Genomic DNA, 72,089 nt, shown 5'->3' on the forward strand with positions numbered 1-72,089 from the left:
AAGTCATGTATTTGCTTTGATTTATGGGCTCATCTAATATTGATATAAAATGTTTTAAATCTATTTTCTCTTATTTGATTCCTCTTCTCTCTGTTATATATGATATCTTTTATACAGTTTAAATAGGCTACATTATATAAGATCAAACCAAATTATGCACATAAGTGATAAGACTGTGTAACCCCTATGTAACTTAAATAAACCCCACAAGTAGCCTTTACTTCTATTTCCTTTCTTTTGTTATCAATTATTTTCATCAAATATCTTAGTGGACATCTTTCTCTAACCAGTAACTGACATCAGTGAAAATAATTAGAACTGCTTATCTCTAAAAAGCTTTAAGCTCTTGTTCTAGAAACAATAACATCATGAAAACATCTATGTTTTAGATTCAAATAGGAAAACTGCCTTCCATTCTTCTGACTGAATTGACTTCCACCCATTAGGACAGCAAAGAATTTGTGCGTAAAATAACATTAAAATAATAAAAACAGCAATAAATTTCTTTGAGATAGTTTTTTATTTTAAATAATGTTTTCAATTACCAAAAAGAAAAACCCTATACATGGGTGAAGATTGTTCAGCGGCTTACATCAAATCATAAATGAGCTAAATGGAAAAGAAAATTAACTTTGTACTGACATAAGACTACAGGGAAAGAAATTCAGTGTTTGTGAAATGCCTGTCATTTTTGGACCCTTCTATAACTTACATTTCACTTGTACTCAAGACATGTGAACACTGATCCAGCTTTGTGGCTTCCCAGTGATCTTGCCTCAGTGAGTGCAGCTATGTCATCAGCCTATACAGCTTGGGGAAAAGGCAGGGCAAAATAAGGCTTAGAAAGTAGCATCTTTGTAAAATATCAAGGAAAATCACTCACAATTGATACAATTGAGAACTGCAAAGTTTCAGTAATATAATGGAAACCCAAATCATACTTTAAAATTATTTGCAGACATCTAAATTAAATTGATGACCTTTCTATCTGGATTCTTTTTAATTTACTGGAAATTAATTTTATGGAAAGTGTAGAAAAGAATCTGTCTTCATTTTTGACATCTGACTGGTAACAGATTTTAAGGCTTACCGCTCTCTCTTCCCCTTCTGTCCCATATGTGGACCAGCTAACCTCTTCTTGTGTCAGTGGGCAATTCAAGCCACCTAAGCCCCTGCCTGCACATTGGAAACCTCCCCTCAGCTCCACAAACTAAGCACCATAAAACTACACACCAGTCTTCTTTCCTTGCTTTCTCAAGCCATGTTTGCACCTGCTTGGGAGGCCCACCATGATTCCTCCAGAAATACTCATTATGTGAGCAACAAACATCTTCATAACCTCTTGCTATATGTGATGTCATTCGTCTCAGTATCTGAACCAACTTTTAGGTGGAGGTACATTCTGTCTGTGATGGCCATAGAATTTGGGCTGTAATAAAAGAAAACCATTGTACACTACCCAATGAAATTGCTTAATGGAAACCATAACACATATTGGGAATCTGCACTGAGAGACATTCTGTTATTACTATCCTTTTTATTAAGAATAGATTAATAAGATCACATAAGAAATCAGAAATCCGAAACCTGGAAGAGAGGCCTCACCAGAACTTGACCATGATGGCACACTGATTTCAGACTTCCAGCCTAGAGAAATATTGGTTCAAGCTGATGGAGTAGAAGGACGTGCTCTCGCTCCCTCTTGCGAGAACACCAGAATCACAACTAACTGCTGAATAATTGCTGACAGGAAGACGCTGGAACTCACCAAAAAAGATACCCCACATCCAAAGACAAAGAAGAATGAGATGGTAGGAGGGGTGCAATCACAATAAAATCAAATCCCATAACTGCTGGGTGGTTGACTCACAAACTGGAGAACACTTATACCACAGAAGTCCACACACTGGAGTGAACTCTGAGCCCCACATCAGGCTCCCCAACCTGAGGGTCTGCCAACGGGAGGAGGAATTCCTAAAGAATCAGATGTTGAAGGCTAGCGAGATTTGATTGCAGGACATCAACAGGACTGGGGGAAACAGAGACTCCACTCTTGGAGGGCACACACAAAGTAGTGTGTGCATCAGGACCCAGGGGAAGGAGCAATGACCCCATAGGAGACAGAACCAGACCTACCTGCTAGTGTTGGAAGGTCTCCTGCAAATGTGGGGTGTGGCTGTGTCTCACCGTGAGGACAAGGACACTGGCAGCAGAAGTTCTGGGAAGTACTCTTTGATGTGAGCCATCCCAGAGTCCACTATTAGCCCCACCAAAGAGCCTGGATAGACTCCAGTGTTGGGTTGCCTCAGGCCAAACAACCAACAGGGAGGTAACCCAGCCCCACCCATCAGCAGACAAGTGGATTTAAGTTTTACTGTGCTCTGCTCACCAAAGCAACAGCCAGCTCTACCCACCACCAGTCCCTCCAATCAGGAAACTTGCACAAGCCTCTTAGATAGCCTCATCCACCAGAGTGCAGACAGCAGAAGCAAGAAGGACTACAATCTTGCAGCCGGTGGAAAAAAAAAAACAAACACATTCACAGAAAGACAGATGAGATGAAAAGGCAGAAGGCTATGTACCAGATGAAGGAACAAGATAAAACCCCAGAAAAAACAACTAAATGAAGTGGAGCTAGACAACCTTCCAGAAAAAAGAATTCAGAATAATGATAAAGAAGATGATACAGGACCTCAGAAAAAGAATGGAGGCAAAGATTGAGAAGATGCAAGAAATGTTTAACAAAGATCTAGAAGAATTAAAGAACAAACAAACAGAGATGAACAATACAATAACTGAAATGAAAAATACACTAGAAGGAATCAATAGCAGAATAACTGAGGCAGAAGAACGGATAAGTGACCTGGAAGACAGAATGGTGGAATTCACCGCTGTGGAACAGAATAAAGAGAAAAGAATGAAAAGAAATGAAGGCAGCCTAAGAGACCTCTGGGACAACATTAAATGCAACAACATCTGCATTATAGTGGTCCCAGATGAGAAGAGAGAGTGAAAGGACCTGAGAAAATATTTGAAGAGATTAGAGCCGAAAACTTCCCTAACATGGGAAAGGAAATAGCCACCTAAGTCCAGGAAGCACAGAGAGTCCCAGGCAGGATAAATCCAAGGAGAAACATGCGGAGACACATAGCAATCAAATAGGCAAAAATTAAAGACAAAGAAAAATTATTGAAAGCAGCAAGGGAAAAATGACAAATAACATACAAGTGAATTCCCATAAGGTTAACAGCTGATTTCTCAGCAGAAACTCTACAAGCCAGAAAGGAGTGACATGATATACTTAAAGTGATGAAAGGGAAAAACCTACAACCAAGATTACTCTACACAGCAAGGATCTCATTCAGATCCAATGGAGAAATCAAAAGCTTTACAGACAAGCAAAAGCCAAGAGAATTCAGCACCACCAAACCAGCTCTACAACAAATGCTAAAGGAACTTCTCTAAGTGGGAAACACAAGAGAAGGAAAGAACCTACAAAAACAAACCTTCATGGAGGATGAAATGATAGTGGTCACAGGGGAGGAGGACCAGGAGTGGTGGATCGGGCACATCGAAGGGCAGCCCGAGAGGAAGGGTGTCTTTCCAGTGTCCTTTGTCCACATCCTGCCTGACTAGCAAAAAGCAGAACCTTCAGACTGTCTGCACCTGTCATGCAAGACTACTGCGTCCACATGACCCTGTGCTCTCCATGTATATAGCTGCTGTCACTGAGCAGGAGGCTCCCGGATAGGCCACCGCAGGAGAGGAACATAGCATGTGTTTTAAATACCCTGTGGTCTCTGCCTTTGACCGTATTAGGGTAGCCTTGGGACCCAGTGTGCCTTACTGGTTTGCCAAAGCTGTGCTTGACACCTAATACTTACATCTCTCTCTATGTTGTTTTCCAAGCCAACAAACAAAAACAGGAATACAGGAACTACTGGTTTTCCAAATAGAAGTGATCGCCAGCAACCATTGAAGGGCATACAGTTGCCTCTCTGTTCCTAACAATACAGTATTCTCCATTTTGTTACTGAAAATGCACCATTAACAAAGAGGTGGTTTCTGTTTTCCAGGTGAAACTTTTGGCTCCATGACAGACCAGCCTGTAGTTATCTGTGTATACAGTTTACAGCTACAAAAACCGACCTTGTTTTCTTTTTGTTTTTTTTACTGTACACGGGCCTTTTACTGTTGTGGCCTCTCCCGTTGTGGAGCACAGGCTCCGGATACACAGGTTCAGTGGCCATGGCTCACGGGCACAGCCGCTACACGGCATGTGGGATCTTCCCAGCCCATGGCACGAACCTGTGTCCCCTGCGTTGGCAGGCGGACTCTCAACTACTGTGCCACCAGGGAAGACCCAACCTTGGTATTTATTACAGGAAAGTGCTCAGTTAAATGTGTTATTCCTTCAGCAAAATATTCACTGACCCAAAACCTTCAGTGGCATTTTGCAGTGCCCACAGCCTCATGCAAGTTTAGACAAATGGTTTTATACTGTCTTAAGAGGATGACTACCCACCCCTGAGATATTACCTCATTATGTGAAAATAACATATCCTTCATGATTATTTTCACAGAAGTTTAAGACATCTAATGAAGTTCAACCTTCAGGAACCAAGGACCGCCAGAAAATATTAGTCTCTACATTATACATGCATTTAGAAGCTTACCTGAAATCTGCCTTTTATAAAGGAATAGTATGGATAAGTTGAAATGTACATTTTTAAACTTGATTACCATTAAATGAGAAATTATAATGTTGCAACAAAAAACAAAACAAAACAAGCCCAAAACAATTAAGAAAATGGTAATAGGGACACACATATCGATAATTACCTTAAACATGAATGGATTAAATGTGCCAACCAAAGACACAGACTTGTTGAATAGATACAAAAACAAAACACATATATATGCTGTCTACAAGAGACTGCTTCAGACCTAGGGACACATAAAGACTGAACGTGAGGGGATGGAAAAAGATATGCCATGCAAATGGAAATCAAAAGAAAGCTGGGGTAGCAATATTCATATCAGATAAAAGAAACTTTAAAATAAAGAATGCTACAAGAGACAAAGAAGAACACTACATAATGATCAAGGGATCAATCCAAGAGGAAGATATAACAATTATAAATATATATGCACCCAACATAGGAGCACTGCAATAGTAAGGCAACTGCTAACAGCTATAAATGAGGAAATCAACAGTAACACAATAATAGTGGGGGACTTTAACACCTCACTTAAAAAAATGGACAAATCATCCCAAAAGAAAATTAATAAGGAAACACAAGCTTTAAATGACACAATAGACCAGATAGATTTAATTGATATTTATAGGACATTCCATCCAAAAAGAGCAGATTACACTTTCTTCTCAAGTGTGCATGGAACATTCTCCAGGATAGATCACATCTTGGGTCACGAATAAAGCCTCAGTAAATTTAAGAAAATTAAAATCATATCAAGCATCTTTTCTGACCACAATGCTATGAGATTAGAAATCAATTACAGGGGAAAAAATGTAAAAAACAGAAACACATGGAGGCTAAATAATACGTTACTAAATAACCAAGAGATCATTGAAGACATCAAAGAGGAAATCAAATAATACCTAGAGACAAATGACAATGAAAACACGACAATCCAAAACCTTTGGGATGCAGCAAAAGCAGTTCTAAGAGGGAAGTTTTTTAGCTATACAAGCCTATCTCAAGAAACAAGAAAAATCTCAAATAAACAATCTAACATTACACCTAAAGGAACTAGAGAAAGAAGAACAAACAAAACCCAAAGTTAGCAGAAGGAAAGAAATCATAAAGATCAGAGCAGAAATAAATGAAATAGAAACAAAGAAAACAATAGCAAAGATCAATAAAACTAAAAGCTGGTTCTTTGAGAAGATAAACAAAATTGCTAAACCATTCGCCAGACTCATCAAGAAAAAGAGGGAGATGACTCAAATCAATAAAATTAGAAATGAAAAAGGAGAAATTACAACAGACACTGCAGAAACACAAAGAATACAAAGCATCCTAAGAGACTACCACAAGCAACTCTATGCCAATAACTTGGACAACCTGGAAGAAATGGGCAAATCTTAGAAAGGTGTAACCTTCCAAGACTGAACCAGGAAGAAATAGAAAACATGAACAGACCAATCACAAGTAATGAAATTGAAACTGTAATTAAAACTCTTCCAACAAACAAAAGTCCAGGACCAGATGGCTTCATATGTGAATTCTATCAAACATTTAGAGAAGAGCTAACACCTAACCTTCTCAAACTCTTCCAAAAAATTGCAGAAGAAGGAACACTCCCAAACTCATTCTATGAGCCCACCATCACCCTGATACCAAAACCAGAAAAAGATACTACAAAAAAAGAAAATTACAGACCAATGTCACTGATGACTATAGATGCAAAACTCCTCAACAAAATACTAGCAAATAGAATCCAACAACATATTAAAAGGATCATGCACCATGATCAAGTGGGATTTATCCCAGGGATGCAAGGATACTTTAATATACGCAAATCAATCAATGTGATACACCATATTAAAAAATTGAAGAAGAAAAACCATATGATCATCTCAATAGATGCAGAAAAACTTTTGACAAAATTCAACACCAATTTATGGTAAAAACTCTCCAGAAAGTGGGCATAGAGGGAACCTACTTAAACATGATAAAGGCCATATATGAAAAACCCACAGCAAGCATCATTCTCAATGGTGAAAAACTGAAAGCATTTCCTCTAAGGTCAGGAACAAGACAAGGATGTCCACTCCCACCACTTTAATTCAACATAGTTTTGGAAGTTCTAGACATGGCAATCAGAGAAGAAAAAGAAATAAAATGTATGCAAATTTGAAAAGAAGAAGTAAAACTGTTTGCAGATGACATGATACTATACATAGAGAATCCTAAAGATGGCACCCAAAAACTACTAGAGCTACTCAATGAATTTGGTAAAGTTGCAGGATAAAAAATTAATGCACAGAAATCTCTTGCATTCCTATACACTAATGATGAAAAATGTGAAAGAGAAATTAAGGAAACACTCCCATTTACCATTGCAACAAAAGACCTGTATGCAGAAAACTATAAGACACTTTGAAAGAAATTAAAGATGATACCAACAGCTGGAGAGATATACCATGTTCTTGGATTGGAAGAATCAATACTGTGAAAATGACTATACTACCCAAAGCAATCTACAGTTTCAGTGCAATCCCTATCAAACTACCAATGGCATTTTTTACAGAACTAGAACAAAAAATCTTAAAATTTGTATGGAGACACAAAAGACCCCGAGTAGCCAAAGAAGTCTTGAGGGGAAAAAATGGATCTGGAGGAATCAGACTCCCTGACTTCAGGCTATAATACAAAGCTACAGTAATCAAGACAATATGGTACTGGCACAAAAACAGAAATATAGATCAACTGAACAGGATGGAAAGCCCAGAGATAAACCTACATGCCTGCGGTCAACTAATCTATGACAAAGGAGGCAAGGATATATAATGGAGAAAAGACAGTCTCTTCAATAAATGGTGCTGTGAAAACTGGATAGCTACATGTAAAAGAATGAACTTAGAGCACTCCCTAAAACCATACACAAAAATAAACTCAAAATGGATCAGAGACCTAAATGTAAGACTGGACACTATAAAACTCTTAGAGGAAAACATAGGAAGAACACTCTGACATAAATCACAGCAAGATCCTTTTTGATCCACCTCCTAGAGTATGGAAATAAAAATAAACAAATGGGACCTAATGAAACTTAAAATCTTTTGCAAAGCAAAGGAAACTACAAACAAGACAAAAAGACAACCCTCTGAATGGGAGAAAATATTTGCAAATGAATCAATGGACAAAGGATTAATCTCTAAAATATATAAACAGCTCATGCAGCTCAATATTAAAAGAACAAACAACCCAATCCAAAAATGGGCAGAAGACCTAAATAGACTTTTCTCCAAAGAAGACATACAGATGGCCAAGAAGCACATGAAAAGCTGCTCAACATCACTAATTATTAGAGATATGCAAATCAAAACTACAATGAGGTATCACCTCACACCAGTTAGAATGACCATCATCAGAAAATCTACAAACAACAAATATTGGAGAGGGTGTGGAGAAAAGGGAATGTTCTTGCACCATTGGTGGGAATGTAAATTGATACAGCCACTATGGAGAACAGTATGGAGGTTCCTTAACAAGCTAAAAATAGATTACCATATGACCCAGCAATCCCACTACTGGGCACATACCCAGAGAAAACCATAATTCAAAAAGACACATGCACCCCAGTGTTCATTGCAGCGCTATTTACAGTAGCCAGGTCATAGAAGCAATGTAAATGCCCATTGACAGACGAATGGATAAAGAAGAAGTGGTACATATATACAATGGAATATTACTCAGCCAGAAAAAGGTATGAAATTGGGTCATTTGGAGAGACGTGGATGAATCTAGAGACTGTCATACAGAGTTAAGTAAGTCAGAAAGAGAAAAACAAATATCGTATACTAACGCATATATGTGGAACCTAGAAAAATGGTACAGATGAGCTGGTTTGCAGGGCAGAAATTGAGACACAGATGTAGAGAACAAATGTATGGACACCAAGAGGGGAAAGCGGCGGCAGGTGTGGGTGGTGGTGTGATGAATTGGGAGATTGGGATTGACATGTATACACTGATGTGTATAAAATGGATGAGTAATAAGGACCTGTTGTATAAAAAAATAAATAAAATAAAATTCAAACAATAAAAATAAAAGAAGTTTAAAAATAAAATAAGCTACAAAGATATACAACACAAGGAATAGAGCCAACATTTTATAATAACTATAAATGGAGTTTAATCAAAAAATTGTGAATTACTATATTGTATACCTGTAACTTACATCATATTGTATATCAAGTATACATCAATAAAAATAAATAAAAATTAAAAAGAATAAAATAAAATGCAAGAATAGATTAATAATCATGCAGAGATAACAAGGATCTTTGGCCAACTTAAAGCTAATCATCTATTTCAAAACTTCTTATAAATAATGAACATTTTATATTTGCTTACAGCTCTAATTGTTCTGTTGGTATGACAAAATGTATCACAGTATATATTTTATGTTTATGAAATCCTTGCTCCTGTCTTGGTCTTTCCTAAAACACCCCTTACTGAGAAATATTGTTTGACGATGCTTGGAAGACTTGCATCTCCTGCAATATACTAACACATTAATCCTGTTTAGGTCTTGTTTTCATATATGGAATACAATTCTCTCCTTAGTTAAACTACTATCTAGTGTTCCACAAATTATATTCAAATTCCAAATCTAAATGAAACACAAACTATGAGTATGGAAATACAATCTTTTCTTTTGATAGATGAAGAGAGTGAAGCCAAATACACTAAGTTACCTGGCTGTCGCACACAGCAATTAGCGGCAGAGCTCAGGTTGGCATCCAGGGTTCTCCAGGGCTATTTGTCTTCTGACTCACCCTTCCTCTGCTTCATCCCCCAGTATGTCCCACCCTCAGCCTCCATGCCACTCAGGGAAGAGAAGACAGCAGGTAAACTATCTCATGCTGTTCTTACACATCTCAATATGGACACAGACACTGAAATCCCACGCAGTACATCTTTGAGGACAGATTGCATCTACTTTCTTTGACTGAAAATGTTAAGTAGTTGGGTATCACTGCCTCATGCATCACTGGGTTTGTGAAAGCTGATTATGACCATAAAATAGAAAAAAGGCTACAAAAGTACTACCCCTTCTAGAAGTAAGCCAAGTCCACTTCAACCTTAAGTTTGAGCTATAACTTAATCTGAGTCATTTAACAAATGGCCACTTGTGTGTAATACCAAATACAAAAATCTCCAAGTCTTTTAAGTACTAATTTTTAATATGCCATGTTCATTTTGATGGAACAGGGTGCACTATAAGAAGCCTCTTTTTTCCTTAAAAAAAAACCACAGCTTCAATGAAAAATCAAAAGAGCTTTGACTAACTACCAACAACATTAATATTTGTTAACAGCTAATCTTATTTATTTAGGCCATAATAAAAAGAGACAATAGAAACAATAATAGAAAAGATAACATAATGTACCAAGTGTGGTGCTAAACATTTCAAATCTATAATTCCATTTATTCTCCCTAATAAATGTACTCTCTATATGAAGAAACCATTATTCTCCCAATTTTATAATGCAATAACTGAGTCCCAGAAAAATTACACACAGTTTGTGGTAGAACCTGGCTGTGGCATTAGGGATGCTGGCTTTCAATCCCAGGCTCTACTATCCATGGATTCTCTCTCCCTTACATTAATATACTGGCAGTCGTGTTTACCATTTTTACTCCAGGATCTTGCGTTGTACTCAGCATGTAATAGAGGTTCAGTGAATATTTGTTACAGGAAAGGATGAATGGACAGCCATGGTTGGTTTTCCACCTGAACTAAACAAACATTAACAAAAGAAACCTCACTTTACAGACAGATATAACTCAGAGGAATGCACAACTCTGGTGATAATTGTGTCCCTGAGAAAGACAATACAAGTATCTTGGATGCTGGAGTTCTTTGCAGCTCTGTAATATAATGTAATTCACCCTGAAACCAGTGGGAACTGAGCAACAAACCAGCACAGCTTGGCTGTAGAGGAGTTCATGTAGTTCCAAGACACTGCATTAAAAACACCTTCCATTTGATTGTTTTAGTAATAATTCTATCAGTTTAACCACCTCCTGCCGCATCCACACCAGAGGATATTAAAAAGGCATTCTCCTTGGTCGTGCCCCACTATTGAAGCTGTTTTAACATGAGAATGCAATTAACTTATTCTGCTCCTGTGAAGAGATCAGACTCCTGGGAGTTTAAACAAATTAATATATTTGTTAATTAGGAAAGAGAATTCACCAGCTTCCTTTGTATATTTTTATTCAACACAACACACGCCTAGAACTGTCTTGTTATTTTTGTCAACTGGCTGATGGGAAAGGGAAGGATGGTCACCAGCTGTTATCCATTGCCAGTGGGGATGAGAGGCAACAGTCTTTAGCATGAGATTTTTAGGTTCCTCACAGGGAAACTTAGCTTTTCCATGGGGCATTTTTGGAAGCTCTGGCTAGGGAGGGAAAATGCCTTTTTTTTCCCAGAGGTATCACATGAGAAGTATTTCATTACAACAAGTATCTGTTTTTTTCATCCTCTTTACACATCAGTCATTTTCAAGTGATGCACAGAGATGAAATGGAATCCTGCAGGGAGATTTAAAAAATCCCAAGGTCTAGTCCATACCCCAGACCAATTAAATCAGAAGCTCTAGGAGTGGAACCCAGTCATCAGTATTTTTTAAATATCCCCTGGTGATTCAAAACTAAACTGTAAACTAAGGGAAGCTGCTTAAGGGGAAGTTGCCCCAAACCAACTTTGGTGACTGAAGATTGTGATAAAGAAAATTTCCAGAGTCTTGTGCTGGAGTGAAGGGACTTGCGCACAGCCTGACACTAAGCCTTGGGGCCGTGAGAGCTTGCCAGTTTGCAGAAGAAATAACAAGAGCAATCATGTCTTTAAAAAGAACTGGTCAAAAAATCTAAAAAAAAGAGAGTGGATATATGTGTACTTATAACTGATTCACTTTGCTGTACACCTGAAACTAACACAACATTGTTAACCAACTATACTCCAATAAAAATTAAAATAAAATAAAATAAAATAAAATAAAAAGAGCTGATCATGATTAGCACAAAAGCATACTGGGGGCAAACAGTTTGAGGTCCCTATTAACAATTTGGACTTATACTGATGGATTTGTTGAGTCAACGCTGCTTTTAAAACACAATGGAGGGACTTTCCTGGCCGTCCAGTGGTTAAGACCGCATACTCCCAATGCAGGGGGCATGGGTTTGATGCTTCATCGGGGAATTAAGATCCTGCATGCCACATGACACAGTCAAACACACACACACACACACACACACACACACACACACACACACACAATGGATATATATACATTCTTTTCAATATTCTTTTACATTATGGTTATCATAGGATATTTAATATAGTTCCCTGTACTATACAGTAGGACCTTGCTGTTTATCCATTCTATATACAAGAGTTTGCATCTGCTAAGCCCAAACTCCCACTCCTAACCATAAAGGAAAAGAATATGAAAAAGAATGTATATATATGTATAACTGGGTCACTTTGCTGTGCAGCAGTGGTTACACAACATTGTAATTTAACTATACTTCAATAAATTTTTTTAAAACGCACAATAGATAATCTCTAGGTCCATCCACATTGCTGCAAATGGCATTATTTCATTCTTTTTATGGCTGAGTAGTATTCCATTGTATATGTGTACCATATCTTTATTTATTGTTCTGTTGATGGATTAGGTTGTTTCTGTGTCCTGGCTATTGTAAATAGTGCTGCTGTGAACATTGGGGTGCATGTATCTTTTCAAATTAGAGCTTCCTCTGGATATATGCCCAGGAGTGGGATTGCTGAATCATATAGTAATTCTTTTCTTAGTTTTATCAGGAAACTCCATACTGTTTTCCATAGTGGATACACCAATTTACATCCTCAACAACATTTTAGGAGGGTTTGCTTTTCTCCACACCCCCTCTACCATTTGTTATTTGTAGACTTTTTAATGATGGCCATTCTGACTGGTGTGAGGTGGTATCTTATTGTAGATTTGATTTGCATTTCTCTAATAATTAGTGATGTTGAGCATCTTTTCATGTGCCTGTTGGCCATCTGTATGTCTTCTGTGGAGAAATGTCTATTTTGGACCTGGAGATTACCTTATCTTACTTTCTGAAGTAAGTCAGAAAGAGAAAGACATATACCATATGATATCACTTATATGCAGATCTAAAATGTTATACAAATGAAATTATGTACAGAAACAGACACACGGATATAGAGAACAGACTTGTGGTTAACAAGGGGGAGGGGAATGATGGATTGGGAGTTTGGGACTAGCGGATGCAAACAATCATACATAGAATGGGTAAACTACAAGGTCCTACTGTACAGCACAGGGAACTACATTCAATATCCTGTGATAAACCATAATGGAAAAGAAAAAAATATATATATATATATATATTCAGTTATATATATAACTGAATCACTTTGCTGAACAGCAGAAATTAATACAACATTGTAAATCAACTATACTTCAATAAAATAAATTTTAAAAAATCACACTGGACTTGGGTTTTAGCAATCATCTAGTACCAAGCTCCACTGCAACCAACCAACTTGACCTCACAGAGTAATTACAAACTAATTACCCATCTTTTCCTGTGAAATTCTGTGGCTTTTTGCCTTTGTCAGCCCCAAACTTGAAGGTTGTGAAGGGTCTAGGAAACAGCCTTCACAGATGCAATTCTTCTTCTTATAAAACTATTTATGAGTAAAATTTCAATGTTTTAATCGTCTCTGTTTCTTTTTAAGGCCCTCCCCTCATCCCACCTTTTTACAATTTTTATTTTGAGATTTTAGTTTTTTATTGTGACAGAATATACAAAACAGAAATATTGCCATTTTAACCATTTTTTAAGTTAACAATTTAGCGGTATTAAGTACAGTCACATAGTTGTACAACCATCACTGTGCTCCATCTCCAGAACTTTTCACCATCCCAAACTAAAACTATTCTTGTTAAATAATAACTCCTCATTACCTCCTCTTCCCAGCCCCTGTTTCTATTTTCTATTTCTATTAATTTCACTATTCTAGGTACCTCATATAAGTGGAACCATATAATATCTGTACTACAGGGATCCTGTAAACCTTCACTCAATTTCCACCAAAGGTAACATTTTTCATTATTTTAGTATAATATCACAACCAGGAAATTAATATTAATACAAACCATTGACTTTATTCCTATTTTACCATCTTACTTGCACCATTCTGTGTGTGTGTGTGTGTGAGCATATGTATATTTAGTTCCATGACAATTTTATCACATGTGTAGACTGGTGTTACAATCACCAGAGTTACAACATAAGGATCCCTCATACTACACTTTCATAGCCATGGCCACCTCCTGACCTCTCCTTCTCACTAACCTCTGAAATCCATTACTGTATGTTCCCATCTCTATAATTTTGTTATTTCAAGAATGTTTTGTGAAAGGAATCACAGAATGTGTAACAGTTTGGGACTGACATTTTTCAATCAGCATAATTCCATGGTGACCCATCCAAGTTATTGTGTGGATTAGGAGTTTAATCATTTTTATTCTTGAGTAGTATTCCATGGTATGAATATCCCACAATTTGTTTAACCATTCACATGTTGAAGATCATTTGAGTTGTTTCAGTTTTCAGCTATTAAAAATAAAACTGCTGTGAACATTTAGGTACAGGTATTTGTAAGAATATAAGTTTTCATTTCCTGGAATAAAAGTCCAAGAGTGAAATTGCTGTGTTTTATAGTAAATGCATATTTGGATTTTTTAGAAAATGACATACATTTTCAAGCATAGCTTTATCATTTTGCATACTCACCAGCAATCTGTGTGTGATCCAGTTTCTCTTCATCCTTGCCAGCATTTGGTTTTATACTATTTTCAAAATTTTATCTGGATAATGATGTTCAACATCTTCTTTTGTGCTTATGTTCCATCTGTGTATTCTTTTGGTGAAATGTCTGTTTGTCCTGTCTTTTGACAATTTTCTTATTGTATTGTTTGCTTTTGTTTTTACTTTTGAGAGTTCTTTTTATATTCTAGATGCAAGACTTTTGCCAGATATATGATTTGCAAACATTTTCTCCAAGTCTGTTATTTGTCTTTTTATTGTCTTAACATGAAAGTTTTAAATTTAATGAAGGCCAGTTTATCTTTTTTTCCTTTTATTGATGGTAATTTTGGTGTTCAGTCTTAGAATTGTTTGCCTAGCATTAGGTCCTAAAGACATTTTTCTAAAAGTTTCATAATTTTACAAGTTAAAATTAAGTCTATGGTCCATTTTTAGTTAATATTTATAGAATTTAATAGATTTAACTTGAGGTCCACTTTGTTTACCTGTGGATATCCAACTCCTCCAGACCACTTGTTGAAAAGGTATCCTTGGGATGTTTGGTTTCCATACTAACATTTAAAAGACTTGGAAGTTGTCCCTCCCATGCTTACAACAAGAAAAAACCTGAATAAACTGAAAAACAAAAACTTTTAACATTCTTCAGAGAATTGAGATCATAGGTCAATCAGCTACTGCAAAAATTGGACAGGGAGACAGCTACAGAGAACCACAATTTACCAGGACCAGAAGCCCAGGAGCAGAAACTCACTGCTGGAGCCAGTATCCATAGAAACAATTAAACTGCAATTGATGGATCTCTAGAGGTTTAGTGTGGACTAGGTTCAGAGATAAAAACTCCCTGTGGGGGCTCAATCTTAGGAAAGCTCTCCACACTTTCATGAGTTTTACCTTCAGGAACCCCAGCAAGTTCTCACTGTAAAGATATGAAAAAAATCTCCTACTTCCAACAGGGGAAGGGAACAAAAAACAAAAAGCTAAGAAACTCTGCTGAAAGTCACAGTTCAGGGACTCTGGCCCAGTTAAAAAAAAAAAAAAAAAAGGAGAGCTAATAATAAAATTATAGAATGCTTCCCCTCTCAACATCTTACTAGAATATCCACAGGGCTCCAGAATATGTGACACAAACATTGATAGAATTGCAAGGAGAAATAGGCAAATCCACTGTGACAGCTAGAGACTTCAGCACATCTGTATCTGTATTTGGCTGATCATACAGGCACAGTTTCAGTAAGGATATAGTTGAAATTAAGAGCAACATCAATCAACTCAATCTAATTGGCATCTATAGAATACTTTATCCAACAAAGGCAGAATACATATTCTTCTTAAGCTCACATCGAACCAAGCTAGAGCACATTCTGGATCATAAAACACATTTTAACAAATTTAAAATAATGAAAATCAAAAGCTCTCAGCCTACATTGAAATTAAACTAGAAATTAATAATAGAAAGAGAGCCAAAAAATCATAAAGCATTGGGAGACTAAACACACTTCTAAATAGGTCTAAGAAGAAATATCAAGAGAAATATTTTAATAGTTTTAAGTAATTTAAAATAAAAATACAACATGGGCCAGAAAGTTATCATGCAACCTGAACTGCCCATCATGGACTTGGCATTATCTGACAACAGAGCCATAAGTTGTGTATTCACAGCAGCACTCCATCATCAAATGGAAGTGGTGTATAAAAGATCAGCTCCAGCACACCCTGAAGACACAAACAAGATACATAAAGAAATGCCTAATTGCCCATGGTTTCCCACTTTTTTACACTACCTTCTCTCTCCCAGTTTGCACCTATGACCAGCTGACAGAAGAAAATAAAATTCTGGGCTGGTTTAAAGGTGATTCTGCATAATATGCAAGTACCACCGGAAAGTGGACAGCTGCAGCACTACAGCCCCTTTTTGAGACATCCCTGAAGGACAATTGTAAAGGGAAATCCTGCAAGTAGGCAGAACTTCAAGCACTGCACATACCTTTTTATTTTGCTTGGGCATAGAAATGGAGCTGTGCAGTTATCTATTGATTTATGGACTGTGAACAATGGTTTGGTTGGATGGTTAAGGACCTGTAATAAAAATGATTAGAAATTGATGACAAGAGAGTCTGAGGAACAGGCACATAGATAGAACTCTCTAATTGAGCAAAACATGTGAAGATCTTTGTGTCCCATGTCAATGTCTACTAAAAGGAGATCTCAACAGAGGAGTATTTTAATAATCAAGTGGATAGAATGACCCATTCTGTGGATATCAGTCAACCTCTTTCCTCAGCCATTCTTGCCATTACTCATGAGAAATGTATCCACAGTGACAGGGATGGAGGTTGTACATGGTCTCAGGAACATGGATTTCCACTCATCAAGGCCTTGGCTATAGCCTCTGCTGAGTGTCCAATCTGCCAATAGCAAAAAACAATACTGAGTCCCTGATATACCACCATCATCTTTGGTTGATCAACCAGCTACCTGGGTAGCATGGAAGGGGAAGTGTTTTGTTCTTAGTGGAATAGACACTTATTCTGGATATAGAATAACCTTCCCTGCATACAGTGCTTCTGCCAAACCTACCATCTGTGGACTTACAGAATGCTTTATCCACCATCATGGTATTACATACAACATTGTTTCTGATAAAGGAACTCACTTCACTGAAAAAGAAGCATGACAATGGATTCATGCAGATGGAATTCACTGGTCTTACCATGTTCTCCATCATCATGAAGCAGCTGGCTTGATAGAATGCTGAAATGACCTTTTGAAAACTGTTACAGCACCAGCTATGTGGCAATAGTTTGCATGGATGTGGCAAGTTTCTCTAGGAGGCTGTGTATGCTCTGAATTAGCATCCAATATATGGTGCTCTTTCTCTAATAGCAAGAATTTATGGGTCCAGGAATAAAGAGGTAGAAATGGGACTGGCACCACTCACTATTATACCTAGTGACCCACTACCAAAATTTTGCTTCCTGTTTCTTCACCCCTGTGTTCTAGTGGCCTAGAGATCATAGTTCCAAGAGGTATAATGCTTCTACCAAGAAATGCAATAATGATCCCTATGAACTTAAGACTGCTGTTCATCCACTTTGGGCTCCACTTGCCTTTGAATCAATAGGGAAAGAAGGGAATTCTCTGTTGACTGGGGTGATTAATCTTGAGTAACAAGTGGACATTGGACTAATGCTCCACGATGGAGGTAAGGAAGAGTATGTCTGGAATATAGGACTTTAAGGTGCCTCTTATATTACCATGCCCTCTGATTAAGGCTAACCCTATTCCTAATCAACAACACCTTAATCCAGGCAGAACTACTAATGGCTCAGACCCTTCAGGAATGAAGGTTTTGATCCCCCACCAGCTAAAGAACCAGGGGCAGCTGAAGTGCCTCCTGAGGGCAAAGAGAATATAAAAAGAGTAGTAGAATGTAGTTATAAATATAGCTACAACCACATGACCAGCTACAGAAATGTGAATTGTCATGGATTTTCATTTTCATGACTCTTTCCTCTTATTTCTTATGAATGTGTGTGTGTAAATATATATATATGGATAAATTTCACATTTATTCTCTAAGCTTGTGGAAAAGAAACCCTCATTGTACTCTACATCCATAGAATAAAATAGGCACTCATCTACCAAATAGTTGTTGAATAAATGAGTATATTTCTGTATGTATAAAAGACTGCACTAAATAATATCTTCCAAGACCATTAACTTTATGGTTCTTATTTGAAGAATTAAGTAGATCATACTTGATAGTCTCTTTTTTAATAAGAATAACCCAGAGTTATTCTTCTGAAAGTTTATATTTGACATCCGAAGTAGACAACTTCTGCCCAAGTAAATCTCTGGCCTTTCCTCCCCTTTTCAAACGAGTATATCATTTTTTCCCATTCATCATGGAAAAATAATTTATTTAGTTAAATAAGCTCTGGGTAAACTATTCCACAATTCAGACTACTTAGGAATTTAAATCTTTTCTTTTTATATGTCCTAGAATTGAGATTTGCTTTATCTACCAGCAACTTATATGTAATGATGATAATTTTGCTTCTAAGTCCAGATTAAGTGTTCTCCTAGGAGACAAAAGCTTGCTTCTTAGCCTCAGATAATCCTCAGCACACACTAAAGAGTACAGGAGTAAAGAGGATGACATCTAAGAAAAATAAGAAACTGGCCCCCTCTGTGGAATCAAATTTGAATCTGGAACATCTTCAATCCTGTTCTCACAGTGAGCCACATATACATATATGAAAACCAAATTGTTATACTCACACTAATTACACTCTTCTCAAGAATCCAAACTGTGTTTATTTAGTATACCCTTTAGAAATTTCTAATAATATGCCAATCATTTTGCCTCTTATCTTCACCTTTGAGACATTTTAAAGGAGTTTATCTCTTGTGAAACATGCTGGTGTTCATGCATGAAAATATTTTGTATAAATACATGGCTAGAGTTCATTCAAATGAGAGATGAAAAAATCCATTTGCATGCAATTCTGAACACTGGGAACAAAATGTCCCTTGGTGTTCAAGACCCAAAGGGATAATTCTCTTCCTTGTTCTTCACCTTTTGGATATGGAACCCATGAAAGAACATGACGTGTCTTCATTTTCAAATGAGCATATCACCATATTTTTGTCAATATTTTTTAGCAGGCATTATGAGAACAGTCAAAATTAACCCAGCTGCAGGTATGCATAGATATCCTTTCTCAACTTTCTTTCAAGATGAAGGAAAATGTGGTCCTTTTCACTCAGTTAATGACCAAGCACTGCTTTATCTCTCCTTGAAGAATTTTGGAAGAGAGTGGCTTCCATGGAGGAAATGTGGTTTTGTTGGTTTTGTGGCTGGGCAGCTTATATGATGGCTGATTGGAAAATCTGTTCTTTCTTTTTCCTTGCATGTATTTCTGCATCAAGAGCAATATGCAACTAATAAAGTAAATAGAACAGGGTGGAATGAAGATTAGGACAAGCCCCAAACCAGCTCTACAAATAATTCATCCTAATTAAAGTTTGGTCTCATTTCTACCACATGTGAAAATGTTGACAACAAAAACAAATACATATGCTATTTAGATACTGAGTTATTGTTTTACTTTAGTTTTCTTTGACCTATGAATCCATAGTTTTTTGGGGTTTTCATTTTTAATTTAATTTTGCTTATTATTTTTCTTTTGGGTTATCTATAGCATAAATTTGATTTGTCAACCTACAATTGTGTGAGAGCTGAAGCTCTCAACATGTTTTAAACTTTTTTCTCTTCTGTAGTTTCTTAGTTGTTGTCAACCCCTTTGTAGAAAACAAAAAACAGAGGGTCTCAAATGAGTCCCTGGGATGGTCTGCCAAGTGAGGGACCTTGGCTTCATGCAGGAATTAATTCAAGAATGAGCCATAGTAAAGTGAAAGCAGGTTTATTTAGAGAGATACACACTCCATAGCCAGAGCGTGAACTGTCTCAGAAGGCGAGAGCAGCAGCCCCAGGGCATGGGGTCCAGTCTCAGATGGTGAGAGCAGTGCTGGGAGAAACACATTCCATAGACAGAATGTGGACTGTCTCAAAAGGTAAAAGAGGCCCTGAGGTGTGGGATGATTAGTTTTTATGGGCTGGGTAATTTCATAGGACAACGAGTGGAAGAAATATTCTATCTTGCAGAAGGGGTGGGAAGTTCCATGAATTGGGGAACCATCCAATTTTTCGCCTTTTATAGCCGGCCTTGGAACTGTCATGGCACCTGTTGGTGTGTCATTTAGAAGCTAATGCATTACAATGAGTGTATAATGAGATGAAGGTCTACTGGAAGTCAAATCTTTGTCTATCTTGGGCCTGGTAGGTTCTGTTTTTTGTGGTATCCTGTTCTTAATGGCTGTGTCTTTCTTTTAATGGTTATGCCCTCCTTGCTGTCTCAAAATTAGTAGTAAATAAGAAAGGAAAGAAAAAATAAGAATAGTGAATTGAACTAGGATGTGGAAATGAAGCATAAATTTTAAAGTGGTACTAATACAGCCTTTATAATTAATAAGAAGAGACCACAAGTTTATATTTAAGGCCTTTTTAGCACCCAGTTGAAACAGACAAACCTTAACCAGTTATACAATTCACCTCAACCATAGCTTAGCAGATGTAAAATTATTCCTCTATAAGACAGACTATTTGAATCCAAAAGCAAACAAACAACCAAAAACTGGCATATGCAAGATGTTTGATGACAATTTTAAAAGAAAACAAAATGTAATATATGGCCGCCTGAGAAAGATAATTTTTTTCACTTAAAAAAAAGGTAAAAGCACATGATATGTTACCGGAAGGGGGACCACTTCCAAGGCCCGAGATTGGGCTTTTGTCTAACTCTCAGAAAATAATTGTCAGAGGAGATATTCGTGCTGACAAAGCAAAAGACTTTATTTGGAAGGGGTGTCTGGGCAGAGAGCATTAGGGTAAGGGAACACAGGAAGACTGCTCTGCTGCATGGCTCACAGTCTCCAGTTTTATGGTGATGGGATTAACTTTCAGGGTTGTCTCTGGCCAATCATCTTGCTTGTGCCCATATTTGGCCTAACTCAGGATCCTTACTGCGGCTCTCATATCTCTCAGCCAAGTTGGATTCTAGTGTGAGGGTTTCTGGGAGGTTGGCTGGACATATTATGGGCTGGCCTCTCCTCCCTCCTTTTGCCCCCCCCCCAAATTCTCCTGGTTAGTTTTTAGCAGTACCTCCTGTCATGAGACAACTCATGCAAGGAATTACTATTGTGCCTGGACAAGGCAGGCAGTTTTCACCAATGGTTCTCTAACAGTGTGAGCAAAGAACATCCAGAGAACAAGAAACTGATCTTAGAAATTTAAAATGTGACTCTTCAAAGGAAAAGAAAAAGTAATTCCACAGAATTGAAAAATAAATTTGAGCAAGTGTGCCTGTGTGTGTGTGTGTGTGTGTGTTTGTGTGTGTGTGAGAGAGAGAAAGAGGAAAGAAAATGACCAAAAAGACACAAAATATTATATATCTAGGCATTCCAACATGTGATAAAAAAGGAATCTCTGATAAAAAAAATAGAACAAAATATGGAGATAAAACAATAATTATCAAGGTAATTATCTTTAAAAACTAATGTGTCTAGATCTGAATACTGAATGGCACAAGTCTTAGGATTTAAGGTGGCCATAAACAAAATATACATATTTTAAAATACCTTATGTAATTCATGAATTTTCAGAATACCAAGGATATGCAGAAAGCATTAAAATTTCCAGAAAGAAGGTACCAACCTCTTATAAATAAACAAGAATCAGACTGAACTCATACTTAACTAACAATGCTGGATCTCAGAAAGAAATGTTTCAGTAATATTTCCAGTGGTCTTAAAAAAAAGAAAATATTTTTTATCTAAATTCTAAAACCAGCCTAAGTGTCAATCAGGGCTAAATTAAAGAGATTTTTAGATATTCTAGGACTCAGAAAGTGTTACCTCCCATGCACTCTTTGTTACATTGTGCATGTGTTTAACAGTAATAAAAGATGAAGAAAAAAATCTTCCTTAAAATGGGTTAGATTTTCCTGGTTTCTGTGTTTGACCTAATCTGATGCTTTTAGATTTACAGAAAAATACCTCAAACCTTCCATGTGGACTCTTGAACATGGGTGATTTTATATATATGACAAAATACTTCAGAATTTATAACATCTGGAGGAGAAATGTACTTTTTATAGGAACTCTTGGTTTAAATCAGATTTGGGGGGCAGAAAAGGAGTGTTTAACTTGCTTAATAAACCCTCTTCTTACATACTTTAAAAATCACCTCAGCTGTACCATCAATAATTAACAGAGTTCTATGAAAGCATTTTCTGTTCATTCTAATGGGCTCAGCAGGACCCCTGTTAGGTACATTTTTGTAAGTGGGCTCCCATTACTGCCCCCAGTTGAAAGTAAGCATACGGTGTCTCTTTTAATATTTGCTTTATTTCCAGATTCACACCTATTCTCCTTGTAATTATTTTGAACTGGTGGAATTGTAGTCCATTTGCTTCTTGAGCATTTTATTAATTTTTTTCATTATGAAAAGGAATGTGACAGCACATATCCTGGGTGTTAAAATTCAGGGAAATAATCCCATCTAAGTTATTTCTGATGTCAAATCACACAATCCAGAAGTCAAGCTATAGTATAATATAAAAAGAATAAGCTTTATTAAAAGCCACTCTAAGTTACAGGAAATTGAAGTTAGGGGGGTGTATTACTAGACATTTCATAAGACATTTCCATGAGATGTAAAGGCAGATTTCCAGCCTTTTTATGGCCTGAGTACACCCTGAATACACTATGTCTTGGTTAACAGATTTAAAGTTAAAATATGTTAATAGCAAATGTTATTAAAGTGTGTCCAGCCTATTTTTACAGAAAATGATGAAGCAAAGCAGATTGGAACAAAATCATAGACCTGCATTGGCCAGTGGCTGGAGAAAACAGTGTAGTGCTATGTAACAAAAGTCATGGCAAGAATCTGTCAATAAAATCTGTTAAAAGAATTAAGTGGCTTTGCAATGCCAAGGGTAAGACAAAAAATTTATCTAAATTAATGTAACATTGTCTTTTGTAAAAATTCAAAGTAATTTGCTGTTAGAATGAAGAGCAAGGCACAATTCATTGTACCTATGGTATGAATAATATAGGAAGGATGTGCTATATATTTTTCATATACATATATATATGGCATATGTATGCCTACCCATGTGTGCATATACATATCACATCCTTTCTACAATCATACTGCATGTGTAGTAAATGCAAACATATGCTCCCCCCATCCACAAACCCATTGTCCAGAAAGAACTTAAGGCAACTAAAGGTTTTTCATAGCTTTTTAAAAAATAGTTTACTTGTATGTTTTTATGATTGTGCCATTAAACAGGTGAATGCAGAGACCAATATTGTCAACACCATATACCTACCACCCAGATTTAACTAATGATGTCGATATTTGGACATATTTGCTTTCACATCATCTTCTCTTCTCTTAAATAAATACAATGTGACAGATAAAGTTGATGCCACCCTTTCTCTCCATTTCTTTCCAGACTTCACTTCTACACTGAAACTGGTGAATATCAATCCCATTTAGGCTTTTATACTTTACAATCTATGTGTGGTCTGTAAACAGTGGTAATTTCCATGAACTTTTAAAATTTATACATATGTTAGCATCCTTATGAATTCTTGTGCAACTCATTTTATTTACTCAATGTTCAATCTTTTAAATAATGATATAATGAATACATTTAAATAGGCCTTCTTGGACACATGTTTAAGAGTTTCTTTTGACAACCCATAACTCAAAGTGAAATGGCTGTATGATAGGTTACAAGCATCTTTGTATTTTTTTTTTTTTTTTAGAAATTGCCATACTGCTTCCCAAATACTTATACTATTTACATTCCCACTAGAAGAAAATATGGAAGATACCATTTCTCCACATCTTCTCCAATACCTGCTATTGGTTTTTCCAGTATATATAGCAATATGGGAAAAATGTTATTTCTCTCTCTCTCTCTCTGTGATTGTATGTGTGTGTGTAAATACATACACATACAACTATATGTTTTTAACTTTTGGATAGTTGTATAGGTATAACACAAAAAGTTTTAACAAGAGAAAGCTACATGATTTAACAAGTATGAAATATGAGTCAACATTTGCACACTCTATCAAATTTTACTCTCCATGTAGGTTTTGAAATGGATTTATTACAACAATTTATCAGTAAATAAATAAAATTTTAAGAAAAACAAGAGACTTATCCAGGCTACACTGCTTTTATGAATATATTTGGGTCAGAATCTGTTTGTTCTCAGAGTTCATTGGTTTTCCACTATCTTAGTATGTGTTTGTCACACCTTAGTTTATGAAACACTTTTAAGTACCATATTGCTTTGCAGGGAAGACACTCTATTTAGATTTAAGCCATGTTTCTAGTGTAAGGCTTACATGGGTTAACATTTAGTCTAATTTTTTAGAATCTTAAGTATATAAACTCTCATTTTTTTAAAATTAGGAAAACAAAAAGGGATATGAAGTCACTGAGAAACATAATCAGAGGCACATAGGTGATGATACAGGACTTGAACACAGTTGTGCTTCCAAGTTTTTTGCTCTGGGCTTTTAGTTTATTTGTTGGTTTTTATTTTATTTTGACTGAGAAAACTAAGATAGAAATCTGCAGGGACTTTGTTTCATCAGAGGAACGAACATTGGTTAAAGAAAATTGATTTAGGCTAACTTTAGAGAGGGAAGAGGACAGGAAATCATTGACTTTTCAAGTCAGTGGCCTAGAAAAGTTGGGTAAGAGCTTCCAATTGGCCAAAGAACTTGTAAGAGGTCCTATGGGACTGGAGAGTATGAGAAGGGTAATATAGCTTGAAGCATATTTCTAAAGTTAAAAGAGAAAGGACATTTGCTTATCTGGACATGATATCAGGAATTGACACAGATGAACCAAAGAAAAATAATGCCACTGTCTTGTCCTCATGAAAATCATTAGAAAAATCATCCCAGTTATCAGATATTATGATACATTTCCATGTGGCAGTTTGCAATTTATTCTTCACTCTGAGTTACTGGAATTTTTCCCACATACAGTTTGCTTTATCACTTAATGTTTGGCTATTCAGTGCAGAAGTCTCCAAGAGTCTTTGTGTTTCTGTTCATTTTTTGATACTTGAGAGAATACGAGGTCTGAACTACAACCTGGATAAATAATTGTAAGTGCACATGAGCAGCAATATAACAGAGTTTTTACTAGTGCTGGTTCTGGAATCCTAGGTGCAATCCTGGCTCCAATACTCACAAGCCTAGAGACCCTGAGCTCTCAGTTTTGGTTTTATCATTTGTTAAATGAAGAATTGGGGTGGTTCATATTTCACAAAGATTAAAGAAAATTAAGCAAATAAAACAATTAGCAAAATGCCTGGCATCTAATAAGAATCGATGCATATTAACCATTATTATTATCATTTAGCACTACATAAATATATTGTAGAGCTTTAAGGAACACTCTAATAGACACACAGATACAAATAACCAGTAGAGCAAAATCACTAAAAAGGGTTGAGTATGTAGGACAATGAACTGCATCTTGGCCAAACCCAGGTAGCAGTTACCTGGACAAAGAGGATTGGAGAATGTGTCAGAAGTTTTTGATGTCAATGGAATTCAAGAAGAAAGAGTTTCTAATAATGAAATGTGCCTGGAACAAGATGATAAATTGTGTCTCCTTTCTCTCCATAATATTGAAATGACAGAAATAAAGATGTAAAAGGGGGGAAAAATGAACCATAGGCATGGAAAAGAAAAATGATATCTTCATTAGATGAGTAATTTTTTTTTTAAAATGTCTAGTTGATGCAGGATGTCTTGAGAATGGACGGAAACAACCAAACAGGTAAAACATAATGCAAACTATAGGGAGCAAAATGTCATTGAGGCATTGAGAGGAGTTCTTTCTAACAAAGCCTTAGAGGAACACCCAAAATTCAACAGGAATGAGAAGGGCCCAGAGATAATCATCTAGAGAGTTAATTAAAAGTTAACTTTGGGGTTTCCCTGGTGGCGCAGTGGTTGGGGGTCCGCCTGCCGATGCAGGGGACGCGGGTTCGTTCCCCGGTCCGGGAAGATCCCACATGCCGCGGAGTGCTAGGCCCGTGAGTCATGGCCGCTGAGCCTGTGTGTCCAGAGCCTGTGCTCTGCAACGGGAGAGGCCACAACAGTGAGAGGCCCACGTACCGCAAAAAAAAAAAAAAAAGTTAACTTTGAAAGAGATGTCCCTTTTCTGCTTAGACCCAGGGAGTGTTTAGAAGCAGCACTATCCTCCCCACACCGCTGTCCCCCTCCCGCCCCGCCCCCGTTGCAATACAAAGTTCCTTCTAAACAAGGATAAGAATATAAGAATCAATGAATCAACTTAAGGCAGGCCTTTGCCATGAGTGTGGGGGCTGAAATGCTGAGCAGAGTGTGAATCAGACTGCTTTCTTCCTTCAGGATAAAGCTCTTACTATCACTCTCAGTTTGAAGGATCTGTCAGAGAAGACTTAGAGTGGATATTGGGCTAGAGCACAGCTAATGTATGGCCAGGCCACGGGGAAGGGTCAAGAGTGCTCACCTCTAGAAACCAAAGCTTCCTGCACTTAGTGTTCTGCAGTAGTTCCTGCCTGTCCCCAGTGAGTCCACTAAAATGAGAACCTTAATCCACCAATACACAAATAAGGGTACTCTTTGGGTTGAGAATGAACAACACTGCTAAAAATTTCATTTTAATTCTCAAACAGATATTTGATTAGATATCTAAGAATCAATAAACATTAGAATAAAACAAAGATACCATAAAAGAAATGTATCAACTTCCAATAAGTCTCTACAAATTCATCTTCTGTGTTATTTAAAAGACTATTGCATTCATTAAGAACAGACACATGATGACAAAGAAACAAGCCATCAGCCTTCTTAGAAGTTGTATATATCATTACAGGATAATATATGTACTGAGTTGCAGAAATGACACTAGGGTAGGCCATGAGGGTTATTCTTAAGGAGTAAAGCATGACATTTATAAAAATGGAATTTATGAGAGTTAATAGACACAAAGAATAACATATTGCAACATCTAAAGGACAGTGAAAATATTATTTTTAATAGTAAACAATTGCTGAAAGCTAAAAAAACATATCTCCAGATTAAACCTATAGAATATAAGGGTCTGTCAAAACCAAAACAGAATAAATAGAGGAAGAAGTGAGACTCTCACCTGAAATGATGCTACTTCAATAATTCTTGTTACATGAGAAAAATAAAAACCTGATTTGTTTGAGCCAATTGTTTGACATTTGTTCCTAGCGCCTCATGTAATTTCTAATGAGTACAAAGTCCAAGATACGTCAGTAATGACAAAAAATTTATGGGTTTTACCTAGCAAAGATAGAACTTTGACATATGTACACACGAACAAGCAAGTAAATGAACTAAATGTATCTATGTATGCTGTTTACAAGAGGCATATCTCAAAAATGAACTTCTGAACAAAGATATGCAAGTTAAAGGCTTTAAAAAAAGGTAACAGTGATGATAGTAAGATAATCCAAAGTGAAAGTTATTAAATAGGTTAAAATGATACAATATCAGATACAAATAAAATTAACATTTTAAAAACAGAATGGTATATGCAATTCCAAGTTAAATTTTGAAAATCTGGATATTGGTTTTTATGAAAGATATTACCCAAATGCATTCAAGAAGGAATAGAAGATACATAAGGAGATGTAAACGTTGCCAGAGAGATATAAGAAGAGTAGCACAATGATGTCTATTACTGCTTTATATGTAGTACTAAAATATTGGTCCCTCAAGAGATTATACACATTGATACATTTAAGGAACAACAGTATGAAAACACAATAGATAAATGTATCATGTGGATATGTGTCCTAAAATCTATTTCAGTAAAAATAGCATAATAAACATAAAATGACATCATTTATATAAAATGTCATAATATATAAACAATTACACACATGTATCTATACATTTTTGTAATAGTATAAAAATGAATAAAAACTATAAATCAGTTTCTTGACAGTGGATACTACTGCCAGACTCATGGAATTTAATTTTGATATTCATGAAGCTTCAACAATATTTTCTTTAAAAAAACTCTAAAGAAAAAGGATACAACATTAAGTTTTTAAGAAGTGGACTAATAGACATTTTTATTATGTTGCTTTATATTAATTTTTTTGTGTTTAAAATATTACAAAATAAATAATATCTATTCAAAAGGAACTGACTATAAATTATTAGAAGCAATAAGTAATTCTGTAAAGTGAGCAGACATAAGCACAAAATAGACATGAAATTAATGCCTTTCCTAGTAAGCAGAAATGATTACAAAATGCAATGAAAAACTCAATTTGCAATAAAAATAAAACATTGAATTACTTGTAATTACTCAAACCAAACTTTATAGCTAATAGGAAAAATTATACACAGTTTTATGAAAAAAACTTTTATTTTAAGACCTATCTTAAAATAAAAAAATTTTATTGTAAAATTTTCATCCAAATAAATCTTTGAAAACAAAGCAACTCTAAAAGTTTTTGCCAGTTTTTGTGAAATTCAATATATTTGTCTAAAATAAATAAGGGAAAGCAATGTGCAAGAATAAAAGTTATTTTTTAAAAGGATTACATATCCTTTCAGTATAATTGATAATCTCATTCTAAATTTAATCAGTAGGAAAAATATGCAACAAAGACTTTTTTTTTCAACATCTTTATTGGAGTATAATTGCTTTACAATGGTGTGTTAGTTTCTGCTTTATAACAAAGTGAATCAGTTATACATAACACACGTTCCCATAACTCTTCCTTCTTGCATTTCCCTCCCTCCCACCCTCCCTATCCCACCCCTCTAGGTGGTCACAAACCACCGAGCTGATCTCCCTGTGCTATGCAGCTGCTTCCTACTAGCTAGTTATTTTACTTTTGGAACTGTATATATGTCCATGCCACTCTCTCACTTTAACACAGCTTACCCTTCCCCCTCCCCATATCCTCAAGTCCATTCTCTAGTAGGTCTGTGTCTTTATTCCTGTCTTACCCCTAGGTTTTTCATAACCTTTTTTTTTTCTTTTTCTTAGATTCCATATATATGTATTAGCATACAGTATTTGTTTTTCTCTTTCTGACTTACTTCACTCAGTATGAAAGACTCTATGTCCATCCACCACACTACAAATAACTCAATTTCATTTCTTTTTATGGCTGAGTAATATTCCATTGTATATATGTGCCACATCTTCTTTATCCATTCATCTGTTGATGGACACTTAGGTTGCTTCCAAGTCCAGGCTATTGTAAATAGAGCTGCAATGAACATTTTGGGACATGACCCTTTTTGAATTATGGTTTTCTCAGGGTATACACCCAGTAGTGGGATTGCTGGGTCATATGGTAGTTCTACTTGTAGTTTTTTAAGGAACCTCCATATTGCTCTCCATAGTGGCTGTATCAATTTACATTCCCACCAACAGTGCAAGAGTGTTCCCTTTTATCCACACCCTCTCCAGCGTTTATTGTTTCTAGATTTTCTAATGATGACCATTCTGACCAGTGTGAGATGATATCTCATTGTAGTTTTCATATGCATTTCTCTAATGATTAATGATGTTGAGCATTCTTTCATGTGTTTGTTGGCAATCTGTGTACATTCCTTGGAGAAATGTCTATTTAGGTCTTCTGTCCATTTTTGGATTGGGTTGTTTGATTTTTTGTTATTGAACTGCATGAGCTGCTTGAAAATTTTGGAGATTAATCCTTTGTCAATTGCTTCATTTGCAAATAGTTTCTCCCATTCTGAGGGTTGTCTTTTGGTCTTGTTTATGGTTTCCTTTGCTGTGTAAAAGCATTTAAGTTTCATTAGGTCCCAATAGTTTATTTTTGTTTTTATTTCCATTCCTCTAGGAGGTGGGTCAAAAAAGATCTTGCTGTGATTTATGTCATAGAGTGTTCTGCCTATGTTTTCCTCTAAGAGTTTGATAGCTTCTGGCCTTACATTTAGGTCTTTAATCCATTTTGAGTTTATTTCTGTGTATGGTGTTAGGGAACATACTAATTTCATACTTTTACATGTACCTGTCCAGGTTTCCCAGCACCACTTATTGAAGAGGCTGTCCTTTCTCCACTGTATATGCTGGCCTCCTTTATCAAAGATAAGGTTATCATATGTGTGGGTTTATCTCTGAGCTTTCTATCCTGTTCCATTGATCTATATTTCTGTTTTTGTGCCAGTACCATACTCTCTTGATTACTGTAGCTTTGTAGTATAGTCTGAAGTCAGAAAGCCTCATTCCTCCAGCTCTGTTTCTCATTCTCAAGATTGCTTTGGCTATTTGGGGTCTTTTGTGTTTCCATACAAATTGTGAAATTGTTTGTTCTAGCTCTGTGGAAAATGCCAGTGGTAGTTTGATAGGGATTGCATTGAATCTGTAGATTGCTTTGGGTAGTAGAGTCATTTTCACAATGTTGATTCTTCCAATCCAAGGGCATGATATATCTCTCCAACTATTTGTATCATGTTTAATTTCTTTCATCAGTGTCTTATAATTTTCTGCATACAGGTCTTTTGTCTCCTTAGGTAGGTTTATTCCTAGATATTTTATTATTTTTGTTGCAATGGTAAATGGGAGTGTTTTCTTAATTTCACTTTCAGATTTTTCATCCTTAGTGTATAGGAATGCAAGAGGTTTCTATGCATTAATTTTGTATCCTGCTACTTTACCAAATTCATTGATTAGCTCTAGTAGTTTTCTGGTAGCATCTTTAGGATACTCTATGTATAGTATCATGTCATCTGCAAACAGTGACAGCTGTACATATTCTTTTCCTATTTTGATTCCTTTTATTTCCTTTTCTTCTCTGATTGCTGTGGCTAAAACTTCCAAAACTATGTTGAATAAGCGTAGTGAGAGTGGGCAACCTTGTCTTGTTCCCGATCTTAGTGGAAATGCTTTCAGTTTTTCACCATTGAGGATGATGTTGGCTATGGGTTTGTCATATATGGCCTTTATTATGTTGAGGAAAGTTCCCTCTATGCCTACTTTCTGCAGGGTTTTTATCATAAATGGGTGTTGTATATTGTCGAAAGTTTCTCTGCATCTATTGAGATGATCATATGGTTTTTCTTCTTCAATTTGTTAATATGGTTTATCACATTGATTGATTTACATATATTGAAGAATCCTTGCATTCCTGGAATAAACCCCACTTGATCACGGTGTATGATCCTTTTAATGTGCTGTTGGATTCCGTTTGCTAGTATTTTGTTGAGGATTTTTGCATCTATGTTCATCAGTGATATTGGCCTGTGGTTTTCTTTCTTTGTGACATCTTTGTCTGGTTTTGGTATCTACTGCCTCGTAGAAGGAATTTGGGACTGTTCCTCCCTCTGCTATATTTTGGAGGAGTTTGAGAAGGATAGGTTTTAGCTCTCTTCTAAGTGTTTCATAGAATTCGCCTGTGAAGGCATTTGGTCCTGGGCTTTTGTTTGTTGGAAGATTTTTAATCACAGTTTCAATTTCAGTGCTTGTGATTGTTCTGTTCATATTTTCTATTTCTTCCTGGTTCAGTCTTGAAGGTTGTGCTTTTCTAAGAATTTGTCCGCTTTTTTCCAGGTTGTCCATTTTGTTGGCATATATTTGCTTGTAGTAATGTTTCATGATCCTTTGTATTTCTGCAGTGACAGTTGTTACTTCTCCTTTTTCATTTCTAATTCTATTGATTTGAGTCTTCTCCCTTTTTTTCTTGATGAGTTGGGCTAATGGTTTATCAATTTTTTTTATCTTCTCAAAGGAAAGACTTTTAGTTATATTGATCTTTGCTATCATTTCTTTAATTTCTTTTTCATTTATTTCTGATCTGGTCTTTATGATTTATTTCCTTCTGCTAACTTTGGGGTTTTTATTGTTCTTCTTTCTCTAATTGCTTTAGGTGCCATGTTAGGTTGTTTATTAGAGATGTTTCCTGTTTCTTAAAGTAGGATTGTATTTCTATAAACTTCCCTCTTAGAACTTCTTTTGCTGCATCCCATAGGTTTTGGGTCATCGTGTTTCCATTGTCATTTGTTACTAGGTATTTTTTGATTTACTCTTTGATTTCTTCAGTGATCACTTCTTTATTAAGTAGTGTATTGTTTAGCCTCCATGTATTTGTATTTTTACAGATCTTTTCCTATAATTCATATTTAGTCTCATAGCGTTATGGTCAGAAAATATACTTTATGCAATTTCAATTTTCGTAAATTTACCAAGCTTGATTTGTGACCCAAGATATGATCTATCCTGGAGAATGTTTCATGAGCACTTGAGAAAACCTTGTATTCTGTTGTTTTTGGATGGAATGTCCTATAAATATCAATTAAGTCCATATTGTTTAATGTATCATTTAAAGCTTATGTTTCCTTATTTATTTTCATTTTGGATGATCTGGCCATTGGTGAAAGTGGGATGTTAAAGTCCTCTACTATGAATGTGTAACTGTCGATTTCCCCTTTTATGGCTGTTAGTATTTGCCTTATGTATTGAGGTGCTCCTATGTTGGATGCATAAATATTTACAATTGTTATATCTTCTTCTTGGATCGATAGTTTGATTGTTATGTAGTGTCCTTCTTGGTCTCTTCTAATAATCTATAATTTAAAGTCTATTTTGTCTGATATGAAAATTGCTACTCCAGCTTTCTTTTGATTTCCATTTGCACAGAATATCTTTTTCCATCCCCTCACTTTCAGTCTGTATGTGTCTCTAGGTCTGAAGTGGGTCTCTTGTAGACAGCATATATATGGGTCTTATTTTTGTATGCATTCAGCCAGTCTATGTCTTTTGGTGGGAGCATTTTGTCCATTTACATTTAAGGTAATTATTGATATGTATGTTCCTATTCCCATTTTCTTAATTGTTTTGGGTTTGTTATTATAGGTCTTTTCCTTGTCTTGTGTTTCTTGCCTAGAGAATTCCTTTAGCATTTCTTGTAAAGCTGGTTTGGTGATGTTGAAGTCTCTCAGCTTTTGCTTGTCTGTAAAGGTTTTAATTTCTCCATCAAATCTGAATGAGATCCTTGCTGTGTAGAGTAATCTTGGTTGTAGGCTTTTCTCCTTCATCACTTTAAATATGTTTTGCCAGTCCCTTCTGGCTTGCAGAGTTTCTGCTGAAAGATCAGCTGTTAACCTTATGGGGTTTCCCTTGTGTGTTATTTTTCCCTTGCTGCTTTTAATATGTTTTCTTTGTATTTAATTTTTAATAGTTAATTAATATGTGTCTTGGCGTGTTTCTCCTTGGATTTATCCTGTATGGGACTCTCCGTGCTTCCTGGAGTTGATTAACTATTTCCTTTCCCATATTAGGGAAATTTTCAACTATAATCACTTCAAATATTTTCTCAGTCACTTTCTTTTTCTCTTCTTCTTCTAGGACCCCTATAATTCGAATGTTTGTGTGTGTAATGTCCCCGAGGTCTCTGAGACTGTCCTCAGTTCTTTTCATTCTTTTTTCTTTGTTCTGCACTGTAGAAGTTATTTCCACTATTTTATCTTCCAGGTCACTTATCCGTTCTTCTGCCACAGTTATTCTGCTTTGGATCCCATCTAGAGTATTTTTCATTTCATTTATTGTGTTGTTCATCATTGCTTGTTTCCTCTTTAGTTCTTCTAGGTCCTTGTTCAATGTTTCTTGCATTTTCTCTATCCTATTTCCAAGATTTTGGATCATCTTTACTATCATTATTCTGAATTCTTTTTCAGGTAGACTGCGTCTTTCCTCTTCATTTGTTACATCTGGTGGGTTTTTACCTTGTTCCTTCATCTGGTGTGTGTTTTTCTGTCTTCTCATTTTGCTTATCTTACTGTGTTTGGGGTCCCCTTTTTGCAGGCTGCAGGTTTGAGGTTCCTGTTGTTTTTGGTGTCTGTGTCCAGTGTCTAACGTTGGTTCAGTGCATTGTGTAGGCTTCCTCGTGGAAGGGACTAGTGCCTGTGTTCTGGTGGATGAGGCTGGATCTTGTCTTTGTGGTGGGCATGTGCACGTCTGGTGGTGTGTTTTGGGGTGTCTGTGGCCTTATGATATTAGGCTGCCTCTCTGCTAACGGGTGGAGTTGTGTTCCTGTCTTGCTAGTTCTTTGGCATAGGGTGTCCACTACTGTTGCTTGCTGGTCGTTGAGTGAAGCTGGGTCTTGGTGTTGTGATTCAGATCTCTGGGAGATTTTTGCCATTTGATATTACATGAAGCTGGGACGTCTCTTGTGGACCAGTGTCCTGAAGTTGGCTCTCCCACCTCAGAGGCACAGCACTGACCCCTGGCTGGAGCACCAAGAGTCTTTCATCCACTCGGCTCAGAATAAAAGGGAGAAAAAGTAGAAAGGAAGAAAGAAAGAAAGAAAGAAAGAAAGAAAGAAAGAAAGAAAGAAAGAAAGAAAGAAAGAAAGAAAGAAAGAAAGAGGATAAAATAAAGTAAGATAAAATAAAATAAAGTTATTGAAATAAAAAATAATTATTAAGAAAAAAATTTTTTTTAAATTAACAAACAAAAAAATGGACGGACAGAACCCTAGGACAAATGGTGAAAGCAAAGCTATACAGACAAAATCTCACACAGAAGCATACACATACACACTCAGAAAAAGTGGAAAAGGAGAAAAAATAATATATCTTGCTCCCAAAGTCCACCTCCTCAATTTGGGATGATTCATTGTCTATTCAGGTATTCCACAGATGCAGGGTACATCAAGTTGATTGTGGAGATTTAATCCGCTGCTCCAGACGCTGCTGGGAGAAATTTCCCTTTCACTTCTTTGTTCGCACAGTTCCTGTGATTCAGCTTTAGATCTGGACCCGCCCCTGCGCGTAGGTCGCCTGAGGGCGTCTGTTCTTTGGTCAGACAGGATGGGGTTAAAGGAGCAGCTGATTCGGGGGCTGTGGCTCACTCAGGCCGTGGGGAGGGAGGGATACGGATGCGGGGCGAGCCTGCGGCAGCTGAGTCCAGCATGACGTTGCACCAGCCTGAGGCGTGCCGTGCGTTCTTCCGGGGAAGCTGTCCCTGGATCACGGGACCCTGGAAGTGGCGGGCTGCACAGGCTCCCCGGAGGGGATGTGTGGAGAGTGACGTTTGCTTGCACACAGGCTTCTTGGTGGCGGCAGCAGCAGCCTTAGTGTCTCATGACTGTCTCTGGGGTCTGCACTGAGAGCCGTGGCTCACGCCCATCTCTGGATTTCCTTTAAGCAGTGCTCTTAATCCCCTCTCCTTGCGCACCAGGAAACAAAGAGGGAAGAAAAGGTCTCTTGCCTCTTCGTCAGCTCCAGACTTTTTCCCGGATTCCCTCCCGGCTAGCCGTGGTGCACTAACCCCTTCAGGGTGTGTTCACGCAGCCAAGCCCAGTCCTCTCCCTGGGATCCGACCTCCGAAGCTCAAGCCTCAGCTCTCAGTCCCCGCCCATCCCGGCGGGTGAGCAGACCAGCCTCTCGGGCTGGTGAGTGCCGTTCGGTACCGATCCTAAAGATATTTTTGATACACATACGCAATATAAGACCTGACTTATAAGTGTGAATTTTATTTATTTATTTATTTATTTATTTTTAAGGTTTTTTTTGATGTGGACCATTTTTCAAGTCTTTATTGAGTTTGTTACAATATTGCTTCTGTTTTATGCTTTGGTTTTTTGGCCAAGAGGCATGTGGGATCTTAGCTCCCTGACCAGAGATTGAACCCACACCCCCTGCATTGGAAGGCAAAGTGTTAACCACTGGACCACCAGGGAAGTTCATGCATTTTAAAAAAGAACAATAATTGAAAGAATGTTTACCAAAATGTATATATATATATATATATATATATATATATATATATAATGCGGAAAAAAAGCAGCATCTGAAAAAGACTTATGTACTTATGGGAAAATTGCCTTCACCATAGGGAAAATAAATATCTCTTCTTAACTCTTACTTAAAAATAAATTCCTTAGAGAATAAATTTAGGAGGAAAATCTTTTGAGTAAGTGAGGGAGGCTATATGACATAATGAAATATACAAGAATTCATCTTTGAGCTTACAAGATACTTTCCCATCGTAATGACAGAAAAGAATAAGATGCAAGAAGAATTTTAGATGCAGTGGTGAAAAATGAGGAATCAAGTGGGCCCTTTTTAACCACAAATGACCTCCTTTGCCTAATTGCATATTGTGTCCAGCTTCAAAGTTAGGAAACACAGTTAAGATTCACAACTTTTCTATTTAGTCATGTGCAGATGTTGGAAGTCTCCATTGCCATGGACCAAAAGTTAAAAGCCAAAGGTACTGTTGATTCACATATTTGTTTGTAAGTTCTAGAAGAACTAGTAATTGACTGTGTATGACTCACAAGGCAATACCTGAATTGTGGTACCTTTCATCCTCCTTTTAGCCAAGTTTTCTTTTGTTCTCTCTTTCTTTCTCTCTCTCTCTCTCAATTTTGTCTCAAGAATAAAGTTTTTAGTTTACAGATTTTGGCCTTGTAAACTTGATTAAAATTATAACCTGAAAATTACTTCAAATCTAAATCTAATTTTTTTAAGTTTCAAATAAGTTCAGATTTGCTTTTTTGTTTAATTGTATGCCTTGGTGTGTGATGGTTTCAGCCTGGGACAGAGGCAGGGCTATCCAAATATATGAAGACAGCCTGTACCCTTGTTTTTTATGGCTGATGATAATTGGAAAGGATGAGAAGCCTTGCAGGAGAGTGGGATCATATGTGACTTCCAGACCAGAGAGGTTTGGCTACTATTCAGAAAAGTACTCAAACCTTGTGATGTTTATCTTCATGGGTTAACCTTCATAGATCCATTCATCTCCAATGATTGCGTTCATCCTACCCAATTTCTTTATGGGATTTCTACTGAATAAGCTGTTCTTGGTAGCATTTCTGAAATAGATACTCTCCTTGGGAATAAATATTTAAACAAAATCAAGGATGAGGTTTCCATCAAAGGGTTTTAAGGGAAGTTAGAAATATTTGAGAAAGAGACCATCATCTTTTGAAACTGGTATCAGGTTGATTTACTAACATTTTTATATCAGTACCACTGATAGATATTTGCAGGCCCAGTTACTGGATAGTAGATGGTTTAATCCAGTGGTTACTATATCTCTTTCCACTTTGTGGAGTTTGTCTTAAAATAGTTTAGACATATACTAAATTATTAAACTGTACAGCTAACCCAGTGACTGGGTTTTGATTTAGTCTTTTGCTTACTTTTCACTTTGTGTTCTATACTTTTCAAAGAACCAAGATAACCAGGAAAGTAATAACATCCATGATCAAAAACAGAAAGTTAAAAGAAACATCATTTGTTGAGACATTTTGAGGACAAAATTCTAGAGATTCCAATCGAGGGAGTCATACGACAAACTATTCAAGTAATATGTGATTTGAAATCTTCTACTCTTCAATCATCAACAAAATAATGCAGCCTGAAATTATGTGTAGTAAATTAATATTTCTTTTTGATCAATTCATTTCTGATATGTAGGAAAAATAATACAGAACTATCATATCATCAACACTCATTATAAAGTTTGAAATCATTGCTTAAAAAATTCTTATTATTACTAGACACATTTAGTTCTCAAGCTAGTTCCTTGAAAATCATTTAATTTAAACTTCAGATTAATATTTTTCTTCTTTGTTTTATAAAATCCTACCTACTTTTAAAGGTAGGAACTGTCTTTTCCAATGAATCCTCTAACTTCTCAAACCTATATTAATTTCTCTCTTTTTCGAACTCTTAGAATTCTGCATATTCCACACTGTGAAGAATGTATTCAAGCATAGTCTTCCTCATTATTTTTAAATAAACACCTCTCCAGAGAAGTACTTCAGGAATAATTCTCCTTTTTCACCCAAGGAACATCCTGGACAAAACCTGTGAAAAACATACATTTCTTTATCAGTTTCTGGCTGACTCTTCAAAATGTGACTTTAGAATTAGAATTCAAAATAGAAAATACTCCTTTCCTTTAGCAAATAGGTATCAAATGATGGCAAAGACATCTCAGTAATACTATGCCAGTCCCTATATTAAAAAAAAAAAGATAAATTTCACATCTTGCCCTGTGATCAAGTTATTATTTGGCTTCTAGTAATGAGTCTCCAACTAAAAGCAGCCTCTATTCTAAATGTCCACATACATATTTATTGTTTGATAATAACCCTCACTTTTTTTTCTTTCTCTTCTGAAGAAAAGTGGAAAATGCAGTTAGGTTTTCTGAGCAGACTTTAAAACTCTTCATTAGACCCTTGTGTGTGTTGCATTTCCTTGCTCAGTGTCCACCTCTCATTTGTGAGAACAATGATATCTTATGGGAAACAACACCTCTCCCACCCTGATACCACTTCCAGAAGTGAGAATTATTTTTGATCCCCCTGGCCACAGTGATTGATTTCTAAATTGACACATGATTCATTTTGAATAATTAGAGAAAATACCAGGACTTTTTTTGGTAATATCAGGAAGGAGGCACTCTCTTTTCTCTGAGGTTACCAAATGTACAAGATACAAGCTCATCATAATCTTGCCAAAACATTAGAAGTAACTGCATGGAAATGAAGTCAACATGGAAGAAAGAAAACTGAGATACCAAGATGGAGAGACACTGTGTCCTACAAATACATAATCCCCTGGATCTAGCTGTGCCTGAAAACCATCTAAAGGCTTTGCCATTATGTGAGCTAATATTGAGCCTTTTCTCCTTTAAGGTATGTTGGATTTGGCTTCTAACACTTGAAACTAAAATTGTCCTGAATCATGGAGATTATAGAGATATGAAGTATTGAAATATTTTATTTAAAAGAGTTCACCATGGTATTGTTGCAGTTAAATATAACTAAAATTAAAATGAACATCAACCCTCAAGCTCTGGGTTGAAATACAGAAAAATGGATATTTAGGCTGTACCTCTTCTCCAAACAAAGGGTGACATTGGAAGAATAATTTGAATTATATTAAGAAAAACATGTCATTTAAAAAGTCCTGCCTGTGCTTTGTGAGGCTCAGGGGCAAAGAACATGATTAGACAGCCTTTTGTTTGGGAAAATACTTTAAGGAGTTGGTGCTATACAAGGGTAACAGAAGACTTAAATAAGGGGCAGAGCTAAACTTCTAATCAAAGTAAATAGCAGGAATTTGGTTTAGGAATCAAGCAAATAGGAAGCAGGGGGAAAGGGTCTGGAGTAAGGACTTAGAAGATTAAGACAAATGTAACCTACAGGATGTTTCCCATGACTGGAAAGAATTAATGGATTTTTAGGACAGGAAGATCCAATGTTCAATTTTAAGTAATTTCTTGTTCTTTTATATAATCCACTGCATTAATCTGAAATTGCTGTAAAAGGTTATTAAGTGTAAGAAGATTGTGTGACAAGTTCTTTGGGAGAGATGAACTGTTGGGGTGTTGACCATAGTGGGCAGAGCCAGCTGGTAAAAAGAGAGAGATAGCAGCCAGAGGACTTAAAACCTTGTACTGAGCCAGTGACATGGAAGCAGGCTATAGGGCACACTGACTCACAAGGCTGAAAGCTTCCTGCTCCTTCAGAAATCCTCAGAGGCATTTTCCAGAATAATTCTGAAAAGCTGGAGGACTTGGTGGGGATTGGGGGAGAGGCATCAGTTTCACTAAGACTTAAATTTCTCTGCTTTCTTAATCAAGGTAATCCCTGAAAGGTGGCAGGATATGCCATCCCAAAATACGCTTACATATTGATTACAGACATACCTCAGAGACACTGCGGGTTCAGTTGCTGACCACAGCAATAGAGAAAATATCACAATAAAACAAGTCACACAAATTTTTTTGGTTTCCCAGTTCATATAAAAGTTTTGTTTACACTATACTGTAGTCTATTAAGTTGAAATAGTATTATGTCTAAAACAACAATGTACCTACCTTAATTAAAAAATAATTCTCTTGGGAAAATGGGGCTGATAGGCTTCTACATGTGCAATAAAGAAAGCACAATGCAATGAGGAATGCCTATATTTGGAGCTGAAGACATTTGAGAAGAAGCAGGTATAATAAAAGCTCTCTGCCCTTCCCCTATTTACCTAAAAACAGGACATAAATTTGTAAAGATGTCCTCTCTTCCCTATCAGGAAGGACAAAGTTAGTTACTGGACAACTGTGAACTCTAAGCCCAGAGATGGCACTAGTGGAATCTACATAACAAACTTTATTAAAATAACTTCTTCCATTAGTTTCCTCATATATTTGAGATAGGAAGGAAGTGAGCCAGGCACAACTGTTAAACGAATGTGGAGGGGGGCACAGCAGTTGAGAAAAACAGGATACAACAAAAGCTGGCTGGAACCAGCTAAAGCCAAGCTGGCATCGAGCATGGTCCGAGCATGGTATGGTCATTGACCTTTAACTCATTATATCTTCATTAGAATACTAAAAAAACACTCCCCCTCGCACCATGACAGTTCCACAGCTGACCATAAAAGGCCAAAAGTGTGCAGTGGCCCAACTCCTAGAAATCCCTACCCCTCAACAAGAATATTCCTCCCACTCTTTAGCATATGAAATTACCCAGCCCATAAACATTAACAACCCCTCACTCCAGGGCTGCTCTTGCCTCCTGAGATGGACCACATTCTGTCTATGGGGTGTGTATCTCCCTGAGTAAACCTGCTTTCACTCTACTTCGGCTCGTTCTTGAATTCTTTCCTGCATGAAGCCAAGGACCCTCAATTTGCAGCCTGTGCCAGGGACTCGGGCATGTCCCAGGAGGTGAGGTTTCCTTCTCTTGCATCATCTTTACCTTCCTGCAATTTTCCACACCTAAGCTCTCAAAGTCCTTTTCCATTGTCTTATCAGTTCTCCACAAATATATTGTTCTTTGCTAAGATGACATATAAGCTTAAGCTCTAACCACTCCTTTGAGTCCCACACCACTGAATTCTCCCATGTGTATGTGCCATGCATGTGTTAATAAACTTCTCTTTATTTTTCTCTTGCTAATCTATCTTTTGTTCATCCAGTTTATGTCACAAATTAGAGAAAAAGACTTTTTCCTCCCAAACACCCCCAAAGCAGGACTGAGACAAGCATTCACAGACAAGTGGTTTATTTGAGAGTGATCCGCGGAAAACACGGCAAGGTGAGGGGAAGAGTGAGGCAGGAAGAGAGGGAGACCAATAAAGGGTGTGTTCATGGGCAGGTTACCATGGGGACAACTGGGGCTCAGTCCCCCTGAGGGTCCTCCAAGAGACACTTAGGAGAACGCAGTCCTTGCAATGTTCAGGGAACCTCACCCCTTGTTAGTTGAGGGGTGGCTCTCAGGGACATTAGCATCCTGGCACTTCCTGTTTCCACTTGTGAGTCAGGCATCCTCTTAGAACCAGAGGCAGCCAGGTAGACAAAGATGCAAGTATTTAAAGGAAAACAAAAACACTGGCACATGTGGGAATTGTTTATGATCTCAAGGAGCTCCAGAGGGCAAGGAACATGGGGTATAAGGCAATTAACAATATCTTTTCTATCCGGTAGTATTTGAAAGTCAGCAGAGAAAATTCTTTTCATCATATATTTGTACTTGTAGAAATATTTAGTGGTTAGAAGAGGAAATAATCAAAGGCTATGTGTAAAAATTCAGAAGAAAACTTCTATATCATTCTCTATATAAATTCTATATCTATACTCTTTTAGAAGGTAATGACAATAGACTTGGGGATTCTTCACAACAATCTGCTTCTATAGACCTTCTCTTCATTTTCCTTTCATTTAAAAGATGTCATGAAATATTAATTTAATTAACTAAGAATTAAGAAATGTTTTAATTATACAGAAAATACAAAAACAAGTATAATGAATATCCAGTTTACTGTCATTCAGATTTACCATTCTGTCATGTCTGCAAAGACACCTGATCACGACCTGTGGAGTGTTACATTACTGTGTAGAGTAACAGTATGCAGAGAATCTGAAACTCCTGTGTGTTGCTGGTAAGAGAGTAAATTTGTACTTTTCAGAGAAAACTTTGGCAAAAGATCTAGTGAAGTGGAAGATGCCTATGAAACTACTACCCAGAAAATTCTTTTCCAGGTGTCTGTCTTAGAGAAACTCTTGCAAATGGCTTTAAGGAAACATTTGTAAGCACTGTTTGTAACAACAATAAAGTACAAAATAATACAGTTGTCTCTTCATTGGTTAATAGATAATAAAATTTATTCATATAGAGGAATTTAAATAGCACTTAAAATGCTTGCTGTAGCCTGTGGTGTTGTTCTCAAATGCTGTCCTTCCCTGTAACAGGATTTTACTCCCTTATCTGGCAGCAGATGCTAATATCGGCTTTAGGCCTATTATTTTGAGGTGCCCTTTCCTATGGGGAGATTAAAACTCCCATCCCACCAAGGTCAGGTGAGGCAATATGACTTGCTGAGAACAATGAAATGTAGGCAGGAATGATGGCGCCACTTCCAAGCAGGGGTGAAGAGCCATTGTGTGTCTGTTACCTGTTCCCTGGGCCATGAGCACAACAATGCCCCAGATAGAAGCAGATCATTCTATCTAGGTCCAAAATAATGAGAGATGAAAGACCCAGAGCTCATATGGCCTGTGGGTGAGACTTAAACTTGTTAATTTGGGAGCACTGAGATCCTCAGGTTGTTTGTAGCATAATCCCAGAAATTATGGTTTCCCACCTAGATGGCTGGATACTTGGGGTTCTATGCAGATAGTAATAAGTAGGAAAAGGATGTGCTGTAAATTTTATCAGAGGCAAATTGGAGATATCAATTTATATAGTAATATTGGTCATCTCCAGATGTTGCAAAATTAAATATCCTTGATTAATAAACATGGGGAAATAGTTCCTTCTAGTCAATAAATGTAGGTGATCTGTAGAAGGTGTTTTATATGGTATGGCCTTTGGAATCAGATCTGGGTGTGGATACTGGGACTGCCATTCAAGGCTCTGCATCCTTTGGTTTAAACTTACTGACCCTGAAGTGGCCCTTACATAGAGGAAGCTCTTAGTGTTTTGTAGCTATTATTAAATAAAAGATTTCAAACTGTCAAGTCCTTGGTGTGGGTGCTAAATTAGTGAGCTTTAAAAAATAAAAATAAGATGTATAGCTGATTCACTTTCTTATACAGCAGGAACTAACCATTATAAGCAATTATACTCCAATAAAGATGTTAAAAAAAAAGAAAAGAAGAAAAAGAAAATGGACTTTGAAAAAATTAAAAAAAGAAAAAAAAAGTATGTTGTTCAATTTGTATAATACTAAGAACTACAGATATATATGATGTTAAACCAGGCTCTGGACCTATGAGTGTATATCACTCCATAGGTACACTTTTCATTTTTAATTGTACATACAGTAAAGGATATAGTTGAGTTTGATGATTTCTTTTTTTTAACAAACAGAACCAGCATCTGCAGCATAAAACAAAACATTACCAACCCCTAGAATTCCTCTTTGTGCCTCCATCTGACACTATGCTTGACCGAAGTTCAATCATTATCCTGACTCTTAGCAGCTTAAATGAGTTCTGTCAGTTTTCGTACTTTATATGATTGGAAAAATACAACACACACTCTTTCAGACAATGTCATGTTTGTGAGATTCAGTCATATTGCTGTGCATACTAGTAGATCATTTATTCTCAATGTAGTGCAATATTTCATTGCTTGAATGCTCACAATTTAGTTATCCATTCCATTGTTGTTGAATTTGGGTATTGTTCAGGTTTGGGTTATTATGAAGAGCAGTTATTCTAATACATGTCTTTTACTAAGCACGTTTACATGTTTCTGTGGTGTGTACTCTTAGGAGTACTATTGCTACTTCCACCATTGCGCATGTAGATGTTCAGTATTAGTAACAGCCAGAAAGTTTTCAAATGTAACTGTGCCAATTTGTACTTCTAGCAGCTGTATATGAAAGTTCTGATTCCTCTACATTCTAGCCAAAACTTGGAGTTTTTTATTTTCTATTTTTATTTTAGCTATTGTGGTGGATTTGTAGTGGCATCTCATTGTGTTTTTAATTCTATTTTCTGATACTAATGAAGTTTAACCATTTAGTTTTTCTCAATTGGGATGTATTTTAGATTTATCAGGTACTTCTGAGCAATAAAAAGTTAGCAAATATGGAAAACTATCATAAAAATAAACCCTTGAGACTATTATACATTTTTGCCAGGTGAAATGCAAGGATTAAAGACAATTTGAAATGTTTGACATGGTCACATAATCTTGGTGTTGTTTTCCAAAGACAATCAAACATAAAAACAACCACAGCAGAACTGTTAAATACCAGGCAGTACTCGGGGAGTTACAGGTAAAATAATTGAGTAAGGTACAACTTTTGGCGTCTGGCAACTCAGAGTATAGTTGAGAGGTAATCAAGTGTTGAAAAACAAAGTTCAATAGTAAATTTTAAAGACCTCATTGGCTTTATTCAGTGATTCATGAATCAGGTCTCATCCAACCTAGCAGAAACAAAGGAGTTCCAGGAGCTGTAAAAATGAAAGACCTTATAGGCAGAAAGGAGTGGGAACAAGGAAGTATTAAAAAAGTGGATCCAAACAGTGGATTGGTCCTGGTAAGGTCAATTTCCTTTAGGGGATGGCAGGGGTCTATCAGGCAGACCACCTCACTAGTGCTGATCAGATGATTCCTGATTGACTGGTTTAAGACTGTATTTATGGGAGAATGAAAACAAATTAAATCTTGGTTTAGTGACATGGGGCTTAGCATAAGTGACTCCATTTTGAATCTGTTGTCTTGGTTTTTAACACAAGTAAAATTCACTTACCAAGTGTCTTAGTCAGTTGGGGCTGCTATAACAAATTAAAATAGAATGGGTGGTTAAACAACAAACATTTATTTCCTATAGTTCTGGAGTCTGGGAAGTTCAAGATCAAGGTGTTGGCAAATCCAGTCTGGTGAGAGCCCCCTTCTGAGTTTGCAGATGGCTGTCTTCTCTTTGTACTGTTTCACAGCAGAGAATGGAGAGAGAGGAAGCACAATCTCTGATGTCTCTTCTTATAAGGGCACAAATCCCATCGTGAGGGCTTCATGCTCATGATATAATTACCTCCCAGAGATCCCATCTCCAAATATCATCATATTAGAGATTAGATTTCAGCCTATGAATTTGGAAGGGGGCACAAACATTCAGTCCATAACACCAAGCAAGGTAAATGCTAAAATAGAAATATTTACAGAATTCTCTAAGAGCACACAGAAGGAAGCCTTTACTTCTATGTGGCACAAATATAGAGTATGCATATGCGTGGGTAGAGGAGCTGGAATGGCATCAAAGAAATGATAAAAAGTCATGCTGAAACTGAAACAAGAGTAGAATTTACTAGGCAGAAAGTTGGAGAGAAACTTTTTTCAAGAAGACCAAACAGCACATACAACAAGAGCAGGTAAGGAAACAGAAATTTCTCCTGGGAAGGAGTAATCAGTTTGACTTCATAGGGCGTCCATGTGGGAATGGTGGGAAATGAAGCTATGGAAATAGGCAGCGTCAAACACATGAAAACCCACCATGCCTGTCAGGAGGATTTTGAAGTTCTATAGTAGATACACAGGACCACACAGGAAGTTTATACAGCGGCCTTTGCAATAAAAAAATCTATTACTCAAAGCCCACAGCTGTATTATAAGGCTGTTATTTACATAACAAAAAAGAAAACAATCCTTTTAAAATAGATCTGTCACAGGTTCCATTAAAAAGTAAACCTCTTAATGCCCTTAAGGTGAGAATTTTTCATGTAAGTTATCAGGATGATATCATTGCTTTTGGAATATGTGTCCACAGTTGGAATTCTGTTTTACTTTTCCTTCATAAATCATACCAGAACGCAATTTCTATAACATCCAGATTTGTTTTCTGAAAAGTGGATTAAGAATTTAGATACCTGCAAACTGATGGAAGTACTGAATCCTTCTATACCTAAACAATTTCCCCAGTTTTTGCATAGTTGTTTTACCTATCCTCACTTCATTAATATTTTAACAATCTTATATTCATGGAATTTTCCCAAAGTATCTAAATTAATTCTACAAAGAAGCAGCATCTCTCCATTTATTTCTCAGATTAGGTAATATATAATTCAATCACAGCATTGCAGTAACAAGTGCAACTTGTATTAATTGGGTTTGGGAACAAAGCTTACAGGCTTTTTGTAAGACAGAGTCCAACTGGTGGGACCCAGTTAATAGTGGGAAATGATAGAACATTTATCCAGCAAGTTGATGAGTCAACCCAACAAGAAACTCACTTAAGAAAACTTTAACTATGCTACCTTTTCTTGGTTTATCTACTATACACTTTAGCTGTAGTCTCTCTCCAATAAAGGATCATGGTCTCATTTACACTGTAAGTCATAGCCTCTCTCTTCCAACTTTTGATACTTATTTTTGCTTGCTCTTTTAAAATTGTTGGTTGGTTATCCTGGAACCTCTATCTAGGCATTACTGTACCTGAATAAAAAACAGATGAGAAGCTTTACCTTTATGGCCAATTAATATTTCCATGTCTTAATGTAATTTCAATCTGTTGACAATATGCCTTTCCATAATTGATATATTTGAAGTAGATATTTTCCATTATGTAAAAAGTGACCTAATTTGCTTTAATTTTCATTTTCTACTTTTCTTCTCAAAGTGCTTCTCATCTATTTGTGAAAGACAAACTACATTTCTTCTTAAAGTTATTCATCATGTATCACAGAATAATTAAAACTAGTATACTTTTCTTTTTCACTCAACTAATATTTATTAACACTTACAGTGGAATATGCAGAAATTATTAAGATAAAGTGAGCCTTTTAAAATTAAAGTCAGAGCCAATTTGGATACAATGCAGCAATGCCATAAGTACAAAGAAAAATTCAAGTTGTATAGAGTCAGAAGAGAAGGCAATGAATTTTTTTCTGAGCAATAAAGTTAAGAAAGTGAGACTTCACAGAATAATTGATTATTATATCATTTGCCAAATGAGCTAAGGAGAATGGAGGTAGTTTCTCCAAGGCAGGAAAAGCAGCAAGACCAAAGTCAAGTTAACACATGATTACATGGCAATTGTATTGAGCCCAACGTGGGGTGTTCTTAGGGAGCTAGAAAACTCTAGCAGAATGTTGGGGAATGTGGTTATAAAAAGGCATTATTTGCACCTCTAAGAAATTAATGCTTTCTTTTGTAGGCAGAGAAATTCTTAAAGATTTTAAACAAGTGAATTGCATAGTAAAAAAATGACAAAGGAATTACATCAAGGTCCAGAAAAGCGAGACGTAAGGCCGAATCAAATTAGGCAATGAAGAGAGCAGTTGTAAATGTAATTAGCAGCAATCTGGGCAATAAAAAAATTGAATAAATTGAATAAGATGCCCAAGTCATGAGAGAGGCAAATACAATCCCAGAAGAAACACATTGAACTTGGGACCATGTTCCTTTTAGCAAAAGGAAATTAACCAGAAGAAAGGGAACAGTGTGCTTAACTGTGGCTCCCACTGATTCATCTTATAAGATGTGTAATTCCTGGGTCCTGTTTCCTTATCAATTAGCCATTGTCTCATCGTTCCAATATTTTACTCAGCCAACTCAGAGATGGTAAAATTATGCCCCTTAATTATTTGAGTAAATCACTTTACAATCACCTGGATTGTTTAAAATTAAATAATGAGATGATGAAATTAATCAGATCCTTATATTAAAATTTTTCTTGGTACATTTAGGGGTGACCTAGGTGTTTGTCATAAGGGGTTTGCAATTTTAAGATAATCCAGCATATTAGAGCACCTGGCAGATTAAATTTATGATTTCAACTTGAAATGAATAATTGCTATTAGGATTATGATTTTCATTTAAAGATGTAATACAACGTAATTGTTTATAAACAATAATAGAATGCTCAAAAGAGATTAATTTACCGAGTGAGCACATAGATTTCAAAGAGCTGCTTCAGAACTTAGAGGGATTTTGCTTTAAGTAGGCAAGTTTGTCCTGACATGCATTAAGAAGTACTTAATTAAATTAAATACATTTAATTGAGGACTGATTGTAGTTTAAAATGTTTAAGGGCATTTAATTAAATGAGGCTAATAATTATGAATATTTACTATGATAAACTTCAGTTAATTGAATATTTGTAAATTAACAAGTGCAGGGATTGAATTTTTCACACAAAAAAAAGCTTTATTGAATTAAAAAATAAGCTTTGTAAGTTGAACTTGACATTTTAAAAATAATGTGGCTTTTAAATCTGCAATGTTAATTAATGGAATATTATTTAGAACCAAAATAATTATGACAATATTTCCACATAATAGGCTTCCCTAAAACTTAAAATAACTCACATTATCATTTTTCAATGAAGATTCAGAGAGAGTAGAAGTCTCAGATCAGGGTTCAGGAGAGAAATATTTTATCTCATTCAATTTAATTTAAGAGTAGTGGCAACATAAACATGTTTGAAGGAAAAGGGAAAGACAAAGATGACTGAGAAAAGGCTATTGAACACACACAGCATGGAGCTTGTTTTCTTTTTTTTTTTTCCTGTATGATAAAAATATAAAATAAAAATTTTGAACCAAAAGTCATTGTGCCAACTTTTGAGGAAGAATTGACCTATCTCTAAAAGGAGGTGGCAACTTAAACTACAAGTGCAAATTCTGATTATTGTACTTTTAATAGCTATTGCTTGCTGTTTGGATACTGAAATAGTTGTGATGCTCTGAGATGTTGAAGTACCACAGGTTGATCATTCTTAGAGTCACTTCTTATATATTCTAGATGTATAGAAGCACTCAGACAAATGATTTAACATTTCTAGACCAAGAATATAACTTCTAATAAAAATAGAAGGGAATCTCTAATATCATCTTAATTGTTAATATCTCTTATACAGACTAAGCACAAGCCATAGCAAAATTTACTTTATTGATTTTTGTCTATATAAAGGTATATTTTCCCCCTACATGATATAGCTGCTAAAAATAAAAATGTTAAATTATGATGGACTACATAATCTAGTATCATCTCATCACATGGTGAGGTCATATCTAAAAGTATTTTTCTTTTAATTTTGTACACTCCCTCTTTATTGACCCTCTCCCATCCTTTGTCAGATGAAACCATACTGTCTCAAAGGAAATTAGGATTATTAAAAAATAGAACAAAGAGAAAGACTCAATTGTTTTTGACGTCCAATCTGGGCTCCTAAGCTTCCAAATAGGCCCTGGCAGGACTGAGTATGAAAGATACAGAGAAGGAGAAGCTGATGAACCAGCTCTTATCCTTTCCCCCAAACCCAGTCAATGAGTTACCTGTGCTGGTGAAAGGTCATGCATGATACTGGTACTTTAGCATGAGCTAGAATTGCTTGGACGACTTGCCTAAAACATAAGTAGCTTGGGCCCTATCCCTAGGGTTTCTGAGGTAAATCTCAGGTAAGGCTCAAGAATTTGCATGTCTATGCAAATCAAAACTACAATGAGGTACCATCTCACACCAGTCAGAATGACCATCATTTAAAAGTCTACAAATAACAAGTGCTGGAGAAGGTGTGGAGAAAAGGGAATGCTCCTACAGTGTTGGTGGGAATGTAAATTGGTGCAGCCATTGTGGAAAGCAATATGGAGGTTCCTCAAAAAACTAAAAATGGAACTAACATATGATCCAGCAATTCCACTCCTAAGCATATATCAGGACAAAACTATAATTTAAAAAGACGCATGCACCCCTATATTCATAGCAGCACTATTCACAATAGCCAAGTCATGGAAACAGCCTAAATGTTCATAGGCAGATGAATGGATAAAGAACACGGGGTATGTATATACAAAGGAATACTACTCAGCCATAAAAAGAACAAAATAATGCCATTTGCAGCAACAAGCATGCAACTAGAGATTTTCATACTAAGTGAAGTAAGTCAGAAACAGACAAATACCATATGATATTGCTTATATGTGGAATCTAAAATATGACACAAATAAAATTTCTATGAAACAGAAACAGAATCACAGACATAGAGAACAGACTGGTGGTTGCCAAGGGGAAGGGAGTTGGGGGACTGATGGAGTGGGAGGTTTGGGTTAGCAGATGTAACATTTTATATATAGAATGGATAAACAACAAGGTCCTACCATATAAAACAGAGAACTATAATATATTCAATATCCTATGATAAACCATAATGGAAAAGAATATTAAAATATATATATATATTTAACTGAATCGCTTTTCTGTACAGCAGTAATTAACATAACATTGTAAATCAACTGTACTTCAATTAAAAAAAAATAATTTGCATTTCTAATTCCCACCCAGAGGCTAGTGCTGCTGATCTGTGGAACCAGTGACCAAGGAGATGGGGGAATGACCCAAAGACAACAAGAGGGTTTGGTAAATCAACTTCTAGATGAAGTCTTTCTTCTGGCTAGCTCTGGAAAGCCAGAAATGCAGCCAATGCTTACAGATAATCCCACAGCCAATCAAATGAGAATTGACTTCAGCCAGACGGTGAAGACAGTCCCTGGGATTAGGGTCAATCAAGAGTTGCCAGTTGCTACCCTATGATTCTTTTATCAAAAGTACTTCACCCTGTTCTGAAATTTTGCTGAATCACATGCAAACAGTCTCCTGAAGCCCACTGTTTTTAAGAGCCCAGGTATTTGTAAGTACCTGAAAGCAGAGGATGGGGCTCTTAGTGAAAAGAAGAGCTGAATCTGTACTTATGTGGAAAAGAAAGACTTAGCACCACCCTTGGATAGGTCCAGATGTGGCAAATCCTCTCCCATTATACTCCCAGATTCCTTCAATGTGTTAGTTACTATGACTCTATGTCTTACTTATAAATTCTCCGATATTCCTCTTTTCCTTATACATGTTCTTCCTTACAATTTCTCCTGGTGCTTTTATGAGAACCACTCCCCTCTAACATTAGCCAGAACCACCCAAATGTCCTGTGAGTAAAGGGTATTTAGCAGTGATTACTTCTAAAAACAATTACCATTGTTCCCCACAAACACATTTCTAAATTTCTCTGTATCCTACTGAATCTTCTCCTTCGATGATTGTGTTAGCACAGAGAGGATACCCCTATACATTATTCAAGTCTAAGGTATACAAAATAGTCTTTTGATTTTTATCCAAATATCTTCACCAGTCTCAATCTCCAGGGAAGAGATAATCAGCGCACTGCTGCTCCACAGATGTGAAAGAACAAGTCGTGCCAGGGAAATCTCCATGCTGGTCCATCTGGAGCTAAATGTAAACACAAAATCTATGTTTTATAACATCTCCTTCCAATCACATGACAACTTAGGTCTGACTATAACATGTGGACATAAGGCATTGAACAAATCCTGATGGCCTATTTGGCAGTCGTCATCCTGGATAAAGACTGGGAGGGAAAAGAGGCCATGAAGACACTGTATTCTATAAGAGCTAAGCCTACCCCTTAACCAAGGCCCATGCCTTGCCATGCAACCTGCATTCAGAGACAGAACCTGGTCCTGCAGGGAATCTGGAATATCTTGATTTGTAAATGCATTCACGCCTCTGCACTGGGTAGGTTATCATCAGTATGACTGAGGGTTAAACCATGTTGGAGATGAGATAAATCCTTAGATTTATGGTCCTCAAACAGCCTTTTGGGGCCACTGACTGACTGCTATCACTGTATTATCTGATCAGACCATACAACTAACAATGAGTCAAATAAATGAGGCAACATATAATTTTTGAAGTAGCTTTCTTTTATGAAAGTGTAAGAAATGTTGTGAGGAAAAAGAAAACCTTCTACATGGTAAAGGTCAACGATCTCCCTGTAAATACTTTTTGTCTGTATAGGGGTGTGTTTTATAGAAAAGGGCTCTTACAGCTAGTATTGCCACATAACAGACCACTCAGTATAAAACAATAACCATATCATTATGCCCATGGATTCTGTGAGTCAGGAATTTGCACTGTGGTATTATGTTTCTACTCTGTGATGTCTGGGACCTCAATTGGGAATCTTCAAATGCTGGGAGTGACTTGTTGGCTGGAGGCTTAATAATCAGAAGGCTTACTTATTCTCTTGTCTGGTGGCTGAAAACTGTGGTGAGCTCTCAGCTGGGGTTATCAGCCTGTGCACTTACACTCTTCATGTGGCTGCTTGGGCTTTCTCAGAGCATGGTGGTTGTGTTCCAAGAATATTTGTCCAAAAAGCACCAGGCAGAAGTCATGTTGCTCCTCATGAACTAGCATTGGAAGTCATGTGGCTTCCCTTTGGCCTGTGTCACAAGCCACTCACATTCAAGGAGAGAGAACACAGAATCCCACCTCTCAGTGGGAGGAGTGTCAAAGTCACACTGTAAGAGTGTGTGAAATGGAAATGTTTTTGTTATTTTCTGATCTTTGGAAAATATAATCTATTATGAGGGTCATTTCACGTCTTTGAATCAGAATTTTTGCCATTTGTTTGATTTACTTCTCCTGTCTCCGAAGATTGGGACTTATGTCTTATTGTAGCAGGCCACCTTCCACTCTGCAGATAGGACCCTGACTTCTTAAGGTTAAATTGCTTTGAAGGACACATTTAAGATTCCACGAAATACACATTGTTTGTTGGAGGATGGACCTTAATAGAGGAAGAGAAAAGCCTATTTTGAGTAGAAGCAAAGGATTAGTTAACTCACTTTTATGGCTCAAAAATGGAAAACCTCCAGGGTTTTTCTGGACCTGTGACCCATCCACTTTATATTAAGCTAACTGGAAAAGCATAGTTAAGATGAAGAGGTCATGTTGGAAACTGCTTTGACTGACTGCAGCTAATGGTTGAGGGAAGAATATTTTATGATCAAACAAGCTACAAAACTAGAAATGGGTCTACTCGTGTCCAAGTCATTATCTGGTACATCTGTATTTCTCATAGAAACTGGACAAATTGTCCATAAGAGGTTGCCTACTGCCTCTGGGTGAATCCACGGCTTTTCCCTATTTGAAAAGCAGCCCTCAAAACTCCAAAGTTCTAAAAACTTTGAACCTGGGGTTTCTGGGTACAAGCTTTAGACTCATTTGCATCTCTTTGTCTCTCCCCCAACTCTACTGATGATTCTAAGGCTCCTCACCTTTCTGTGAACTTTATTAAAATGAAAGTGCAGGAGTGAGCTGGGCCCCTTTCCTGAGTAGCCCTCTCCTCTTTCAGCAGCCTTGGAGATGAGACAATGGGTTAATTGAGGTAGTTACCTGCATTTGGGCCTTGCTCAAACCTATCTCTCTGTTGTTTTTGGACTGTAGTCTAAGTAAACTGCCTCCAAATATTTTTTCAGAAAATTTTGCCAATATTGCAATTTTCCACCAAGGCTTTTGAGGAAAAAGAAACCCTCAGCGGATTGCTCATAAAATAGCAAAACTAATGCACCAGACCTTTTATATATTATATTTTATGATATATTTATAACATGTTTTATATATATATATATGGTATTTATCAATATATATATCATATTAATAAATTTACTTTTTATTTTCTTCCATTGAGATACACCCTCTAACATCAAATGTGTATCTTGTGGAATCTTAATTTTGTGCTCCAAAGCAGTTTAACCTTAAGAAGTAAGGGTACTATCTTCACAGTGGGAAATATCATGTTACCATAAGGCAGTCCCAATTTTTATATGTCTATATATCTATACCTATATGCCATGAAGTGAGGTGAATAATACCCTGCTCTATGATGGGATTAAAGTCATTTCAAGAAGAGGCTCTTCAATGAGGAAAACCAACTTCTTCCTTGCTCTGCAAAACAACTATTTCAGGAGAATATTGACATTAGACCTAATGTCTTTGTTGTTTTTGTTTATTTCACCTTTAATGAACTGTGAACATTTGGATTGGGGTACTGAGGACATAAAGGCTTCTACTGTCTAGAGCAGAGGCCATCAAACTTAGTTGCATCAGAATCACTCCAGAGCTAAATAAAGCACATATTTTTTTCTGGTGACCCCACTTTGAGAACTACTACTCTTTAGCTTTCCTACTCAAAGTGTGGTCTGTGTTCCAGCTGTACTGGTAATCACCTGGGAATTTTTTGAAACACAAAATCTCAGGCTGCAACTTAGAAATAGAGAATAAGGATCTGCATTTTAACAAGATCCCTAGGTGATCGGTATGCACATTTAAGATTGAGAAGAAGAACTTTTCTAGAATAGCTTGTAGCCATTTCCTGAAGTTGCTATTTACAAGTATAATACATGCCCTTCATCATACTTAATGTTACAAGTAATTTCCAGGCAATTTCAAACTGCACCCCTCTTAAAAAGGCAAATAAAGTATATCCCACAGCTAGGGATTTGGTAACTTTATTAGAAAGATAACTACTCTAATTTATAAAATTAATTGTTTTAATATTATAACAAATAACACAATATGTCCAATAATCATTTCCAATACCATGATCAAAACCTATAAGAGGTAGCACTGATTCATAAATTTTACTCAGAATAAGAATTTACAAACAATAAGTGATCAATAAGTAAACCCCAGGAATGTCTGGACAAAAGAGTATGAATTATAGCTAGACCATATCATTCAAATCATATGGAAAATTAGCATCATTATCACCACTATGCTATTAGATGAAATGTCCAACAGAGTCTCATGGCTAACTTAGCTGGGTCTGCCAGAAACAAAATCAAGATTTAATTTACTGACATAATTTGGAATCTACAGTTAAAATCTAAGAACCTTTTAATTCAAAACTTCTTTGCCTAAATATGTTGCTGTTTTTTAAAGAGAACTTCAGTGTAAATTCAATGTAGCTGACACTTTGACCAATTTATGTATTTATATGTGAGTTGACAGGGTAAAATATATAATTATAAAATTTTTACTTTAGGAGTTAAAAGAGAGGATTATTCCCTTGCATTGTTTACCATATTTTTAAAAAAATTTATTTAGAAGTCTTCTGATCCCATATGACTTCTGAGCCCTCCTGTATAATATTCCTTCTTTCCCAAATGCCACAATATTATAGGAAAAAAGCATAAATTAAAGGCCTGAGAAATAGAGACCCTGAAATGTTTAAGATGTTGAAAATAATTGTAATATATAATGCAGTTAAAACTAGATTAAAAGCAAAATCTCATAGGACTAAAAAATCTACAATTCAATAATTTAAAAATTGAGTTTCCCAGAAAAGGGTTATAAAGGGGGTTCAAGAATAGATCTAAGATACCAGGGACTAGGAGCAGAAGAGAAAGTGCTATGGGACAATTGGTCCACTGTCCCCATTTTGCCACTGAAGGTGTTTTTCTCTAAGAGAATAAAGATATTGGGTCCTCTAACTCAACTTTCTCTGTACTGAGGTTTCTCAACTTTTATGTCCATGTGACTCATCTGAGAATCTTGTTGAAAGACAAATTCTGATTGACTAAGTATGGAATGATGCCAGAGATGCAGAATTTCTAACAATCTCCTAGGTAATGCCAATATTTCTGGGCCCTGGACTGCTCTTTGAGTACAAAGGTCTATGTCAGCAGTTACCAGCTGGAAAATTTAATGGAAAAATATCCCATTCACAACAACAAAATCCCAGGGTATCTAGAATAAGCCTAAGAAAGATTTTATAAAATCAAAATAAATAAACATTTAAAACTCTTATTTAAACATTATAAAAGAAAATTTGAATAAATGGAGAGCAAAACTACACTGATGCATGGGACAAGGAAAAATGTTACTTTTGTTGTTAAGGTCTTTTATACCTCACACTCAATGGCTTAAATTACTTATTTGGGTTGAAAAATGTTCTAACTTAATATACACTATTAAAACAAAACAAAGAAATAGAAAATCCTTGGGTGAAATTACCATCAGGGAATATATAAGTAATAATTTATACCATATTTTTTAATTAGAATATAATGTTGATTATTTGACAGAATTGTGTCCTGCAAAATTCAACAATATTTACCAAAGATGTAGCTTTCTTGCTTTCTGTTTTTATTGAGATATAACTAACATACCATCTTATATTAAGATTTAGCTTCCTTGATGCTAATTATTCTCAATCAATGGATATTTCAAGAACACAGACCTAGAGCTCAGCAGTATGGAGAAACATGTCAACTGTGGTTCTAAAGGTACATATTTGTGAAAGGGCTCTCATTCCTCTACTTAGAAACCTGTCCACATATTGCATCTACAAGTCCAAAAAGCAGAACAGTTTTTAAACCTTTCAAACACTAATGCAGAATCCATGACTTATTAAGTTTATTCATGACTAAAGGCTTTCCACTGACAATCATTTTTGTTTCCATAGAAATGCCAGGAATATATCTTTCAAAGCAGATTACCAGCTTCTGCTAATTATTTTATGGCATCTGGATGATAAAATAAAAATAAAGCACCTTGGGTTTAGTGTCAACTGTCACACAACTGTTCTCTTCATGTTCCAATGACAATAACAGGCACATTTTGTGCCATCAGATAATACACAACTCTTGTCACAAAAGATGTATGAATTCCTAATGGGAACCTGAGAACAAAGACATGAGGTATTGTGTAATAATAATATGTGGATGAGACACCTTAAGGACAAATCATTGAGCAAAATTACTTTTAGGATATCTAGAGTTAGGTTATATTTTACATAACATCCGTATGTATTGTGCCTTTCACTAAAACTTCTTATGATAGTGGTGCTAAGCACAAAGATATATGAACCACTTTTCTCCAATATTTGCATCATAATATATCCAAAGTAGCAGATCATCCATGTGGGGAAGTAGGTACAACAGGAAAATTATTTTCTCTTTGGTTTGATGACCACATATCAAAATGCTAAAATGACTTTTTCATTTGTGGGTAATTAAGAAAAAGTTTATAGGACAGCTGGTCTAAGTTGGAAAGTCACAAAATTAATGAGTATATTTGTAAAATGTGCACTTTGGGACAACATTTTGTGGTAATGAAGACTGGCCAAAATGTGGCCCCATGCAAACCTAAGAAACAATGGAGTTTAGAAATCTGCTCCCATAACTATTCAGGACAAGGGATTGGAAAGAACAAAACCAAGGCCAGAGAACAACTTTTATTTTTCTAGGACTCCACAAGTAGCCTTCGTTTTATGTAAGTGAGCTATCTAAGAGTTAACATACATTTGCTTGTTCATTTACCTTTTACTTTCAAATTAGTTGACTCTCAGCTTTCCCCTTATTTTACCTCATTGTTATTAATCTGACTTGTAGGGGAAAAAAAAAGATCTTTCAAAATATCATCTGCTAAGTACTCACACTTCCTGATTTCCAAACTTACTAAAAGCTACAGCAATCAAAATTGTGTGGTAGTGGCATGAAGATAGATATACAGATCAATGGAATAGAATTGAAAGCTCAGAAATAAGCCCTAATATTTATGGTCAACTGATTTTTGACAAGGATGTCAAAACAAATCAGAAAGCATAGTCTTTTCAACAGTGGTTTGCCTGCATAACTCTATATACTGAAAACCATTGAATTGTACACTCTAAGTAGGTGAATTTTATATGTAATCATATGTCAATAGAGCTGTTTAACTATTTTTAATCCATCTGCTACACACCCATTTTACCAAGAGAATGCTATATTTGGGGTCAGGTATCTTATACAAATTGTCAATTAATTTGGAAATAACATGTCAGAACTAGTTAGGGAACAATATAAAGGGAACTGAATAACAGATTTGAGTTGTGTATTTGACAAAACAGGCACACAACACACACCTTCATAGATGAAGCTTTGCTCATATATCACCTAAAAGGCTCACCAATACCAGCTAGAAATCAGGCTAGAGAATGCAGTTACAAGAAAAATAGACAAGAAAACGTCAGTGGATTTGTAGCACGATGCTCCTTACCTAAGGGAGAAAAAAACCAAAATAAAACCTTGAAATTGCATGTTATGCTGTTGTTGTGTCAGTGGTAATGTTTATAGATGATCAACAGCCATAGGCAAACTACAGCAGTAATAGTGAAAACTAATGGGTCTCCAAATTAAAAAATCAATTATCTCTAATGGATACTGGTATTTCTGAACAGAAATAATGCTTAGACTATGAGATTTCACCACCTGAGTTATAGATAATTTCCTTAGATTTCTGTTTGATACTTTCTGAAGAACTAACTCAGAGAAAATAATTCTATCAACACTACTAACATTTACACCAGTTAATACATATTCATGTTTTAGTTATTCCCATGGGGAGGGGTATTAGGAGAGGAAGTCATGGGTAGCTGCAGAACCAGACAACTACTCAAAGGGCATTTCCAATGTAACTTGCTCCCTATGCACTTGAAATGAGTTTTGGGGAAAATGAACAGTGAACAAACAAGTTAGTCCATTGGAACATCATTAAGATTTACCTCCTTCTATAAGTCAGATGCTCTAGGGAGCCACCACCACTTTCTTCTTCACTTCATCAGACTGTATAAACGAAAACACAAGAAAGTTCTCTCAGAGACTGTAGGGTTAAAGCCCACTGGTTTCACCATGAATATGATTGCTGTAAACCTACTGAGACATTGTCAGTCTTTAAGGAACATACTTAATTTCTTCTGGAGATTTTGCCCAACTTTATTATTCTAGGTTATTTACTAGAACTACTCTGGTTTTGTTCTTTGAACAAGTTGGTAAATCTCAGAAAACATCATGGGACTCAGGTTCACAAATTTGCTTAACACTTTGGTTACACAACTCTATGTCAAAGAGACATTGCTTCAATTTTGGGATTGTTCTTCTCTCTGTTGCCTCAGGGATTTAATCTGCTTGTAACACCCATCAAAGAACTTTAGTGCTCTAAAATTGTTGGGGACAAATGAACTTCGATTTGGAAAGAACAATTCACTTAGATTCAGTTTAATTAAATAAATATTATTTTATACTCCCTGTATGCCAGAAAAATCATCTAGATTCTTGGGATCTACCAGTGATCAATTAGACATGTCCTTCATGAATTTTAAAATGCACATCAACTTAAATATTATCTTTTTCAAGATTTTCATTATTTAGACAAAAAATTGGAATTCAGAGAGATTAATGACTATCTTTTAAAATATTCTCTATCATCAAGTGCTTCTATTAGGTATCATTAGAAAATAATTGTCCCAAGTAGGAAAGCATAGCAGAAATCAAAACCAGCCAGTCAGAGATCAGATATTTTGCATGGTAAAACATGAAACCAGAATCTATTCCCAGCCCTACTACTAGCCATTTTGCTTAGCTATTATAGCTTCACTTTCTCTTCTAGAAAACTGGTATAATAAAGCTTGATCTCTCTTTACAATATCCTTGAAGGATAGTTATCATGACCTATGCTTTAGCAAAGTTTTTGACCTCTTGGATCAAAGATGACTTGTATTTTAAAGAAGAAATATTAACTGTTATTTCACCATGTTTAGTGAGCGCAAGATTGCATTATTTTCAATCTAAAATGATTTTGCATATAGGATATAGTTTACAATGTCCCTTTCTCTCCAAAGAGTAAAGAAGTGATTATTTGAATGTTATTGAAAGATTTTTCTGGAAGATAAAATTTAAAAATATGTGCAAATGTTCAGTATTTTTACACTTAATAATGACATATTATAATTAATTCTTGCAGTTTACTTTCTAAAAATATAAAGATTTGGGATTTTTGTTTAAATAAACAAAGGCAAATATGGTAGGGGAAAGAGGGAAAAGGCAGTACAAACTACATGTGTGGGCAATCATAAACATTTAGATGTGACTTGACTGTACTAATGTCTGTTAATAAAATTCTCTAGCCTCCATATACAGATGAAGGTATCTTTGTTGCCCTGACATACAGTCCATGTGGTTCTAGACCTAAGGTAACTAGGAAAGGCCTTAATGATGTCTGGTTCCTCGACCAAGTGTTTCTGATTAAAGTGTCCTTAGATCCAGAAGGAAGACAGCCATGCACAATATTTTGTAAAATTATTGTTCTGTCAGTGGTTGATTTTTACTATGCCTGAGGTCATCAGTTAGGCTGTGGGCCTTGAGTGTGTCCTCTATTCTTCACTCATACTTGGTGATAACAGAAGAGGAAGCAAGTGTCTGCCTTTCATTCTGGGCTAGACCAATTCTGTCCTCTGCCAAATGTCTCCATCATCCTCCAAGGAGTGTGAAGAGCTATTCTTCCTTATTATTAGTAGCAATACTTTTCTGCTTTTGGGTGGCATAGTAAACATCCTTTAAATTTTACTACAAACCAGTGAGGCAGTTAAGACAATTAACTGACCCCACTCTTTATGGATGTGGAAATAAAATTCAGAGAGATTACTTGACTATTTTGAGGTCACTCCATCAGTTAGCAGTGATAAAACACACAACTCTCTGCACCTATTGTAATATTAGCTCCTCTCAACCAGTAGTTCTCAGTGTGTGGTTCCCAGATCAGCATCACATGGGAGCTTGCTAGATTTCCCCCATAGATGCCTACATCCTAGTTCCATGAACCTGTGGATGTTACCACACATGGCCAAAGGGATTTTGCAGATGGGATTAAGTTAAGGTTCTTGAGCTGGGAATATATCCTGGTATATCTGGGTTGCCCTAATGTAATCACAAGGGTCCAAACAAGAGGGAGGCAGAAAGGTCAATTTCAAGGAAATATGACAAGAGCAGCAAAGGTCAGAATGCCCTCCAGAAGGTGGAAAAAGCAAGGAAATAGATTCTTCCCAGGAGCCAGGGAGAAACAATATAGCCCTGTTGACCTATTTTGGACTTCTCACCTCCATAATGACAAGATAATGCATTTATGTTGCTGTAAGCCACTAAATTTGTGGTAATTTCTTATAGCAGCAGTAAGAAATTAATACATGTGAGGGTAGGACTCAGTATCCTATGCTTTAAAAAGCCTTAGAGGTAATTCTGATGCATGGTAAAGTTTGAGAACCACTGTTTACACCATTTGGTAAAAATTTTAATATGCCAGTAAGGTTCATAATCCATTAGGAAGAATTTATCAATGGAATTAATACATAGAAAAAAATGTAAAGAGAATTCTACAGGGACCCAAGGCCAGTGAGGAGAAACGGAGAGCCCATTTAGCAAACAGAGAAAATAGACACCAAACAGAGGAAGAATCCCTGTATATGTGGAGGCAAAAAAGTTATCCATGTCAATGCAATGGTGAGAGGCTTGAGAATGGACTGAGGGAGGGCGACTGTGTACTTAGTTGTGTGACCCTGCAGACTTACTCTGGGTCTTTGTTTCATCATTTGGAAAGCAAAAGAAACCAAACTCATGGCCTCGAAGGTGTCCATCAGGCAAATCACTACTCTTTCTTAACTTGGAGCCCATGAAAAGAGGTCTGGAGACATAGGTGAAAAAAAATCTTTATTTTTACTAAATTCTAATTGAAGTATAACATTTCCTTCAATTATGAGTGTAAGTAATAAACCATAGTAGTAATGGCAGAAACTGTTGCTTAGTCATCAATAGAAACCACAGGTGTTTTTCTATTACATTACAGTTGTTGCAGATGTCTGTTAATATCGTTTATATTCATCACTACTTTAAAATTATAATAGTGATGAGATGCACTACTGAATCCTTATTATACAAAGTGGTGATACAGAAACATGTATTATTTTATCACAAATTTGTCTTTTTATATTTACATAACTGCCTTTCAAAAACTTGTTTTTTTTAAATTATATATGTATATATACTATGTTTATATATATATATGTGTATATATATACATATATATATATATATATAACATTTAAAATCCTATTCTGAGAAATATTTCATAGGCTCCTTCATACTGTCCAATGGATTAATTGCAGTAATTAGTTAATTAATTTCAAGAAAACTGATGACAAAGCCTTGATATCCTGTGTGACTCAATGTGATGTGATATAAATGACAGTATCTTTGGAGCACATTTATAAATAATGAAACAGAAAAAGAAACTAAAGTCTTGTTTAATGTCACATAAATCAGACTAGATATATAAGCCCAGGGCCTTGGGTCATTTTTCTGTTTTCTCAGACATCCATCTGAGCATCTCTGATACTTTTAGTTGCCAAATGTGTCTGATTTCTGCCTAATCACAGAGCTTTAAAGTCCCACCTTGCTTTTGAATTATACTGATCAATGCATCTCAAAAACTTGAGGAAGACACTCTAAGTGCCTTAAGAACCATGCTATGCCAACTTTCTATTCTCCCTCGGTTGCACTGGCTTCCAAGTCAATTAATCGTTTACATAGCTCCCACAGAGTGACCTCAACTCTCTGCTAAGGACCAAAGAAAAAGGGAAATAGCAAATTCTGACACAGACAATACAACAGTTGAAAAGATGGCTTTGAAATAAGATACAGTTCACTGAACAGCTTCCCAGAGTGTATTTTGTTCTTACCCTACTATATGGCTTGAAGGGACTTTGAAGTACACATTCAAAACTGCAACTGAATGTGGTGCAACAAGATATTCTATGAAATTAGGATAGATGGTTGACTTAGCCTCATGGATACCCAATGATAGATGAACCATGCATGCTTGGGACTTCAGGGTTAGTTCAAATGTTCCTCCAACACGTTATCTGTTCATCCAGAGCTTATCCAAATGATCTGAATTGCTTCAACATCCAAAATCCAGCTGACACTCATGTGAGGATTTATTTTCCCATGAGATTTCTCTTTCTACTTTCTGCCAGAAATACTCCACACACTTTCTCAAGGTTATGCAGCTGCCAGGTCCCAAATGGCCTAAAGAGCAAAAACAAACAAAAAAGTAAATAACAATTAATTCAGTGTGAAAGCTAGGTATGGAGAATTAACTTCCTAAGTGAATAATGCAGATTTTTACACACTGCACTCTGTTACCATCTGAAAAGGACGCAATAGATGTGGTTACTTTGATGTACTAGTACAGGGAAATATTAAGGCCTTACTCATTCTTGCTGCATTGCCCCAAATCTAGGTTCTACCATGAAATAGCAAACTGGGAGAGTTGGAATGTTAGAAGAAAGAGCTACAGAGATGATTAAGGCCTGAGATTTCAATCTAGAAGGAAAGACTCAAAGAACAAGGGCTATTTATCATGGAAGAAAAAGCTGACAGCAGCAGAGTAACATGATATATAAGAAATAAATGCAATAAAACAAAGATGAAAAAATATCCTAGATAAGGATAGAGATCAACTGTGGTTCATTTACTCTGAGATCAAAACCAAAGGAAAATATCATAAGCTGCTCTGAGAAATAGGCTGATCTTCAACTTGTTCAATTTCAAGGTGAATTACTATGGGAAAGTGTGTGATCACCACTCTGAAAAATCTTGATTGGAATATTTTCTACCTAAGATCATTTAATTGTGCTCTATCTTGAATTAAGAGAACAGACAAGAAGATTTTTCAAGGACGATTTCTGTAAATGGATCCCAATATTCTGTGCATTGTCCTGTTAGAAGAACAAATGCAATCACCAAGAAGGTTTATTTATAGAAACTGCCATGTTCAAAGAGGTACTATACAGAGAAATCAAGACATTTAAAAGTATCCCTTTAGTAATGGCTGGAGAAAATTCTACCCCAAAACAGAGGTGTAATGGCCCCCAAATCATTCCTCAGTCCCACCTTCCAACTCCCTGACATTTTGCACAACTTTTGGTTTTAATATAAAATATGAGTGATATACCCTCCTTTATGATGTTTAATATAATTTATTGAGAAAATTTAAAGTTAGATACAGCAGAGATATTTAATGTTGAATCACTCCCCAGATATCCAAGAGCTTTCTCATACTTTGTAGTCCACTTATTTTTCCATGGGACCATGTGGCTGATCCTGGCTAATAGACTATAAGAGAAAGAAACATGTCTCAGTATCAGATCAAAATATAGAAGATGAGGAGTAATTTCTTCATGTGTCTCTTCCACTGGGCTGTGCTTCACAAAGGGCACATGTGCTGAGAAGACAGCACTGTGAGAGGGATTGCCAATTGTGTCTTGACTAATAGTTATGATAATTCTTGAGACACTAGTTGAAGTGAAAACATTTCTACTGTACTCTCAGTACTACAATACAATACTGTACTCTCAATTTCTACTGTATTCTCACAATAGCCACCTTGAAAAGTAACAGCATCACTGTGTTTTGGCTCAGGGCAAGGAGCTGCTTGCCGTTTTATCTATTGATTCGTAGCAATTTGAAATCATCTGTCATTCACAGTCCTACATACTGATTACACTTACCACAGAGATATTTTTTAATTATGAACATCATATAATCTACTTAAACATTATAAAAAGGGGGTCCATGTGAAAACATACACACACACAAGTAGATTCCTAAACTTATGTAGTATTGAGGAAATGGTGATGCTATTTGTACATTTCCAGCCTTTTCTCTATGTACATGTTGTATAAACCCATTTAGGCACAGAATCAGTGTGTCTGTGTGCACCAACAGACATTAGTTCAGGATTTCATTATTATAACAAACATTTGTACAGAGTTTACTATGGAATTAAAGAAATGGATTTTTTTTTGGTAGCAATAATGGAAAAGTTATTTAAAGTCTTTGAGTCTCACTTTTCTGGAATAAATAATAAGCAATTGTGAAACACTAAGATTTTGGTTGAATAAAATTAACACACATAGAGTTTCATAGAATAAACAAAGTACTCCTCACTACCATCATTTTTTCTCTTTAACTCATAATTCCTTGAGGTGGGAATCTTTATCCTCACTTTATATCAGATAAAATAAAACTTGCACAGCAAGAAAAAGATGAAATTAGAACTCAAACCTAGATCGAGATTCTTTGTTTATACTATACTATCATGCACTAAAGTGTTTCCCTACTGTGTCACAGGGTCCTGACAGAAAGCCATGGTGCTTTGTGACCACCTAGAGGGGTGGAATAGGGAGAGTGGGAGGGAGACGCAAGAGGGAGGAGATAGGGGGATATATGTATATATATCGCTGATTCACTCTGTTATAAAGCAGAAACTAACACACCATTATAAAGCAATTATACTCCAATAAAGATGTTAAAAAAAAAAAAGAAAGAAAGAAAGCTATGTCATTCTCAAATAGAGGTAAGTGAATGAAGCTTAATAAGTTAACTATTTGAAGATACATAAATGTGATTAAGGGAAACTACAGAGATGAGGAAGTATCCAGGAGTTTGAAATAGAAGAGCAATCCTGAGAACCATGAGACCTGAATGGACTGAGAAAAAAGCAGTCATAGAGACCCAGCAAAAGCCTGTAGCTATAAAGAGGACCATCGTACATCACTTGAGGCCCTTGATAAGGGAATGACCACCACCAACCTGTGTTCTCTCCTGCCTCTTGAGGATTTCTTTCTTGGGTCTTCCATTGACCAAACCCAACTGATGTCAAAGGGAAAAGGAGCCTAGTTTAAGCTGTCCATTCAATCAGCCTCTTGGGGTACAAAGTAGGGTGGAGAAGGGGAGGGTCAGTAGATATGGAAAGACAAAAAGAGATTATCCAGCTCATGTGCCATTATTTTCATAGACAGAGAAGCCACTTGGGAAGAAATTTATCATATTGAAAGGCAGCCTTGAAGTGTAATTAAAAATGAAATTGAGGGCTTCCCTGGTGGCACAGTGGTTGAGAGTCCGCCTGCTGATGCAGGGGACACAAGTTCATGCCCCGGTCTGGGAAGATCCCACATGCTGCGGAGCGGCTGAGCCCGTAAGCCATGGCCGCTGAGCCTGTGCTTCCGGAGCCTGTACTCTGCAACGAGAGAGCCACAACAGTGAAAGGTCCGTGTACTGCAAAAAAGAAGAAAAAAAAAATGAAATTGAGTCAGGGATAAACAATTTCCTAGGCAAGGAAGGGGTTTTCATGTATTAGTCAGAGACATAGCTGGGTGTGAAAGAGAATGCTTTTAAATATGAGCAAGAATATGATTCTGGTGAGATTAGGGCTATAACTCAAGAAAAACATCTGAAAGAAAGAAAAATGCAGAAGCGGGGAGAGGTAAGAGTTTGGTTGCATGACTTTGAAAAGACAGACAGATGGTTGCCATGAGCATGATAGAATGACAGCCAGAGATAAGACCTAGTCAATAGGAAATGCACATACAAGTTTTTCTTCAAGTCTGTATCTATTAACCATAGTGGGGCATGCTGGATTTTAAATAATAATGAATTCTGAGCAAAAGAACTGAACAAAGTTAAGATGAAGGTGAGCAAAAATTCTATAATATGTGCATCCTCTCTTTTCTCTATCAATGTTTAATACAGCCCATTGCAATTCCATGAAGATACAATGAGATCAAGAGACCTTGTTAAAAAAGAGAGGGAGAGACAGACAGACAGACAGAGATAGAAACAGAGACAGAGGGAGATCTGTTGGCAAAAACCTGGGATTATGAAGATGAATTCAAGCTCTGATTCAGTTGCATGAAACCAAACTACAAGCTAAAAAGTTGACCACAACTACTTGATCAAGCACTTTCAGAACAGAATCAATCGGAGCTAAACCAATATTTTAATCAGATTAGGCCTATTTCAATGGCTAGGCCTTTGCCTTCTTACTTCCTTCTTGCATGCAAAAAACCATTCTCACCCTACATATTTCCAACTTTTGGGTTAGTACAAATGATCCTCCACAATTTTACTTGCTTATCTAATCATATTCCAATGATCTGAATTTCATCAGCCATCCAAAATCCTCCAAATTAACTAATGCTTCATACCCTCTCAGGAACACTGCTAGGTATTCTCCCAGTAAATGATCCTGGTGGCCTTACTTGTTCTCCTCCTCCTCTTTTCCTCCTCCTTCTTACTCTCCTCCTCCTCCCTCTTTTTTTTTTAAGTAAAATTCTGAGCAGGTCCAACTTTTAAGAATTTAGTTTAACCAAATAGTTTTCCTTCTAGTAGCAATGTCTTTAGCCACTCCAAAGGAGGAAAGTATCATTTTGAATCATGTTGTACTCAGCGGAACCATGGGTAAAGAGTTGGGGAAGAAATGCTGGAAACAAACCCTACTACCCAAATTGGTTGACAGCGTGTTGTATGATTTAGAAGCCTCTGCAAGGCAGAGTTATGACCCAGGAGTATGGGTCAAACTTTAGATATAGTTGCTTAATTCAGAGAGTGTTTTAAGAGAACTGCAACTTAGACAGTTACCCCTAACACTGGGCAGCTTCATACTAAAACCTCATTTCCAGCTTTTCTTGATAGGTTGGTTGATTTGGCTGCAGTAGACCAGCATTCCTGATAATGAAACCCTGGGAAGGATTTGGATAATTCTGTGCTTTTTAGATGAGGCTCATGTTCTCTCCTTTACTGTAGTCCCAACCCTTCCGTATTAATGGTCTTACTCAACTGGATTCAGTTCTATTTCCTGCTTGATGCCATTGACATTTGATTTTGTTGACAATGATTCAGTCCATTATGATTGTAACCAAGCAGGACCCTATGGAGCCCTCCTAGGACAGACTTCTACCCCTTATCCTCTGTTTTAGCTTCTCTCTGAAGTACCTAGATAATAGTATCTGATGCACATTTCCTGAGTTGTTTTACAGATGCCCAAACCCCCACCAAATGGAAGAAATTAACTACCTGATGACCATGAGCATATAGCCCCCAGCCCTACTGGCACCTAAGAATTGATAATGTTAACCCCTGTGATACTGCTCTGTTACCTCATCATCAACCAATAAGAGAATTTTGCATGAACTGATCACATACCCTAGGACTCCCCTCTCTCACCTGGCCTTTAAAAATGTTTTCCTGAAACCCACTGGAGTTCGAATGTTTTGAGACTAGTTGCCCTGGACTCTTGCCTAGCACCCTGAAATAAAGGCTACACTCTCCTTTACCACAACCTGATGTCAGTAGACTGGCTTAACTGTGCACTGAAGAGAGGACCCAAGTTTGGTTCGGTAACGTGATGTGTGATGTATCCTACTGACAAATTTACAATATACAAATTATACAATATACAAATTATACAATATACAAATATACAAATTTACAAGAATACTTATTTACAATATACAAATTTACAGATTTGTATATTGATGTATCCTACTGACAAATTTACAAAATACAAATTATACAATATACAAATTTGTAAATACAAATTTACAATATACAAATTATACAATATACAATATACAAATTATACAATATACAAATTTACAAGAATACTTATACTTCTAGAGAATCCACAAAGGATTCTGCACAGAGAATCTACATGAGAGTTCTTTAAGGTTTCATTAAGACCAAAGTAAACAAGTTGCAATGTTACCTAACAATCTAAATGGTCTACTTAGGAAAAGGCAGACACAGTGGCTTAAATTATTGTTGTTGTTTTTCATTTTTATTTTTTGCCAACACTTGAGTTTGGATCAATATACTACTGAAGTCATCTGAGCATGGAGTTCCCTTTGAAATCAATAGATGATCCAAAGGCACATGAATTTATGTGAGATGTGGGCCAGTTTTTCCTATGTAAGCAATATTTCCAAATGTTATTTTCTGTTCCTGAGTAATTGCTACCCAATTAAGCATCAAACTGACAATAACCATTTGGCTGCCATTTGTTTTCCAGCATCATCTGAGTCTGAGTTTGTTCATTGTGTCTGGGTGTTCCTGTCTCCCTGACATCCAGCCGAACCCTGAAGTTGCATAATGAAAGTTGAAGAAGCAAAAGAACCACTACTTAAATTGTTCCTTTCAGATTTCTCTTGACTCATTTTGGTGATTTGTTAGGATTTTCCACAGCCTAGGATTTTCTCGCTTTGACTTTACCACAGGCCAGGAGGTTTGGGCATCCTGTGAAATAAACTTAAGTTTCTCTATCAGGAGCCATTTATAGACTACCAAGAGTTCCGAACCTTTCTTGGTGCCATAGACCCATGGACCCATGCCATCCAGTAAAGCCTATGAAACTAACTCAGAATAATATTTTTAAGTGCACAAAATAAAGTTGATAGAATGACAAAGGAAGAGATTATAGTGAAAAGTATTCATCAAGATATTAAAATGTGATATATATGCTTATTTATTAATGCTTTGAATAGAAATATAAACATTTTTAATATACATTATGATAATTATTATGATTTCAAAGTCTGGATGTGTTGCAGGAAAGGAGACCCCTTTAAGGGCCCAAGAGTGGGCTCTTGTCTAACACCTGGAAATGAATTGTCTGAGGAGACACATGTGCTGACAAAGCAAGAGACTATTAAGAAGAGGCACCCAGTTGAAGAGCAGCAGGGGAAGGGAACCCAGGAGAATTGCTCTGCCATGTGGTTTGCAGTCTCTGGTTTTATGGTGATGAAGTTAGTCTCCAGGTTGTCTCTGGTCAATCACTCTGACTCAGCATCCTTCCTGGTTGGCACACACATCACTCAGCCAAGATGGATTCCAGCAAGGAGGATTCTGGGAGGGTGGTAGGACATATGGACTAGTATCTCCTCCCTCCTTTTGACCTTTCCCGAATTCTTCCAGTTGTTGGTAGCTTGTTAGTTCTGAATTCCTTACCAGGACCACTTGTTGTAAGATAACTCATGCAAGAGGTTACTGTCTTGTCTGGCCAGGGCGGGTGGTTTCAGTCAGTGGTTCCCCTAACAGATGTGCTTAAATTATATTTTGGGATATTTGCAACAATCTTCCTATGGTGTGACAAAAGCAGAGGTCTTCTTGATATGTGGTTTGCCGCCTATGTTAATAACTGAAGGAAATGCTAAATTTCAGTTAGAGTCTGATAAAAATAAAGATGTAATTTTTTCTGCTGTTTGGGTTCCTAGGACCCTTGAATTCCTTTTACAGCTTTTTTGGAGGTCCATGAACCGCATGTTCAGAATATTTCAGTCTAGATTAAAGCTGTACAAAGTAAACACCTCTGCTGTACCACTTCAGTTCAGTGATAAGTGGGGTAATTTTGGAAAACAGTTCAATCCACTGAGCCATCTAGGGGATTTTGAAACCTGTATTAATAGAGTTTTTAAACTATAATATCGAGCATCCTCTTATCTATATTAAGGTGAGGATAAGAACTACTTGAACTTACTATTTCCCAATAACTTTGTTACTGAACCAAACTTGGGTCCTTTCTCTCACACCCAGTTAAGCCAAACTATTGACACCGTGTTGTGGTGAAGGAAAGTGCAGCCTTTATTGCAGGGCACCAAGCAAGGAGTCCAGCTAGTGCTCAAAACACCCAAACTCTGATAGGTTTCAGGAAAGCATTTTTAAAGACCTGGTGAGGGAGGGAAGTCACAGGATATGTGATCAGCTCATGCAAAATTCTCTGATTCGTTGATGGTGAGGTAACAGGGTGGTATCACAGGGGTTAACATTATCAATCCTCAGACTTCAGTAGGTCTGGGGGCTCTGTGCTCCTGGTTATCAGGTAGTTAATTTCTTCCATTTGATGGTGGTTTTAGCATCTGCAAAATAACTCAGGAAATGTGCATCAGATACTATTACTAAGTACTTCAGAGTGTAGCTGTAGCAGAAGATATGGGGGATGGGTTTGTCCCAAGAAGGCCCCATAGGGTCCTGCTTGGTTACAACTTGATTGATCTTCCTCTCACTGAAATGGCTAGTGTCTTGGTCTCAGGGAAATAGCAAGAAGCCAGCCTTTCTTAATAGGACTCACTGATTGCCTTAAGACATAAGTGTAGACCTAGCAACAGGTAGAAAAAAGCTCCATCTCTCTAGCAAGCAGGCTTCATGTGTTCAAGAATGGATGACATTCAGACAGCTTTTCTCTCTGTAGAGATACCCATACTGTAGTGATCTTGATGTGTATTAGTGCTCTTTGCCTGATTGGGGAAGTAAGCAACTCCAAATAGGACTAGCCCTTATTCCCTCCAGACTTGCTTCCCCTCCACAAAGCAGCATGTGTTAGCCTTTTCATTTCTGAGCTACTGCCTGACTCTAATCATGACACACTGAGGGTAAGGAGAAGAGGCAGGGAGAACCCTGGTAGGTGAGCAGTACTTACATTTTCTCGATGCTCCATACAAATATATTATACACTATTTAAGACCCCATGAAAGAGAAACACCCCTATGGAAAAGAAAGAAACCTAAATAGATGCTTATGAATAAGATCCTCTCAGACAAAACATTTTTAGAACAGTTACTCATGATATCAGGACATTTAATACATGTTTATTATTTTTTTCTCAATAATAAAATGCTGTCCATCCAATATGCAAGCTAAGCCGAGGAGGAAGGGGATGCTTGTCATTGCCTCCTCTCCTTTCAAGCTACCACAAATATTATGCTCTTGTTGTTTTGTTTAACTTGGGCCAAATTCACTTCACAGAGTAACAGGGATGGAGAGTTGGGTCCATTAAGAATCAACTTCAAAAACCCTCCGGCTTTGGGGTTTTCTTGTGTTATTCCACCTCAAACCCAGAGGATATGAAAAATGGGGAGATTAGTGAGGTTTTGTCCTGGCTGTTCTTTGACTGAATGGTTTCATAAATGCCAATTGAAATAATTATCAAGCCATTATGATGATTTGCATTAAAAATGGTAACTTAAGCAAGCAGTCTCTGTGCTTGGAGGAGGGCAGTTGGGGGTAGCATTTAACATTATAAAAGGCCCTTTGAAGCCATACTAACTTTCTGGCTTTCCGAAGATTACCACATGGTAGGTCAGAAAAATGTTATTCTGCCAGCTCTTACAGCAGTACTTACAGTGCAAGCTCCCAGCACACCATTCCTGGTATTGATTTGTGACTGTGTCCAAATTATCATCTGGCACAGACAGGGCAGCAGCTCCTGAAGATGGTGATGCAATGCTTGGAACTCAGAAGAACAAAGAAAAAGTCTCTTCTTATCAACACTTCCCTTTGCTGATTAAGTGAAAATACCAGAGGCCCTGGGTATCATTTCCTACTCCCCCACCTCCTCACCTCTCA

This window comes from Monodon monoceros, unplaced genomic scaffold (assembly GCF_005190385.1).
Source record: "Monodon monoceros isolate NGI ecotype Baffin Bay Population unplaced genomic scaffold, NGI_Narwhal_1 Super_Scaffold_13, whole genome shotgun sequence".
Taxonomy (NCBI): Eukaryota; Metazoa; Chordata; class Mammalia; order Artiodactyla; family Monodontidae; genus Monodon; species Monodon monoceros.